At 43.7% G+C, this 71,730-nt stretch overlaps 1 protein-coding gene across 9 annotated transcripts; it reads left to right on the plus strand.

Moving 5' to 3' along the window:
* The first annotated feature begins 1,210 nt into the window (after positions 1-1,210).
* On the plus strand, positions 1,211-51,809 carry Dusp22 (dual specificity phosphatase 22). 9 transcript variants are annotated; one of them, XR_005880836.1, is made up of 9 exons: positions 5,396-5,429; positions 9,753-9,835; positions 31,273-31,338; positions 32,072-32,136; positions 33,387-33,436; positions 45,555-45,629; positions 48,214-48,385; positions 49,319-49,744; positions 51,275-51,809. XR_005880836.1 is itself a non-coding variant. In XM_040755773.1 (8 exons), exons 1-8 carry the CDS (start codon positions 1,268-1,270, stop codon positions 51,319-51,321), a joined length of 690 nt encoding a protein of 229 aa, XP_040611707.1. In that variant the 5' UTR covers positions 1,253-1,267; the 3' UTR covers positions 51,322-51,809. The 9 variants fall into 9 exon arrangements, 3 of the variants coding, with proteins under 3 accessions (XP_040611708.1, XP_040611707.1, XP_005066481.1); XR_005880835.1 differs by lacking the exons at positions 31,273-31,338; positions 45,555-45,629; positions 48,214-48,385 and adding exons at positions 1,211-1,423; positions 21,662-21,822 and having other exon boundaries at positions 49,319-49,391; positions 51,275-51,391; XR_005880833.1 differs by lacking the exons at positions 31,273-31,338; positions 32,072-32,136 and adding an exon at positions 1,253-1,423.
* Positions 51,810-71,730: the final 19,921 nt, after the last annotated feature.

Here is a 71,730-nt window from a genome sequence, read left to right on the forward strand (position 1 = left end):
GTGGGCTAGGAACATTCCAATAACAAGAAGCAGATCAGGCCACAGGCTCATCCTGCAGGCAGAGACACTGCAAGTGCACATGGAGGGAGGGCCTTTTACTGTCCAGGACGAGAATGTGCAAGGGGAAATGACACTAGACAGAGTCAACAAGCTCTTCCCACATTTTTCTAGCACTCTAAAAACTTTAAAACTATTTTGCATATGTTTGCTTACTATTTGCGAGTGTGAGTGACCACACTCACAGGTGTCGTCAGAGGACAATTTACAGAATTTGGTCCTCTCTTTCTACCAGATAGTTTCCAGGGATCGAACTCATGTGGCTTTGGTTGCAAGAACTTTTACCAGCTGGGCCAACTCAATAACAGCATTTTTCTTTTCTTTTCTTTCTTTCTTTTTTTTTTTTTGATTTTTGTTTTTTAGAACCTCCCCACTGGTTTCTCAGCTAAGAATCCATTAATTGATTTAACAAATGTTTAGTTCATTTTTGTGCTAGTTGCTGACCCAGGCCATAAGGCTAAGTCGTGAATAAGACAGAATAGAGGTTGCTATCTTAAGAGACAGGTCAATAGTAAGCAATTAAGTATAATTTCTGATCCTAAGTGCCATGAAAACAATAAGGTGCAGTAATGTTATAGCTACCTGGAGCATCCCTTATAAATTGGTTTAGTCGAAAGAAGCTTCTATTAGATGGCCTTTGTTCTGAGACCTCAAAAGAAGCTATGCAAAGATTTGGGGATTGAGATGTCAGTAGCACGTGGGCAAGAGCAAGCCTAGATGCCTCCGAAAGAGCAGAGCAGCCTCTGGGGATGAGCCCAAGTGGACAGAGTGGCAAATGATACAGGGCCAGCAGAATCGAACCTGTCACATCAGCTTGCAGCATGGTGTATCTTCATTCAACAAGTACTTTCTAGGTAGCTACTGAGTGCAGAGCATTGTCAGGAATACAAAGTGAAAACGAGAAACCTCTAGCTCAGTGGTTCTCAACCCTCCTAATGCTGCAACCCTTTAATACAGTTCCTCATGTTGTGCCCCCCATCATGAAGTGATTTTTCTTGCTATTTCATAGCTGTGATTTTGCTTGTTATGAATTATAAATATCTGGGTTTGATGATGCTTCTAGGCCACCCCCCCCCCGTGAAATTCGGATCATTCGACCCCGAAGTTGAGAATCGCTGCTCTAGCTGAAGGATTTTTGTGCCTGTAAAAGGAAATTTAAATTTTAGGATGGATGGTAGATGGTCCTCAAATAATTTTATTACATGCTGTAATGTATGTAATAAAACTTGATACAGGGCCAGCAGAGTCGGACCTGTCACATCAGGTAGGGGGCTGTCTGGGAGCAGTCATCTCTGAAGGAAACCCTCGACCATTTGGAGCCTCCAGCTGCCTTCCTCTCCTAGACCAGGGCAGTATCTCCGCAGAGGTGAGTCACCTAGCCCACCTTTCCCAGAGCGTGCTCCTTCTCGGTCTGGGTTGGGTGTGGCAGGGCCACAGGAATCCCCCCGCCTAAAACTGATGGCTCAGAAAACCCAGACAGGGGAGCCCCGAGCCCAGGCTCTGCTTAGCACCTGATTCACCCAGGGAGTCAAGGCCTGAGACTGCCGGTAATCGGCATCAGGGAGCCCCAGGGGAAAACGCCTTTGGGGACGTGGGGACCCCCTACCGCAACGACCGCCTCCACCCCCGGGCGCGCTTGCGCGAACTGCAGGCTTAGGTGCGCGTGCGCGTGCGCGCTGGGCCGGCCGCGGGGGCGAGGGCGGCTCTGCCCGACGTGCGCAGAGCGGGGAGGCCCTGCCGGGTCTCCGGCGGAGCGCGCTGCGAGCGCCGCCCTAGCGCCGCCTCCCGCCGCCCCGCCCGTCCGCCCGCCCGCGCGCCGTCTCCTCCCGCGAGCGCGGAGCGGCGAGCGCGGCACGGCCATGGGGAGTGGGATGAGCCAGGTAACGTCCCGGCACGGCCGCCCCTTCCCTTTGCGGCTTCCACCGTCAGGCCCGGCCCGCACAGTCTGCCCTTTGAGAGCCAGGACCCGTGCTGGATGTGGTCTCTCCCCCTCCCTGGAGACCGGGCCCCTTGACGCCTGCCACCCACAGCATTGGTGAACTGGGCCAGATGGGCGGCGGCTTCTGTAATTTGCTCTCCTCTTCCCCAGACTGGTGTGCGCGTGCACAGACAAGCCACTCTGGTGGGGAAGTTGACGAAAACCCTAGAACTGACCTGGCTTTCGGTGTCTGGAGCTGGTTGACCCTGGGTTGTGGGGCTTCCCTAGGGCAACCTGTTGGCTGGCTGTTGTGCGCACTAGGCCTTTTAGAAAATCCTTCCTTGACCCTCTTGTGGCCCAAACCTGCTGGGCCAGTTCCCCCCCCATTCCCCCCCCGCCACCCTCTAGGCTGAGGATGGTCTGAGGGTGACAGTCCTCAGGGGTCTATTTGTGTCAGCCTCAAGATTCAGGAACTTGCTGGTTTAAAGGAAAATCTTAGTATGGTTTTAGATGGCCGGGACTAAGACAAGCACTCCTGTACAAATTTTTTAAATATCTTGGTTTTGATGAGCTGGGGCCTTGAGTTCCACCCCCAACCCCCATCTCATCTCCACACACATTCCCTGTCATGTTTTTGGGCGCTAATGGTGTGGCTTGCTCTCTCCCTTCTCTTTCCTCCTCTTCACCCTTTCACATTGGTCTCTGCTTTGGAGTGCGAGGCACTGCAGTGGTTTGGTTATTACCTCGAGAATGAAGTTGAGGCAGGGGTCCAGATAGGTGACTGTAGGAGAGGGAACCTGCCCTTGGTGGACTCTTCATGCTCTTTGACTCTTTCCACACTTCTGCATGTTGTGAACTAGTATCTCACTGAGGTACTTTGGTGACTAGGATTTAATTCACTTAAAATCTCTTTTGCCAGTGATCCAGTTTGAAACAAACCCCCTCTCTTGGATATCTGCTTGCATTATGTTCTCATTAGTGCAAGGATTGGCCAGCACTATGAGCCTTCTGCTTTTAAAATTAGACCAGTGGAGGCATCCGTCTGTTTGGAGCCTCCATTTGCTTTCCCACCGACTGAGGTTGTGCCTCAGATTTCCTTTGGTATTTCTAGTTTGTTCCACCATCCGCTGCCCCTTTCTGCATTTGGTTTCTGGCATTTTATATTATAATTGAAGGAATAGATTTAGGTGTGCAAATGATTGCCTATGGAATATTAACTTCACACTTCTCAGCAAGAGTGGTAGTATTCATATCTACATTGTACTATTTAAAAGTAATAGATTGCTTGATTGTTTTAGTACCCTAACTATCTTGGGCAGAAACAGTTTCTGGTGTAGAAATGGAAAGCTATATGTACAGAGACATTTAGATATTTTCAGTGGATCAACACATACTGACTGTATTGAATATGGGGCAGGTGTAGTGCTTTGGGGACAGAGGGAGGAAGCCAGTGCAAATGACAGAAGTCCTTCACAGGCCTTCTCAGTGTAGGCCACGGCTTATCCAGTAGAAATATAACATGAACCAAATATATCATTTAAAAATTTCTAGTAAAATTTCTTTGAAATTTAGAACAGATGATGATCATCTTAAGAATATTATTAAGCTGAGTATATTTAAAGCATTTTAGCATATAACCAATAAGTAAAATTATTCATGCAATGCTTATTTTGTGTAGAGTCTTAGATTCTCATTAGGTACTTGCTACATTTTAAATGCTGGCGCCCATTGTGGGGCTCTAACCCATGACCCTGAAATTCAGAGTCTCATTCTCTGCCGACTGAGCTAGCCGGAGTTCTTAATTAGTCTAGATAATAAGAAACTGGAGTCAGATATAGAATAGAGGGAAATGCTGAGAGATCAGAGAGAAGGAGCAAGCCACAGCACACCTTACCTCCTTAGCCTCAACAGACAAGAGAGTGATTTCCTGTTTCTCCGTGCTTATCCTGTTTCTGCCCAGCTACTTCCTGTCTGTCTGTACAGACCTCCAGACCTCTATGGTTAACTAGTGGTAAGCTCCATTCTCTGATCCTCAGACAGGCTTTATTTGTACAAGCAAGATATCACCACAAGTGGATTTAACCCCATGGGAAGTACTGTTTCAGTGTGGGAAGGGGATGGAAGTTTCACATCTTTGTCCTACTAAACACTATTGCCATTGTCAGCAGGAACCCTGGCTGTGTTAGTTTTTCATGCATCCATCCATTCACTAAGTTGTACTACTGTATGCCTGCTGCTACCAAGGCTCAGTGGTAGTCCCTGTAGTGGGGTAAAAAGTACTAAATTAGGGAGACTCTCCCCTAGGCATTGGTTCTAGTCATGAAGGATACCAGTTTAGAAGGTAAACATGTTTAGGGCTGGTGGCTGTATATAGCACCGTAACAATCTTTTTCCTATACTAACTGAATCTTGTCTTTACTCATTTTTTAAAATCTCTTGTACTGGGGAGTGAATTTAGGTTCTCACATATACTAGGCAAGTGCTCTACCACTGAGCTGCATTTCCAACCATTTTTGATATATTTTGACTCAGGACCTTTCTGTTATGACCCAAGCTGGCCTTGAACTTGTGATCCTCCTGTCCTAGCCACTCAGGTAGCTGGGACCATAGTCATGTGCAGCTAAAAGCTGTCAATCTCAGCTTGGTCCATCTCCAACGTATTATATTGTTTTACAACAGAAATGCTATGGTACCTGTTCTACTCTGCTTCATAAAAATGGGGGCCTTGGGAGACTGGCACTGAGGAGGCAGAGGACAGGAGAACTGTGTGGCTACAGCGTTTGGGAATGTGTAGAGTCAGCAAGCCAAAGGCAACTGGTAATCGTGGCAAGAAGGACTTGCCTTTAGTTTCCAGAATATTTTTGTAATTCGATTTGACGGTCTTTGCAAAAGATAGACAGGAATTTGTTTGCTACTTTGAAAATCATCAGCTGATTGTGAAACATACCTTCTCTATATAACATCTCACCCCTTTGATGTCTTCTGTGGGGACATGAGGAATTTTCTAGTCCAGCAGAGAAGCAGGCCTGCCATGGCATCACTGAGCAGGGTCACAGAACACTGTGGTGCTGTTAGTAGCACTTGGCAGTGGACACTGTGTACAAAGATCTTGCACACTGAGGGCATGCTTGCCAAGGAAGTGAGGGTGGTGCAGTGGGGAGGAGGGTGGTGTTCTCTCTGAATGCCCAGAGCACATGCTATCCTGGCCCAAACTCAGGGAGCTGCAGGGAGTTAAGGTTACAGTCTCACCCTGTGAGCAGATTTCCTTAGTAGCTGTGCCCAGGGAGGTCCTGGGAATTGGGTATGGTAGATATGGGGCCCCAGGCTTAGCTGGGAAACCTTGTGAGAGCCTTATCTCTTTAGGCAGCAACGCTGTCCACTTGGTATCCTGTGACAGTCATGCCTGTGTCTCTCTTCCAGATCCTGCCTGGCCTGTATATTGGCAACTTCAAAGGTGAGTGATAGCTAGTGCTCTCGCTCTCTCTCTCTCTCTCTCTCTCTCTCTCTCTCTCTCTCTCTCTCTCTCTCTCTCTCTCTCTTTCTCTCTCTCTGTCTGTCTGTCTCTCTCTCTCTGGTTGTAAATACATATATATCACATTGTGGCTATCTCTGAATAGGTCAAAGCTCTAAGTCCCCCCTCACCCCCATGGTTGTGTAACTATAACAATCTTCCATTTCCAGAACTTTCTACTCTTCCCAGTCTGTTAATCTGAGCCCCTGGCACTCCAGAGCTCAGTGGGTTGGGCATATGTAACTCTGGTTTGAGACATGTCTGACATTACCAGGTGATCCCATTTTGAAGGAGCCCAGGAAGACCTGATTTCAACCTTACAGGCTTTTGTGACTAGTGAGCTACTGTGCACACATGCATAGCTCACTGCCACAGTGACTGTGGTTGTGCGTTTCCATTTAGAATGTCCAGTGGTGTGAGGTCCGTAAGTACCGAAAGTTCCCTGTCATCATCCAGCAAAACTGATGAAGGATTCATGCACACTCGGTCCATGCTGAGCTTCATGGGAGAGAGTGATCCCGGAGTAGTGCAGCCATGCAGACACACTTTGAGGCAGCAGAGAGAAGGCAGGTATCTTGCTTGCCTGTCTTCAGGGACCCAGCAGCCCATTGGGTCATGTGCGATCTTTATTTACACATTTACAGTTTTATCACCAAAACACAATTTAAAATGGCAAGCTATTGTAAAATGTATTTTGTGGGTAATGAAAAGTTTTAAGCTAATTGTGGTCACAGTTGCACAACTCTCAATGGACTGAAAACCACTGACATGCATGTATCCTCTTAAAAGGGTGAGTCTTGTGGTGTGAATCATACATTTGTTTGACCATAGCCAAAAGGTTGAGACACCATTGTGTCTTCCAGTGTGATAAAGCTAAATGACAGTCTAAAATAGTCCATTAAGTATATTGTCCCTCAGTATCTGCTAGGGGCAGGCTCCAGGACCTCTCACAGAAACCTAAACCCAAATCAAGTCCTTTATTTAAAGTGATGCAGCACCCTCATAGAACCCCAGTTGTTGAGATGGGAACCAGCCAGCCACAGGCCAACCAGGGTCCTCAAGACGCCCGCTGGTGAGAAGACATCCATGGCCTGGTACCTTGTGGTGCCTGGCGTGTGGGGCCCTTATGATGAGCAAATACGTGGTGGAGAGATGTGGGAGAAAGAGAAGCAGAATGGTTCATGTGCTGTGGGAAAAGGCAGAAAGGGAGAAATGAAGATGGCGAGGAGTAGGCTGGTGGGAGAGGTTTGCTTGCCACCCGGAGCCACGGTGACATCCGTACTGGGCTGCTGCCAAGGGGCATGTCTGGGTCCCTGGTGCTACAGCAGCCAGGGTCTGTGTTCATGTCTGTGGCTCCTGTTGCCATCAAGGGCCATGCTGATTCTAAGGGTCTGGGTCAAGACTTGGGGTTGTTTTGGGGTTCAGGGGCCACGTTGTTGCTGCTGGGGCCATGCCAATCTGGGTGGCCTTTGCTGCCACCTGTGACCATGGTGATGGTCAGACCCAGGTTGCTGCCAAGGACCATGTCTGGGTCCATGGTCCTACCATGGCTGGGGTCTGTGCCTTTTAGCTTGACAACTGTTAGATCACTGTAACTAAATCTTTTTCTTAAAAAAATAGTTAAAGAAATAAGAACCCCCACTGTCTCCTCTTTATTTAAACTATCTTTAGATGGTTACCTAACACAAAATGAACGTTATATGAGAGTTGTACTTTATTGTTTAGGGAGCAATGACAAGAACAAATGGCTGTTCATGAGATGGGAACCAGCCAGCTACGGGCCAACCAGTCCAAATGCAAATTTTCAAACATCTTTGATCCAATTTTAACTGAACCTGGGGATACATTTCTCATGACTACAGAGAGGCAACTTGTGTGAAGTCAAACAATAGTTGTAAACAATTTCCATCTTGTCGAAGTGGAAGATCCTTGTATTTAGTGACATAGCCAGACCCAGAAAGACAAGCACGAGATGAAAGTGGAGGGGGCTTAGTAAAGAGACAGGAGATGAGGCACGGGACAGGGAGGGAGTGGGCTGAACATGGTTAACATTCGGTGTATACATATACCAGGTGTCAGAATGAAGCCTTCTATTTTCTGCAAATGATATCTGCCGGTAAGTTTTGCTTGAAATTTAAATCCTGGTGAACTTGGACTCCAGAGGAGACCTGAGAAACATCAGTGTCGTGAACCTGCTCCATCAGGCTTTCCGTCTGTGGTCCGTGGGCCCCAGAGGCTACAGCCTCATCTGCATGTTTAAGCTGCGTGTACAGGAGGAAAGTAGGAGCCCATACCTTGATGTGAATGTGTGGGTCGGTAGCTGTGGGTTCCTCAACCATTCCTTTTTTTTTTTAAACCTTACCTATTAACTTATTAATACATTTGAGAAAGAGTTTGTGTGTATGTGTGTGTGCTCGTGCGCGCCACATGTTCATTAATGCCACAGTGTGGGGAGCAAAGGTTAACTTTGAGGTTTGGTTTTCTCGTCTCTTTACACGGGTTCCAGGTATTAAACTCAGACTGCTAGGCCTTCAAAGCAAGCACCTTTATCCTCTGGGCCATTTAGCCAACCCTTTGCCTAAACAGTCTTCCTCCTGTTTTTGTTGGTCAGCATTTTGTTCCTGTAACAAATACCTGGAGTGATCAACTTAAGAAGGGGAAAGGTTCGCTTTGCAGGTTTTAGGCAGTTGACCCATTGTTTTTGGAACTGTCAGTATATCATGTTGGAAATGGGGGCAGGGATGGGAGGGGTTGAAGGAGAAGGTGCTTTTCACTTCATGGCAGCAGGGAAGTAAAAAAGATAGTGGGGGACACTAGTATCCTCCTGCCTTCTTCAAGGGCATGGCCCACAGGCCTAAAAATCACAACTTGAAGGACCTACCACCTTCCAGTAGCACTAAGCTAAGGAGCAAGCCCCATGTGAGCATTTGGAAGGCTTCTGCACTACCTTCTGTAGGACAGTGTGATTTGAAGCCATGTTCCCCTGATGTATGATGGTGGTGCTGGGCTGTGGTTGAGGTCACTGGTGAAGCAGAAAGCTGGTTTGTGCATTGGAATTTAAGCTTGGGGTGGTTGAATCAATGAGGAGAATCTTAAAATTAAAAACAAACATTTTAATGTTACATTTAAAGTCCTTTTTCCTGACATTGCCAAATATTTAGAAGATTGCTTCTATCCCAGGGCTTGTTGGGAATGTAAATGACCTAGTTTGACCATAGACCTGGAACTAGGCTGGAACCCAGAACTAGACTCTCTAATGTGCAGCCTAGAGAGATTGTGCGTGATAAACCCTTAGATACAAACACAATGCACTGTAGAGAAGAGACATTCTTTCATTATTCCACATTGTGATGAGTGTGTTTACTGTTTGCCTCACCAGATGCATTTCTGACTGTACATGCTTGTACAAACTCAGTTTATGGTGTACTTAAATTTGGTGCCTCTGTTTCCCCCTTGCCCAACAGGCCCTGGGCATTTTCCCATGTCACCAGATATTCTTGAACATCATCATGGAATACTTGCTTTTTTGTTCCTTTTCTCTTGTACCCCTTTGAAGAGCTTGGCCAAGACTAAGAACTCAGAATAGTGGGCCTTCTTCATTCTTGCTGGACTGTTTTGTAGATTAGCCAAGATTTCTAACTCAGAGTATCCCCAAATTAGCCTTCCTCCTACAGCTGGAGGCACAAGAAAGTGTCCAAGTCCCTTATGAAGATGACTTAATAGCCAGTTGGTAATTCTGTGTGGAAAACTATCTGAATTTTTGTTTGTTTGTTTGATTGATTTTGCTGTGATGTAGAGATAGATATTGTAAACCTTAGTCCTGTCTCATGCTGTACTGCTGTCAGGGTAGGAACTGTCCAGTATGCTTTTCTGTTTCCTACAGAAAGTGGGTCCTTGGGTTTTACTTTCAACTTAAGTAATAATTAAGAGGTAACTGTTTTTTTCTAAACATGCTTATTATGTATGTGTCATGTAAAAACATACTAGTGCACTTCTTATGTTCCCATCTTTCAGAAGCCTTCCAATTACAGTGCTTTTTAATCTGAGTACTATATTTGAGCTCCAAAGTTGCATCAGTCAGAAATTAATTAAGAAAAAAAATACATAAAAGCAGTAATCCTAAATCCACAAATCTGGAGTATTCTGCATTTGGTCAGTTATGAAGTATCAAAAAAACTGCAAGCCATGTGCTGTTTTCTGCTTAGACTTTAAGAGTAACAAACTCACGGAGACTATTAAAATGTCTGTCTCTTACTTTGATGGCAGATGCAAGAGATGCAGAACAATTGAGCAGGAACAAAGTGACACACATCCTTTCTGTGCATGACAGTGCCAGGCCCATGATGGAGGTAAGAGGTGTGTGTGTGTGTGTGTGTGTGTGTGTGTGTGTGTGTGTGTGTGTCCCCTCTCTGTATGTCCTCTGTGTTTGTGTTCATGTTTGTTTATACTGTGTAGTATACATGACATTATTGAAAGCAGCCATATTCTGACACCAATATGTTCCTGTGTTCACTGGCTGGATTACTCTTGTACTCAAATCAAATTCACTCCTGTGCCCACTTGAGGACATCCAGTGCCCTGACAGAGAAGGTGTCCTTATTGTACTCCTGATGCCTTGCTTTCTTGACTTTCTTCTAAATGTCAGAAACTAAACTGATACTCCATTTCCCCTCTGAGTATGAACGATATTTAAAACATAATTTATGGTGGTTCATGCCTCTACTCCTAGCACTCAGGAAAGAAGATGGCTTTAAGTTCAAGGTCAACTGGGGTTGTACAGTGAATTCCAGCCTGGTTTAGGCTATCGAGGGAGACTCTGTGTCAAAAATAAAATTAAGTTCAGGCTGAGGGTGTCTTAATGGTAGTGTAGCCTAGAACACATGAAGTTCTAGGTTGCATCCCCTGAACTACAGGAAAAACAGCTAAATAAGTAAGACTGATTGCTGCTTTCAAAATTATATCTGTCTTTGTAGGATGCTCATGAATTCAAGTTGCTCATTTCCTGATGTTTCCTACAGAAGTTCTAATACCATTTGTGTTAAGGAGTAAAGGGCAAACCATCCCTATGATTTTCCCAGGCCTGGTCTGAATGGACAGTGTCAGAAGGGAGCTGTTGTTTTTTTTTAAGGGGTAAACAGGGTGTGTCTGTTTGCACACTAATTCCAAAAACATCTTCAATTTTACCCTGATGGACGGTTTGAACTGTTGCTCAGGACAAAATCTATTTCTGTTTCTGCTGTGACATACCCCAGATTAACCTCTTTGTAGAAAACAATGCCGGTGTGGTTGTGATACATGTTTTTTCTATTTTAGGGTGGGGTGTTGGGAAGGGAGGGGTGCATGTTCTGAAAGAAAGAATCCTGGTTCAAGCTGTTTTCATTGACAGTCGTATCGTGCAAGAATAGGTAGTATTCATGTATTTATTTTCCCAGCCTTTGGATCTTCCAGGGTTTAGCCAGTACAAAGCAACCTTTGTAGGTAGATGAGGATGGAGGCTGAGACGCTGACTGCAGCAGCTGACACTGCTGCCCAGATCCCGCCCACTCCGTCTTCCCAGTCAGAAGCTCACACGTCCTTCTGCTGTCTCCATGGGTGTTTACTGCCTGAGCTTCAGTGAGAATGACAGAATACTTTTTCTCCAAGTCTGGCGTTACTCTGAAAATAGTTATTTCATTTTGTAGTCTGTTAATGATAGTTTGTGTTTAAAATATAGACAAGCTAAACTACAAAGTGGTCATGGCTGACTTCCTCTTAAATCACAAGATGAAGCTTGAGGTTTCCTTTATTTTAATAAATTGCATAGCTGCCCTTCCCACCCTCACCCATCAGGTCTGCTGTGCTATTGTCTGCTCATTTAAATGGAACACATTGTCATATGAACACTGCTCTTAATCTTTTAACTTATGTCTGCATACAAGGTCTTGAAGTGTTAGAAGTGAGACCACTCCAATCTTTCTGTCAAAATCCACCCCCTTCTACACACACAAACTCAGGCTGGACTGGAAAGTAAAACAGATGGGATTGTAACCCAGGTATAGAGAAGGCATGAAACGTCAGAGTTCTAGGCCAACTATGGGCCTCCATTTTTAACACACTACATGTTCGTTGTATTCTGTGTCTTTTGTCTATAGGGACAACGTTTTCCTTTACAAAGAGAAGAGGGAAATGAAGGGAGAGGGAAGTCATTGTGCTCCTTTGTTAGTTTTTATTTTCCCCAGAGCATCATCTTACACCCACAGTTTACCAGCCTGTGCATTCAGAATCCTCAGGATATTGTGTCATAGCCATTGGATACTGTTATTATCTCGGCTTGATAAAAGTGCTCCTGTGGGATTTCATGTTCACTAAAGGTTACACTACAGTTTTGTAGCATAACATAGTTTAACATTACCCATCTTATTGCATTCGTTGTTTATGTCATGGGTGAGCTCTTGATACATTCCTATAAAGCTGGTCAGTGGCCTCTGCAGCTGCATGTGTGGTGTGGTGTGTACACAGTAACTAAGTTACTGGAATTCCAGAGGTTAGGGACTTTATTGAGCCATCTTCTCTCTGAAATTCCAAATTTAGCTCCAGAATCTGTGGCCTAACCAATCTGGAGAGGAGACTAGGAAGTTATTGGTGTGTGGTCTTCCATGTCTCTGTGTTCCCCTGGCCCTGATCCTTGAAGGGAAATGGGGCAGGAATGAAGATAAGGGGTGGGATTGTGGATTGGGTTCCATACGTGAGCTGAGTCGATCCTCTGCTTAGCAGGGAGCCCTACCTGAGGGTAGAGGAAGGGGCTAGAGAAGAAAGAGCTGAGATTCTGCATTTTCTGAAAACTTCAAAAACAGGCATGTCTATGAAATGCCCCTAGCTTACTCTGTGCAGCTTTCTCTGGAGCAGACAGGAATTCAGGAGGTGGTGTCTTCCTCAAATGAAGAGATTTTAGTCTCTTAACATTCAGGACTTCCAGATGCATGGTTATCAGGGAGCCAAACATGAGGTTCTATAGTGTGGGTACTTCATGGGTACCTTAAGAGTTTTAAAGCATTGAAGTTACTGTCATCAAGGCCTTTAGAGTCTTAGATCAGCTTTGATTGCAAAAGAGGCCAAGTGCGAGCATGTGGTCCCATCGTTGAACTGATGAGGGGATCTGAGAATTCTCTGAGGATTAACTGCTGTGGGTATGGAGTGTGATGCTTTGGGGAAACGAGTTTGGAAATTTAGAATGCCATAGACACCTGTGGAAATCCAGGTCAGGCTGAGAGGATAAACATTGACCAGTTGCAATGTAGACACATATTTTCATTCTCTCTGAGCAAGGGTTCTGTGTGTGTGCCTGTTAGCATGACACATGACCACCTGCAGTCTTATGTAGCTATGTTATCAGAGTGACCAAAGAGTGCTCAAGCATCTGCTACTCTAAGGCCAGAGAGACAGTACCTGGACCCTGTGCGCTGAGGCTGCCTTTGTACAGATTGCTCTCCACATCACTTTACTTGTGTGGCTGTGAGATTCTGCTGTAGGTAGAAGGGAAGGCTCTGTAGTTCTAGTACCTATTGGACATATATCCTCTCTGAATATAGCAGTCTGTTTCCTGTCACAATTTCTGACCAGCACAGTGTCCTAGACTGCATCCACTACAGGTCAGATGAAAACCTGCTTAGTCATTACGCATTGCAGATTTAATTTTTCAACCAAATGAGGAGCTCATGCTTTATTATACTTTAGCTTGACTACACAGAGCTCACCATTATTTAGATAATTTGGGAGAAAGTTCCCAGAATAACACTTTGCAAGCATGAAGACATGAATTTGGATCTGTCAGTATCCACCTAAAAATATACCAGGTTCCTCAGTGCATGCACTGGGAAGGTAGAGACAGGAGCTTGTTACCAGCCAGTTTAGCTGAACCCATGAGCTCCAGGTTCACTGGAAACCCTGTCTCAAAAAATAAGGTGAAGAGTTATTAAGACATCTAACATTGATCTTGGGGTTCTACTTGCACAAACATACATGCACAAACATGAACACACATTTCACACATAAAGCAGCATATAAACTTAGGTATCTTACTTTCTAGGGTAACCCCAATTCCCTCTGAGATTCTAAAGAGCTATAATTCCCTTTCTGTTCCTCTGCCCCTCCCCATATGTTTGTGTGTATTGCTGGAAATCAAATTCTTGATAGTCAGCTACTACCTTTTCTCTGAGAAATTCCAGCAAATTGGATTCCTACAGATGTTTTCTCCTGGTTTATGTAGTTTGATAAGAAGCTAATTCTTCTGTCCTAGGCCAGAGATTTTTTTCCCAGCATGCTTCCTGCCTCAGTCCTTTGCTGCCAGGGCTGATGCTTTTAATGGTAGTGTTTAGAGCTATTTCCACATTAGGGAATGCTTGTACCTATTGAACTCTCACTAGCAGTGTGCAAATGTGCCTGTTTCCCAGTACCAGCACAGTTTTGGTTTTTAAGTGTGTATTAATTATACAAACTAATGAATTTCATTGTGGTGTTTCCATACCTGATTATAATATACTTTGATAACATTCATTACCCTCTTGTGTTCTTTTATCTTTTTCATTTAGCAAAATTTCTGTTTTGTTTCATTTTATTTTTTGAACAAAGTCTTTCTCCTCTCCAAGACAACTCTTCCCCATGGAAGCAGGGAGTCAGTGGCATATTTACTCCTTGAGCATCTAGTATGTGCCAGGCCAAAGACAGGCACTGAAGACACTGAAAATGTGTTCATTCCTCCCCCCCCCATCAGTCTGCTTTGGCAGAACCTTTAATGCATAGACAAAATTATATTCTGATTATTTTATACGTATTCACAGTCATTACAGCCTAGTAAAAGAAGAACTGTGGCTCAAGGTAAGTGACAAATCAAATAGGAACAGTAGATCTGAACACTCATTGTAGATATGGAGTTGTTCTGAGCATGCATTTGAATGGCCTTAAGCAATGACTAGGAATTCATATATTCTGCTTATGGTGTTATAGCCAGAGGGAACTGGCATAGGGAACCAGAATGTAAGCCCCTCTGCATTGCCCAGACACTTCAATTTCATCTTTTAGATCTTCCAAGACCTCCAAGCCTAGCAAGCAGGCTGCACTATACTTTCTTTCTATGATACAACTTGTCTGGTTGAGTCTACCTGTCAGAAAATGGACCCTGACCAGGGTTAGACTCCAAGGTCTTCCCACTACAAAGGCAAGAGTCTTTCTCCTAGACACAGTCTTTTAGACCTATGCTCTGGTGTTAGTCATTGAAGTACATGTGACTAATGCTAATTTATAGGCAGAAACCATCAACACCTACATTGAATTCAAACAAAAAACCCTCTAGATCTGTAGTTACAGTATTTAGGGTATAAAAATTCTTCATCTGATTCTGCTTTGGCTGTGAATGGGAAGTATTTCCTTATTGGGTTGCAGGGCTAGTAAGTGCTTGCAGTCAATAAAATGCTTGCAAAAGGACTTGAGTTTTATTCCCCGAACTGATATTAAAACTAGGCATTGTGGTAGCTATGTGTAATCCAGCACTGGGGAGGCAGACAGATTCCTGAAGCACTCTGGCCACCTAGCCTAGCCTTGTTGGCTAGCTGAAGAAAGACTCTGTCTCAAAAAATGGTGGATATCACCTGGTGGAACAACACCTGAGATTGACATATTAACTCCACTTCCATGCATGTGCACAAGCACATCCATGAATACATGCAAACATGCACGGAAAAGAAATGCTTCCTTATTTGAGAGACTAGCATGAGCTTGGTGTCTTAAGAACCTAAAGATTGCTTCAGCATTGAGGAGATTGTTTTCCAATCAGAAACTCGATATTGTTTGTAGGTGCTGAGGAAGTAATATTGAGCAATGAAAGGTTTCTCCCTTCCCCTGAGAAAAGAAACAGAACCCTGTCTTTCTGATGTAAAAATTTCAGAGTTTGTTTCATTTTTCGTTCTATGTATTTGACAGAGCACCTGCAGGAAACAACTACCTTTAACTATTAATAGAAATGCTTTAAAAGTGCTCTCATTCTCTCACACAGCATCTTCACATCAAAGATTTTAATTTTGCATTGATGAACTCAATAAACAAAATCTATATAAATGTGTGTTATTTCTTTAGCAGGTAGATTGAATGAGCTAGAGTTTGGTTTGAATGCTTTTTGGTTTTAAGCTTGAGTTTGCATTTTGAACCCTTTTAATATATATTAGCTAAATAATAACCATCATGTTTTCATTGGTAGGCATTTGTGCATTCATTCATTCATTCATCGTGTGATAGATTCTCACTATGAATCTAGGCTGGCTTAAATTCCCTATTCCGCCTCAGTCTCCTAAGTGCAGGAATTATAGGCATGTGCCACCATGCCTACCTGGGTTTATTCTTAGTGATTCTGTTTTTATTTTATTTAACACTAAAGATACTTTTGAGCTACCCTTACCCAGCATCTACTTTTGTGGTTTTGCTTTACTTGGCTACTTCTGTTTATTCTGACACATGCTGCTCTCTCTCTCTGTCTCCACGGCTGTCTGTATTCACATGACTCTTTTTGGGGACATACTGACCAGGATGAGGTGCTGCATCGCATGGACAGTCCTGTGCTTTGACTGTGGGTCTAGACTCCATGACTGATAGAAGGACTCCTGCAGGAACCTTGGTCCTCCAGCCCTATGTCCCGCTGAGTTTCTCTTAAGTTTTGTTGGCTTTGGAAATGTGAAACAAGCCAGAACCTGTGTTAACTGGTGTCTTAGGTTTAAGGAAAAATGTTTCTGATGTCCCTCTTCTTCCCAGTGTGGTTCAGAATGATAATGCATGAATGTGGTGAATACTGATGCAGTCCAGCCTCTTTTCCCAGCCTTAAGTAATCACTGCAGTATGCTCACTTCCTGTGTAAGAGAAAGAGACCATATGGTACTTGTCTGTCTTCATCTATTCTCCTTTCCCTCAAAATCCCCATCTTAGGCTTCTTTCCATTTCTGTAGTGTCTGTACTGTGTGTTTTTGTCTGGGTCATGAAATTTGTCCATCCATGACAACATTTGTTTGATATTCAAAATCTTTATGGTCCATGAAACAGTCTTGAACTGGTGGATAAGCAGCTGCCTTTGTGGAAGCTTTCTTTGGTTCCAATAGTGTGCAACTTAGTCTGGAACACAGGGATATAGATGTTTGCCAAAGAACTGGGTACATTTCAAGCTGCATCCCAAAGTGAGAAACCATGTCTTTGGTCACATGTGGCTCATTGGTGTAGGAAAGCAGATCTGTGTCAACAGTGACTTCCTCATGTCCAGAGTGTGTGGTGCCAGAGGCTTTTGGTAGTGTGTTATAGTCTCTCACTTGGACTGCTGTCACAGTTCTTCTCTTGCCAGAAAGTAATGATGTACATGGTATCTAGTTTTGTCATGCTGCCGAAGCCTCTATTGTAGAATCACTAACCTATAATCCCCTCAGAAGGTTCAGTGACTTTCTCATTGACCTCTAAATAGCCCTTCAGCTGCCTTTGGTTGGCAGTGGAAGAATGAACCTATAAAAAAGATCATGCATCTTCTTAATAGTCAATCCACAGAAGCTTTGTCATGTTCAAGGTGGGCACATGAGGTTGAAGGAGAAGATCACAGACTTCTTGGAGCCCACAATAAAGCCATAGAAACTGAGGTTACATTCAGGGCAGAAATTCACGTTCTGGATAAGAAGAGGTGGCTACCCAGGTGTACACTCAAGCGTTACCTTCTCCTCTGCCTCTCTTGTCTGGTGACCACTGCACTCCTCTGCTTAGAACACAGAGACCTAACAGGCAGAGTGTATGTGGACATTCAGGCTTAGCCCAAGCTGTGGAAACTATAAGTCACATTTCTCCTAGCACAAGAATAGACTTTCCAAACCATTCATTTTAAACACACAGAGGTGTATAGATGTTTGGGTGCACTGAAGCTCATGAACTCTCTGTTAGTATAGCTTAGCAGTGGAGCCAGTCTCAGCTGGTGCATATGCAAAAATACTTGAAGCAGTTCCAAAAGAGGGAATGTCTTGTATATTTGTATAAGAGAGCTCATAAAGAAACAGAAACAAATAGTAGCAAATATCTATAATATGATCTCATTTGTGTAAAATCCAAAATCAGTATTATATTTCATATATATAGTTGTAAATACACATGTAAGTGTCTGAAAGGATCATACCAGACTCCCAAGAATGGAATATTGTTTTCTTTATGTTCTCTTATTCCTTATTTACTTGTTTCAGCAAGAGCAGTGGTTCTTTTTTTATTTTATTTTAAATAGCTTGTTTTACATGTCAATCCCAGTTCCCTCTCCCTCCCCTCCTCCCACACCCCCCCATCCCCCCATCCTCCCACCCTATTGCCAATTCCTTCAGCATAGGGGATATCTAGAGTCTATCATTTCATTCATGGTAGGGTCCAGGCACTTCCCTAAGAGTCCAGGCAGAGAGAGCATCCCTCTTTGTGTTATGGACACACAATGTCTGTTAGTATTCAAGGGATAAACACTGATCCACTGCTCAGGACCCCATAGGTAGCCCAGGCCTCCTCATTGACTCTCACATTCAGGGGGGTCTGGATCGGTCCCATGCTGGCCTCCCAGCTGTCGGTCTGGGGTCCAAGAGCTCTCCCCTGTTCAGATCAGCTGTCTCTGCTGGTTTTGCCAGCCCATTCTTTGCCAAATTGCTCTTCGCTCCTCTCTCTCTGTCGCTGGGTTCCTTGGGTTCTGTTCAGTATTTAACTGTGGGTGTTTGCCTCTGCTTCCATCAGTCACTGGATGAAGGCTCCAGGATGGTTATAGGCATCAAGTTCACTATCAGGAATGGGCATTCGAGGTGGTCTCTCCACTATTGCTTCCTTGCCAATTGGTGTCATCCGTTTAGATCACTAGAGGTCAGTAGTTCTTAACATTCCTAATGCTGCAGCCCTTTAATATAGTTCCTCATGGTGTGGTGACCCCCAACCATAAAATTATTTCCTTCATACCTGTAGTTTTGCTACTGTTATGAATAATGTAATTATCTGATATTCAGGTGGTCTTAGGAGACCTGTAATGGGAAGGAAAGGTTGGTGAGCCATATTCTTAGTGCCTGTGATAACAACAGGTAGATTGCATGTGCATAGTCAGGTTTAACTTGATAAGATTCTGTATTATCATTGTGTGCCATGGATTCATGTGTGGTATGTGGCATCAAACATCCTTTGTGGTCTGTGGTCAAGATACAAAGAAAGTACATCATCCACTTCAAGTTGTGTTAATCTTCCAAGGTAGAAACTAGCCCAGGGCATGTCTGTAATGATGGAGGCTTTATTCTGAACATCAAAATAGTGTGTTTCTACTGGATTGACTACACATACGGTTGAATTTATGCCTTTCTTTCAGGACTCACAGATTGACCTAGTGCTACAGCTTAAAGCACTGGGCCAGAGATACTGTCTCCACCAACCTGGTTGATTTTGTTTCTTACTAACATTGCAGAAGCACCAAACTACCCAACTGATAGTGAAGTCCAGTACCTTTGGAAACAAGCCACTGTTTATCCTGGGATCATTTTCTGGTTGATGGTTGTTTCTAGGAAACTTCGCTGGTTCTCACTTCTCTAGGAGAATTTCGAAATGTCATCTAAAAATCAGTGGTACCTATTCTGCTCAGAGATTGCAGTGCCTTTCGTGTTAAAGCAAATTTGTTTGAAGTCAACCCCAGACTTAAATAGGTATGACTCAAATAGAAATAATTACTGTAAGGATCGAAAACTGTCTAGTAATTGCTCTTTCTTGAATCCAGCTGTCTGAGTTTCTTGTGGGGGCAGCCAAGTACAGAAGAGATTGACTCCTATCTGCCTGCTGGTCTTCTGCTAGTAGCTTATTTGCAAATGGAGCACTAGTGTGATAAAACTGCATGGAGCAGAAGAAAGGCTGGAGACCTCTAATACCAGACTGATCCTTGGGGGGTTTAAACCTCCAGAATGAAGGAGCTCCATGTCTGCCTCCTGGCACTATAAGGAGACCTTCTGCAAGCATCTTGTCCCTCTTCTTCAGACTTCTGTAGTGCTCCTCCTCACTAACTTACCTTGTATAGGGAGTGCAGGTACAAAGAGAAATAAGAAGAGGTCCCACATTGATACTAACACATAAATCTTGACAGTGATGCAGAGTTGCTAGTGTGTACCAGATATAAGGGGCCCCAAGACACCCAGGAGGATATGGCAGTTGGGAAGATTGTACCAACCAAAGGGTGACAATTTTGTATGGTCCTAAAGATTATCAGTTTGCTAGGTGGTGATGGTAAGGATGGTTGAGTTGGGGTGTGACTCCTAGTAAAGAACAGTGCATGTAGTGACATGGGCACACACAGGCAGGGTGTGTCCTGGCCTGCATGAAAGACTCAGCAGAGCAGATTGTAAGGGTGGCAAGGCTGGAAAAGCAACCTCAGAGACAATCATTTGTTCATCAGGCTTAAGAGTCATGTGGGAATTAAAGACTTGCCCAAGATTTGTGCACCAAGTCAAGTGACTGGGGCAGACTGCTTTTCCAGTAGTGTCAATGCAGAAATAGAATGGAAGGAAGGAAATACATGTACCGGAGATCCTTGGAAGCTCTTGTTTTATTCCTAGTTAGAAATAAGGGTTTGACCTGGAACATAGAGAGTCATATTTATTTTCTAGAAATAACAGATCAGATTGGATCTGGGACTCTCCCGTAAAATGATACAGCCATGTTGAAATGAAAGAATGGGGGAAGAAATGGAATGGAATGATCCAAAAGAAGGGACTAATGGTAGGCTCATTAGACAGACACATGATATGTATAAAATCAAAGAGGTCAACTACATAAAGAACAGAAGAAATACTCCATCATAAAGTTGTAACAACCATTAACCTATAGCCACCTCATGAGCAACTTCAAAAGCTAGAAAGATATTTCTCAGGTAGTGTTAAGTTATGGGGTGGGCAAGGGAGATGTCAGGGTAGCTTACATAATAGCTTCATGGGGCAGACACTTAGGCCACTGATGGATATGCACACCAGAGCTGTGGGTGACATGCTCCTGCTGGATTCCAAAGTTTGTTAGAAATGCAGGTCCATTCATTGCTTCAGAGACAGAGTAGGTTGGACACAAATATTTGAGCGTCTTCTCTGTAAAATATGTAGCTTCTTTGTTTTTTCTGAATAAAACCGTACAAGAAAATACCAAGACAGGATGACTAGGAAATCATGTTTGTTATCTTATAGTGTTTGAAGCAGAGCAGAGGATGTCATCAGTCACCAGATTGACACTGTGAGATAACTGTATGTGTGTCATTCCTGTTAATCTCTTGTACATTCTAGTTTACCTCCATTCTCTGGTTACAATCTTTGGATTCTTTGCAGATGTACCACAGGGTAATTTGATCCTGGACCAGATGTAGGGTTTATATTTGTTATTTTGTTTTTGTTTTTGTTTTCCCCTCAGGCTAAGAGTCTCTAGTCCCTTTGTAGACCCCTATACATGTGGCTATTATAGGTAACCAAAAGAGGAGGGGTTATGTTCCATATAGAGCAATTGGGACATGATTTAATGGGCATGTGATGTCTGTTAAGGTGTGTAAAGGGGGAAAACTGGCTCAGTTTGATGGGAGTAAGCACAGTGTGTGGCTGGCAGACACTAGGCACCCTGAGCACTGTGATCAGCAGGCCAGTGTCTGTTCCAAGGGGCTTCATGTGTTGCAGGCTCTTGAGGAGGAGGCCTCAGAGTCTACAGTCAGAAGTTTAAATGGCAAGTGGAAACTATTTAGTGGTAAAGAGCTAAATCAGGGCTTAAGGTTACTATGAACAACATTATTGTTCTTCATCATAGGAAAGATGATTGTTTAAATGGGCCCAAGTTTACTTAAAATTAGTTTAAGCAAATCTGCTGTTTTCAGGTTCTCTTAATATTCATTGCTAGGTCATGACACAGGTGGATCAGTGTCTGCCCACACCTGCAAGGGAAGTGATGCAATCGACTTAAAATTCTGAGTGTGAAGCAATAGTGCCTAGCTGGTTCCTCAGTGCAGGCCTGACAAACAAGCTGTGTCCACAGTGCTTTTGAAATGTGCTCTCCTCCCTGGAGCCCAGCTCCCTGTGATGTTCTGGGGACTTGTGTGTGTGTGTGTGTTGAGGAGGAGGTTCTACCTGTGAATGTACATTGGGTCATTGCTTTTCTCCTTTCAGATGTTACCACAACCACAGCAGATATTCCCAGCCTTGATCACAGACCAGATGATTGCCGGTTACCTATTGACCACTTCAATGAGAAAGAAAACAATGCAGAGCCAAAGTTATAGAAAGCCAAACTGTAGATGGCTCACAGTGCTGAGCTCACAGTGTTTCCGGTATCTTAAAACCTCTCTCCTTTTTATTTTAACTTTTTTCCTTTATTTTATATACTAACCACAGTTTAGTACATGACATGTACATCAAGTTGAGGATAGACCCAAGTTCCTCCCTCTGGGTGAAGGCTGGGAAAGGTAATCCAGCATAGGAACAGATTCCCAAAAGTCAGTTAAGTGTCAGAGACAATTCCTGATCTCACTGCTAGGCGCCTTACAAACAGATCAAGCACAACTGTCAGACACGTGCAGAGGGCCTAGGCCAGTCCCATGCAGGCTCCTTAACTTGGGTGTCATCTGTCAGCTCTCATAGTAACATTAATTTCTCTTTTTGTATTTCTCTTCCTCCTTCTCTCCCTCCCTTCATTCTTTCCATTTTTTCTTTTGTTCTACTAAGGATTTAATGCAGGACTTCTGCAAACTAGGCAAGCACTTCCCACTAAATTACAACGCCAAACCCTTTTCAGGCAGGGACTCATTAAGTAGCCCAGGATAGCCTTGAATTCATTCTAGCCCAGCCAGGCCTTGAACTGGTGATCCTGCCTCAGCCTTGCAAGTAGCTGGGGTTACAGACCTGCACCACCAGGTCTGGCTTGGAACTTCCTTTTCTTTCCCCAGACTTCCTTGCAGTTAAAGTGAGATAAGCCACAGCACCCTTGGTTCCTTTAACAAGAACCAGGACTGTGCCAGAATGAGTATGGCATAGGTGGGAACCAGCCGTCTTCCTTGTCTCTTAGTCATTCTGGGTTGAGGTAGCTTGGATGAACAGAACCAAGCCCAGACATTGAGACTCCCACTCTTTCCTTGCTAGCATCATGTGGCAAATACAACCTAATTTCCCTAAATTTGAGTTCATTTCCAAGGAGCCAACTCTGTGGTCCCAGGGAAAGGCAGTTACTTACTAAGGATGGTGAACTTCAACTGCATCATGGTGTGAATTCTACCCTCAAGAAAAATGTCTCATGGGTAACCTATTGTGTGTAGCTTTCTTGAGCATCTCTTTGTCTTGTGGTTCCGTTAAACTGAGATTCCCTGTCTCTTCTGGTGTGAATTGCTCTTCAGCTTCTGCATGAACAATCATGTTACAACCAGTGTTTCTAACTGTGACCCTCTGCCTCTTCTGTGGCCACCATGCTCTCTGTCCTGGGGTTTCCCCAATATGAACTCTGACCAAGGTAGCCTGGAGCTTCCATCTGTGTCCAATGCTAGAGCATACAGCTGGCGAAATAAAAATAGCCCATCAAATTGCTCACAGTGGAAGGGGGAGAGGTATACCCCCATCAAAGGGAGGCCCTACAACACTAGTGCCTAAGTTAAGAGAGGAGGTACCCTTCCTTCCATGTTGTGAACCTCAGGCAATACCATAACAACCATGGCAGCGTTCATATTTCCCACAGTGCATAAGGATGCTCCTCCTTGTGTGGAGGAGAAATAACAGAATGCTATCCTCACCTTACTTCTCTCTAACTGCCCGGTCCTCAGTCCTTTCTACCTTGAAAGCTCCTTGCCTTGCCCATGTAGTTCAAATACTTGCTAAATTTGGCCTCTACTTTTGGGAACCTGAACCCCACCTTCAAGGAATTGGTTAGCCCTTCAGAGTAACACACAATTTTGAATCAAATGTTTACCTCCTTCTGAAGCATGTCCAAAGTGTGACCCAGAGAAGGAACAGAAGGCCAGACTAATGTGTCATGGATGCTGATTAAAAAGGGCTTTGACATCGCTGCACATATCCATGCCTGAAACCAGAGGTAGTGACACATCCAGTAACCCAGACCTTCATTGAGTGTGCATCCTTCACAGACCAGACACTTGAAGAACCCATTGGCTCTGGCATCTGAGAAGAGGCACTGATAATGTTCCACTCTGTGCCCTATGCCCTCTGGAACACGTGCGCTTAAGGGCCAACCATGTCCCATTGAGAGAATTGAGGCTGGCTGGGGAGAACTCTCTTGGGAACACAGCTGCTGGTTCACTTCCTAGTCTGTGTGGTGCTGTTTGCTGATGGCTGAGCAGTTAAGTAGGACTTCTATCAAGTGAGAGCCCCTAATCACAACCTGGCCTCAGCCATTTCTTGAGCACCTACTGTGTACTGGCATTGTACTTGGGTCTTTCACATTTTGATCTCATTTCCTCATTTTATATCCCCCCACTCAATAGCAGAGTATGGAAGAGAAGTTTAAGAAGGGTGCAATTCTAAAACAGCAGTATGCTGAGTCAGATACCATAGAATTGGAGAAGAAAGTGAGCCAGAAAAATAAGCTTCATGTCATCTGAATGCGTGTATGAAAAGGGTCTGCCTAGACCAGGGCTCAGCACACTTTTGTCTGTCAAGGGTAGGAGAGTAAGAGTTTGGGGTTTGAATGTTCTCTTAAAGCTTCTCCAGTGTGCCGTGGACATGGAACCATAGATTGTCTATACGGAACAGGTTTGACTATGCTAGGCAAACACAGGCCTCAGTTTGCCCTCCTTGCCTTTACTGGCAGTGCCTAAGAGGAGTCTCTGTTACAGTGGGCATGGCATGATTCCAGAGACCAGTTGGTATGAAGTTTGTGCTTTGTTAGCCCAGGTTAATGGCTTCTGAGAATGTGTGAATGACTTTGCCTTACAGTTACCTTATACTTGTTGCAATTTTTCATTCTTTTGAAGTTAAAATATAATTACATCATTTTCTCCTTTTTCTCCCTCCAATCCTTGTTCTGTAATCCTCTTTTTAAAATTCATGGACTCCATTTCTTAAGTCGTATTTTATATATACATACATACATGTGTGTGTATTCATATTCCTTAATATCTAAGTGCAACCTGTTCATTCTGTATAATTATTTATATATGTATATTTATATAATTTCAGAGCTGACCACTCAGTATTGGATAACCAATTTGAGGGCTCTTCCCTGGAGAAACCCATTTCTCCTGCTCTCAGCATTCCTTGGTTGTCTGTAATTCTTTGTCTAGAATTGATGCTCCATGAGATTTCCCTCTTCCATGTTATCATGACTGTTGGTGTCATCCTTGTTCAGATCTTATCTAGGCAGCCATTGCAACAAATAGCATCCATTACAGAGAACCACACCCCATCAAAATGTAGAGAATAAGTGACCGTGTGGTACCCAGCCCCAACTGATACATCTGCAACACATCTATGCCTGAAGCTCAGGGATTGTAGCAGAGAAGGGGTGGGAAGATTATAAGAGCCATAGAAAACAGGACATTTCTATGAGATTTTGTTTCATAGAAATGTCAGAGAGGCTAGGTTCATGAAGTCTCATTATAATGTCTGCCTAAATTTGTTAATCTTAATGAGCCTGTTCATTATGTCCTTCTGAGACCATTAAGATGAAGGCACCAGTGTGGCTGCATGGAACCATTGATTCTAGAGCCAGCTCCAAGTTTCACAGCCAGCTTAGGGACCGTGCCTTTAGGATGCACAGTTTAAAATTCTGAAGATGCATCTACCTTTCAAAGCATCCTTTACTTCACATAAAGGCTTTTGCTGCTGATTTTCAAGGAACAACAGCTGAGAGACTGAGAAAATGACCACTATAAAGAGTTTGGAATAAAGCAACCCAAGCCTGGTGTGCTGGGCTAAGGTCTGCATTCTGGGGTCTTGGAGATGCTTGGAACACAGAGCTAGAGTCTTTGTAACTGACTTGGTGAGAGAAGCTTGCAAAGAGGTGCTGCACTATGTTGAAGTTCTGCTGAGGAAAGGCCGTTGGAAGGAGTCTACAGAGACAGAATCATGGAGACTATAAATCACAGAGTTCAGGGACTCAGACAGTCCTGTGGCCATGAGCACATTGTGATAGGATGGGGCTGTGGATACACTACAGGACTTGAAATTGGATCTTTACTTTTCAGATTCAGAGATGCTACTCAGGATTTTTTTAAAGGCAAATATAGCCAGATTATAATGTATCTCTTAGATAAATAATGTTTTCCTTAGTGATGTTCTCCTATCCACCATTGGCTTCTTAGCAGTACTTTCTGAGGTGATTGTATGGCACTACTCTGCTCTTCATGAAGGTACACTTCAGGATGCCTCAGTTTGGAGCACATGTTAAACTGGCCCCAACTTTTCTGAGTCACAGCTGGTACATCAGCTAACCCAAAAGAGGTGGGAAGGTGGGGTAGCCTGGATCTCATTGCCTTCCTATAATCCATTCTCATTGCCTTCCTATAATCCATTCTGAGTGAGCCAGAGGAAACCCCTTGTACTGAGACCACTTTGGTCTTTCTTTGAAATACTTTGCACAAAAATAAACATCAGCATCCTCGTCTTGCCACTCTGACGAGTCAAATGTATGTTGCTTTCTGACTAACCTGAAAGCAGCAGCAGGTGTAGAGGCTTCTCATTTGCATCTTGGCTCACAAAGTCAAGCCCAAGGCTAAATCTTACCACTCCACTCTGACCTTCCCACTCCCCCCAAGCCCCACCAAGGACCACAGTGTTCTTGGAAGTTGTTATTTGTAGTATATTGCCTAAATTTAGCATGCAGGAAGAATCAGTGGCAAATGGGTACTTTCAGAAAATATCTTTTCAGTTCATAATTTAGACTTAACACATGGGTTATAGAGTATCACTACAAGGCTGTGTTTGTCCTCAGTGGTGATTTTCCTTAGTAATTCCATTGACAGTTTTGCCATGATACTAGAAATTTTTAAAGGAAGTGACTAAGAATCTAGACCTTATCTATTCTTTTCTTTCTGTACTAACTTCTAATTCCTTGTCAGATGGCACATGGAGTGTTTCTAGATTATTCTTCCTGGGCATGTAACCTTGACTTGTACTTTTCCCTTTAATGCAATATAATGTTTACAACTGTTATGGGTGTATAAATCCTTAGATTGAAGAAAGACATCCATCAAAACTCATGGAACAGGCATTGAGTTTGGATTTCGCAACATGATAGAGGAACCAGTCTCCAGTGCCTCTTTGGAATAGACACCCTTGCAAAGAGAGGTCATGAAGGAAACTAAAGTGGTCTCACCTGGAATGTGCATCTCATGGAAGTTTCAAGTCAACAATTGTCATCTCTTGGATATGTGGTCTCCAAGAATCCAGTTTTTCAAAGTTTTTTCTTACCTTTCAGTTTAGATGAAATGTAGAAATTCTGGATCCACAGAGACAGAAGAGAGAGTGGTTGTCTGCAGGGGTCCCAATAGAGCGGGAAGGAAAAGGAGTTGGTGTGTAATGGGAAGTATATCTGATTTGGGAAGAAGAGGATGCTCCAGATATGGATGGTGGTGATTTACAGCCATGAAGATGTTCACCTGGGAAAATCAGTATAGTGGCTACAATTGTAGTCATAGGCATTTAAAAGATGAGTGGGGGTATTCTCTTAAGTCCACAAGCTCAAGGTCAATTCAGGTAGCATAGAGAGTCTCCATTTCAAACAAACAAACAAACCAAGCCTGGTGGCATAGGCCTGTAACTACAGCTACTCCAGAGGCTGAGGCAGAAATAAGGTTCAAGGCTAATTTTGGCAACTTAGTAGGACCCAGTCTCAAAACAGAAAATAAAAAGAGGGTTAGAAATAATGATTTGATAATGGGACATTTGCCTAGCATGTGAAAGGCCTTACCTCAATCTCCAGTTCTGCAGAAAAAAAATAATAAAATAAGTTTAAGGTAGTAAATTTGCATTATGTATGGTTATTTTACCATAATAGAGAAGAGTGAATTCTGATACTGGTGGTCAGTATGGGTGTTGGGTGTTTCCATGTTTTTGTCTTCTAATCCAAATCTGCTTACACAGATTTGCAAAACTAGAAGGAAATTATTCAGAACTAAACAGTAGAAAGAATCAGAATACACTGTAGGAGAGCAGGGCCTCATGGGGTTAGATACTCAAGGGCTCCTTTTTGTGGACTCGTAGAAGAACAACTTTGGTTACTAATTTTGTGTGGTTTGGATGATTCTCTATTGGGTGGTAATCGCTTTTTCTACTTGCATGTCTCCATATGCATCTGATTTTAATAGATGGTGCTCAGTTTTGAGTAGGCATAAGGTGGTGAGTAGAGGATGCTTCCTGAAGGTTTATTTGAGCATACATAGTTTTGTTTTACTGTGTATATTCTTCATACTAGATACATTGGGGATATACTTGACTAGGAACTGTCTAAATTGGAGTAGAGTAATTTATACTGTTGTTCAGAAGAGGGATGTATGTGTAGCCCAGTGCAGGTAGGGATCCAGTGTTGCTAGGTGCTTTATTCAGAGAGAGCTGTGTGTACAGAATACATGCAGGTAAGGGATCTAGGCTGCCCCATGCACTTCTAGAGAGGGTCCCAAGTAGGGTCCCAGATTACTGAACTATTTTCTTGCCTGCCTCAGTTCTGTGGTTTGTTTTTACCAGTGAAAGACACTTTTGCTATGTGTTTTTGGAGGTTTGATTGTTTCTTTTTGAGACAGAGTCTCATGTAACTCAGGCTAGCCTCATACCAGCTAGATAGCTGAAAATGGCTTTGAACTTCTGTTCCCCAAGTGCTGAGATCAAAAGTGTGCACCAGGGCACCCAGCTGGCTTTGTGGGTCTCCTAGCCGTGCATAAAGTCGTGGTCTGACTTCTGATCAAGTGAGGTCAAACCAAATTTTAATTTTGCTTTTAATTTTATTTTTTCTTTCTGGGAGTGGAGAATTGGTAATTGGGACTATAGTGAAATTAGTTCTTGATAGGATTACAGGCTTATTTTATCCTTGTTTCATTAGGACTTGTATGTTTGAACCTGGAAATCTGAATGGGCTTTGTAGGAGGAAGCCCTTTGGTTCACGCGTTCTGTCTCTTGTACTAAATTCTAATAGTGACTTTTTGGGGGAGCAGCTGAAATAACTTTTCCATTGTGTGGATTTCTAGCCCCTTCCAGAACTTACTCTCTTCCGTTTGTTTTGGAACCTCTACAAGGATTCAGTTGTGTTCTTTTTTTTAAACAGGTACATAGTGTTTGTACATTTTTTGCCACGTGTATATAATGTGTGATAATCAAATCAGCTATGTGTCACTTCCATCCTCTCTGCTGTTGCTACCTCTGCTTCCCTGCCACATTCAGGAGTTGTTGTCTCTAATATCCCCTTTGCTATTGCCAGTCTTCTCCACATCCCTCCCTCCCCCTGCCTGCCCGAGTTCTAACATCCACTAGGCCACCCGTGTGAGAAAAACAGCTTTAGCTCCTGTGTATAAGGAAGATCCTATGTAAGTCCACAGTGTCCTCCAGGCCCGTTCATGCTGCTGTGATGTGAGACACAGATCTGTTTGTAAGTACTTTACGTTAGCTTCACTGCAAGAAAGAGAATGACTATGCACAGCTGGATCTTCTGAAATGTAGGTCACCTAGGTCACCTAGATTCTCAGCAGACTCTTACCACGTCTGGGCATGTGGGGGTAGTTTTAGAATCACACTTGAAACAAGCAGGAGCTTGACTCTTTCCTGATTTTGTGATCAGAAGCTTGGCCCCCTCTTCTCAGGTATGTGCCTGTCTATCATTCTAAGTGTAATTTTTAGTTTCAGTCCAAAGAAAGGCAAACCCTACCTTCAGTGGTTATTATACTTGCTGAAACAGAAAACTGAAAAATTGTGGAACTTTTGAGAATCTGACAGTCTGGCTTATTCAGATCAAGCCTCTAGTGTGCTTTCTGAACTTTCTTCTTCCCCAGTGATGTCTGTTGGTGTCATTTCTCTCTGAACTTTCTTCTTGACCCAGTGTTGTCTATTGACGTAATTTCAAAACCCAAATACAAGAATTTCAGCAGGAAGCTTCTCAGGGCATACCCTCGTGATCTTATTCCTGTCCTGTGTTTTCTGGCCCTCACAGCACGTGGCTCCTGGAGCGATGAATACCCAGCAAGTGCAGGCGCCACTGTGGGCGCTGAGGGTTTACCCTCCCTCACCTCCATTATGCTGCTGCCTCATCAGTTTGCTGCTGTTCCCTGGTTATGTTGGGCCACACAGGACAAAGACATGAGCTCTCCATGTGCTCCTATCGCAAATGGGGCTCTTAAAGCACAGGCAGGTCACTAACAATGCTTGTGTTTCAGTGTAACACAAAACTGCCTGCTCTGTGATTTGGACAGTTGTGACTTGATGTTAACTGCCTCCCCACCAGCCCACTATTCTGAAACACCATAGGAAGTGCTCAATTTTTCTTTTTCTTTATTTTTAGGAATTTTATTTCAAGGAACAGAAAACCAATTCTATTTTATGTGATTCAAAATATTAGACGGAACATGAGGCAGAAAATATATAGCAAACAGTATACTCTGGAAATGCTGTTGCTGTTTTTACTACTGGTACATTTTTCAGATTGTTGAAGTTTCTAAGTTCTGTTTTTTAACTCCTTTTTGCTATGCTTTCCATAATGTAAGTAAACATATCATACCCTTCATCTGTCTCTCTGCAAAGCTCTCCAGAGCACAGCTCTCTGTATAGATCAGAGAGAGGAAACGTCTATTCCACACATTAGTGCAAGGGTGATTTTAAGTCAGCCCAGTGTTCTGGTGGCACAGGGGTCTCGGTGCTGCTTTCTGAATTAGTAACTAACTGTTAAAAGCTGTGCACATGTGCAGGCATCTGACGCCTTTTTTAGGTAAGCTGTAGTTCTGCCTTCTGTGGCCTCAAAGATATCTGTGCTTTTTTAATGACTAAGTCATGATAAATAGATGCACTTGGGGGCGAGCAGCTAAGTCTTTTTGACAGTTTTGACTCCTTCCATGACTGGATTTGCATATTTCTTATTGTGGGTCATAGTGAAGTGGTTTGTGTTCTGTTTGAGTATCACTAGAGCATATGTAGACATCGTGCCCTTTGCATGGCCTAAAACCCAGCTCTCCCTCTTCCCTGATGGCATTTAACAGCAAATACACACAACATACACACACCCTGCACTCTCCTCATGCTGTCATCTTTATGGAGCTGATTAGCACTTTTCCTCAGCACTCAGACTTTGAGTAAATGCCTACCATGGGCCAGGCATCATTTCAGGGGGTTAACTGTTCTTGTGGTTGTGCATACAGTCTTGTCTTTTTCTGCTGTGCTTTAAAAGCACAGGGCACTCAAATGTAGCTGAGAGCCACACGTTCATTTACAAGATGCATGCGATAGAAGCTGATGCTGCTCCCTGTCCATCTCAGCTGTGAGGGCACGGAGTCTCGAATGACAACATGTTTCTTATCCTTGTGGCTCACACAGAAAGAATGCCTTCCACCTGCTTCTTATGGCTGGTTGATTTTCCTGAGTATTGGGCATGTTCTACTTTATGGGCCCAAGCTTATTTCCTTCTGTGCATCAGGTAGCACAGAGGTAAATGTGGCGCTATTTGGCATAGCCTATAGGAAACACAATGAGTTCCACTAACCCTGATAACAAGTATTCAGAACATATGCTCTCAGTAGGCAAAACGCTATTTGACCTAACCTCTGTTCACTCTCTTCATTCTTTATTTTTGTTTATCTTCCCAGTACATAGGCTGGACTGACTTTAGATTCTACTAGAATGTGGTGGCTCTCCATCAACATGAGGGAGAGGTAGGCATTTCTGTGTTGTCCTGGAGGGTCCACTTAGCCCTTTGTCTGTTTGGGGTTGCCAGGTTGAGGTGGCAGTAGTACACTTGAGAATCCTGTCTTCTGGAAGTACGGCCTGCCGTGAGGATGGAAGAAGTTGTGGGAAGGATTTCACAAGCTTTGGGCCTGACCACCTAACTGTCAGATCTCACTCAGCCAAAAAAGAGACACTCCCATGGGAGCTGTAGGAAGCAATGGTTGTGTGGATTCAACAACCGGCTTGTTCATCTCAGTGAAAGAGAGGAAGGAAAGGACTTTTTGGCAGCAGTGCTTCTTTTTCTAGTGTCTTATACCCTGCAAATTGTACTCTCATATGCCACCAGGTTTGTAAGAGCTTTAAATGTTCAAAATAACTGGTCAATGTTCCCCATAGCACAGCTTCAGGAGCCCAGGAAACCTGAAGGGAAGCAGAAGGGTCTGGCTGCCAATTGTAGTCACATAAGAGAGAGCCCACCTCCTCCCTTCCCTTTCCTGCCAGCAGATAGATCCTCCATTCTTGGCAAAGTCCATTTGCTCTTGGTTTAAATGTTTCTATTTAGATAAACTCATCTTCCCAAAGACTCAGAAACCTATATGGAAAGATGCAATAATTGCTGTATGTAATGATTTTCTTTCAAATCATGATTAAATAACTTGACTCTTTTTTCAGTTTGAAAAGCTACACAGAAATGAGGAAAATTTGCTTTTTATTTTTTAGTTCTTTTCTCATGATGCTGTCTCCCGATAATGGCAAATGGCAAGGGAGAGCGATATACCATTCAGGTATTTATTGTTGACCACATACCAATACTCTGAAGCAGCTTCAGCAGAAAGGGGAAGATTAAGAAGCAGTTGGAGGCTTATAATTTGCCCATAGGAGCTGGAGAAATGGGTTCTATGCTAAAGTCCCAGGACAAGCTTATCTTTCTCATTATACAACTGTCCAGTGTGTTCTGCCTCCACCTGTACCAGAAAAGCATGGGCTGCCATGCTCTGTCCCTTTTGCTAGTTCAGAACTTGCCTTCTGTAAGTTTACCAGAGCTAGAAGGCCTGGTCCTGAGCCTGCACCTAAGCATCAGAGTGGGTCGGCAAGATGCCTGTACTGTAGCTGTCTAGTTCAGTGACCCTCCTGGGTGACCAGATCAACACTGAAAGTTACAGAAAGATTTCAAGTAAATCTAAAAAGCAGGTTGTTTTTTAACTTCCTCTCCCAGGGAACTTGACTACATCTGTATCATTATTGTGCATCAATTTGACTTCTCACACTAACTGGTTCTTCTCTCTGGCTGGCCAAGACATAGTGACAAAATTCTGTTATGTTTAGCAGATATAAAAGAAAATTCATGAATGGTTCATCTATCCTTTACCATATTCCATTGGCAAGGTTGATGAGATCTGTGTGCCCTGTGCTGGTCGACATGGAAAACTTAAGAACTACAATGTCTATCTTTCCTGTAGAGTAGTAAACCAGTTTTGTTTTTTAATAAAACTCCAGTTTAGCATGATTTAAAATCATTACTTTGGGGAGATTTTTCCCCCTCAGATTAGTTTATCATGCAAGCTTTTAATGTTGTTCAAAGCAAGCAGCATTGTTTCCAGGTTTCAAAGGCCTAGTTGTGGAATTGTAATTCTTACAGCATTAAAATGGACATAGAATATGACATGACATCATAGTTTTCAACCCTTTTTAAGGTGTTGACTAAGAGTACATCCTTTTGGGGTATTCAGGATCCAAAAGAAACAGAAAGTATGAGAACAGGGGCTTAGATGGACTGTGAGCTTTAACACTGAAGTGCTCAAATATCTGCTGCTTGCAAATCAAAGTGTGAGTATTGGCATGTCCATGGAAGAGAATCAGGAACCTGAATTAAAAAGTTTTTCCTTAGTTCCTTGGCAACAAAAGATGAATAAAAACTTCTCCTTTTTATTTTCTTGCTTTTTTTTTTTGACCTGAGTAAATGGTTCCTTCAAATACTTTACTGTGTTTTAGTTTTATTTGTTTATATACATATGTATTTTTTATCCTTCTATAGGGAGTTAAATACCTGTGTATTCCAGCAGCGGACTCACCATCTCAAAACATGTAAGTTTTTTTCTGTGTTATTTGGAGAAATTAAAAACCACTGCAGTGTGCATTGCAGCAGTTCTTGGGCCAGTTGAAATGCAAACACAGGGCTCTGAAGCAAAAGAGTAAACACTGTGAGCATCTGTGAAGTTGCTGGTGTCCCCGCGTGGCTCCTATTCCCCGTGTGAGTCTGCAGAAATCAAAACTGGCTAAGCCAATGGCAAACTATGGCTGGAGGCACCTCATTATTTTCCAGTCCTACTGTGAAACATGAAGGATTGGTGTCCACAGGAAGGCTCTTTCTAAGACCTGAAGTCTAGGGAGATGGCTCAGTCAGTAAGGTGCCTGCTATCCAAGCCTGAGGACCAGAATTCAGGACCCCAGCATCCATGTACAAACTAGCACAGGCACATACCTATAACCTCAGGGCTAGGAACCTACAGATACATTGATCCTCAGAGTTCATTGCTCAGAGAGACTAGCAAAATTATTGAGCCCCAGATTCAGGGAGACATACAGAAAACACTGGTCATCAACCTCTGACCTCCACATACATGTACTCATGTACATGCACAGGCACACACATACACACAAAACGTGAAGTGTGGAGAAGGTGGCTTAGTAAAGTGTTGCCCTTGCAAGCTTGAGGACCTGAGTTCTGATCCACAGAGGTGTTAGCAAATCTCTGGAAACTCATCAGAGAGATTGGCTAGCCCATGAGGTGAAATCCTAGGCCAATGGGAGACTGTCCTAAGCAAGAAGTGGAAGTCCTTGAAGGCCAACCAATACCCAAAACCCAAGTAATGAAATAGGCAAATCAGTTCTAATATTTTTTAACCCAGTGTATCTAAAATGTGGTTATTCTATGTAAAAATATACATGTTAAATATAAAAATTTCCAAGATAGTTCATAACCTTGGCCTCATACTGTCACAGCAGTCTGGTATGCATTTTCGTCCCTGACATCTCTTTTCTCTTTGATCCATCTGCATTGCAAGTGGTCTGTGTTCACATGCAGTGTATGTGTTTACCCACCCCGACAGACAGTACAGACCCAAAGCCTGACCAAACAGCAGAGTGACCTCCTCTGTCTTGCTTACCATGGCCAGTCTGTTGTGATTTCATACTGAATAAATCTTTGACATCACTTTAGCCCTGTTTATCTTTTTACCCTCTAAAATATATGCCTATAATTTATTTTCTCTTTTCCTTCCTTCCTTCCTTCTTTCCTTCCTTCCTTCCTTCCTTCCTTCCTTCCATCCTTCCTTCCTTCCCTCCTTCCTTCCGTGTGTGTGTTTAGTTTAATGTCTGTTCATGAGTGTGGGCATGTATGTGTCATTCTGTACACTTATGTCAAAGGACAACTTCCAGAGTCCTGTTTCTTCTTTCATTCTGGGTTCCAGTGATCTAATTCAGGTTTTAGGCTTCTGCAGAAGCATCTTTGTCCACCAACCTGCCTCACAGGGTCTTATTTGTCACTTTAATCATTTAAGAGAGATTCAAAATTATAGCTCACCTCAGTGGCAGCATTCACACTGAGCAATGGTGCAGCCTTGATAGGCTGGGATGGAGCATTGGAGCCAGTTATAAGTGCAACAAGCACCTTTGATCCCAAATTAGGTCTAGCATTAATCGGTAATAGTTTCGTAGGCCTGCATTTAACCCTTGCAGACTGAGATACTAGGAACTCCATCATTTTACAAATCCCACTGAACCTGGCCTCTGATTCTTTGGCCATCTTGGCCTGGATGTTGGGGGCCAGCATGACAGCTCTACTAGAACTATATGTTACTGTTTCATCAAAAGTGCCTCAGATTCAAATGGTAATTTTGAGTCTGGAAGACCACAGGGTTTGTCTTCCATCGTGCACAAGTGCTAGTGCATACACATCTGTGTCAGTGAGACAGACTGTATACTTGTGTTTCCTGGCCCAACTAACAAGCTTCTTTAAAAGATGCTGAAATGTCAGCCATCCCTGTCTTCTCTGCCAGAGAACAGAGAAATCATGGATCAGGCTGTAACCTTTTAAGACATACCTATTGCAGGAGTCTTAGGGTAGGCCTACAGTTAAGTGGGTAGCCAGACAGGGGACAGAGGAAATAGAGTTAGACCAGGAAAGTAGTGAGTACATAGGAAGTAGGTACAAACATGCTCTGCTCAGGCCAGGGAGTGTTTCTGCCCTGACTTTTGATGTTTCAAAGAGGTGAGACTTGAAGACTCAGAATGGGAGAGGCAAGATTTTACTAGGAAAACAAAGTAGTAAGCTACACTAGAAGGAGAAGCAGCAACTTTAGAGAACCTCCTTGGTTACCAGTCGTGTCAAGAAACAGAAGTGGTTGGAAGGGCATGGTCCCTGCGGAAGGAAGTGAGGCACTGCCTTTCTCCGAAGACCACAGCAATCTTTTGCCCTTGTTTTGGTGACTATTTTTGGAATGATTGCTTTGCTCTCATCTCTAACCATGATTCGACCATGCTGTTGAATGTGTCTATACCTGATTGGCAGGAGTCAAGCTGTAACCTATCCTGAGCATATGCTGTCAGGACACATGGCCCCTGGTCGTTGAGCAGCTGTAAGATTTTAGCTTTTCTAGGAGCTAAGTGCCATCTTCATCCTCCACAACAGTGATCTAATATAGGCACTGACAGTCCTGCGTTATAGACAAGTGAATAAGACAGCTGTCAGAAAGTCCCACATTTAGAACCAGTCCTGCTTACCGTAGTCATTTTAACTAGTCTACACTTAAATTCTCTCATCTGAAAACATCCATCTCAAGGATTTGGAGAGGCAAAATCATGTGTACATGAGCATTTCTCTGTGAACTCTAGGCACTTTGAAAAGTATAGATCTATGTCTGCTGCCGTAAGTATTTTCAGAGTTACAGGAATGATTGTGGAAATAAGTTTGGGTCACAGCTTAAGTTTTGTTTATCTATTGCCAGTGAAGGTGATTGAGTGTCTTCATCTCTTTTCTGTTGCTATACCAGAACATCTGAGACTGGGTAATTAATACAGAAAACAAGTAAGTTTTATCTCACAGTTCAGGAAGCTTGAAGTCCAAGATTGGGCAGTCACATCTGTTGAGACTTGTGCTGCTTCATAATACTATGGTGGAAAGACAGAAAGAGTGCATGTGTGTATAGAAGAGATGAAAGGACAGCCAAGTGCTTGAGACATTCATGAAGGCTCTACACCCATGACCACTTTATACCAGGCCTATCCCCCAGTGCAGTACTGAGAGACAGATTTAGGAATTTAGCTACCAATAAACACATTAGGAGAAGAGGCATTCAGACTGTAACAGTAATTGTGATTCCATGATAGAATCAAATGCTTTACCTGAAGTTGGCAGTTGGAATGCTTACCTCCTCCTGATCTAATTCATTTAGGGTTTCTTGTCTTTACTACTCACTAAATAAGAGGAGGTTATGATGAACCTTCACTTTCTATACCATCAACTAATGTGCATAACCAGGAAGTCAGCATCCTTTTTTATTTTATTTATTTTTAACATAGATCGTTTTTAGAAAAGATTGATTTATTTATTTTAATTGTATATGCATGGGTATTTTGCTTGTTTGTATGTCTGTATACCAGGTGCACACAGTGCCTGCAGAGCTAGAAGATGGTTTTGAAACCTCTGGAACTAGAATTACAGAGTTGTAAGATGCCATGTGGGCACTAGGAATTGAACCTAGGTCTTTTAGAAGATTAGCCAGTACTCTAACCATTGAGCAATCTCTCCAACCCCAAGATAAATATTCTTAATGTTTTGGGTTAAAAAAAAAAAGCAAGAGAAAGCTTGAGTAGTTTGTAAAACTTGCTATTGGTAACCCAGATGCTTATTCATAGGCAGTCTTCGGTCTGACTACCTTAGCTTCTGACACTAGTTTGCTCCCTCAGTGACAGAGCAAATCCTGGAAGTCTGTACTGCTTACTTTTTTAAACTTAGATACCGATTTTTAAAATGATTTTCTGCTTTGGACAAAATGCATTATTTCCTAAATCTTGGACTGGGGACATACTTAGTGGTAGAATGCTTCCCCCATCTGATAAGATAAAAATTCAGTATTTCTTTCTCTGCAAAGCCCTGAACAGCAGGAATTCAGGCTGATTCTGCTTAGAAAGAAGTGTGTGACCTTTGACACTCCAGTCACCTGATTGTCAGTTGCTGTGAACTGCAGAAAAGTTGGTTTTCATTTTTGGCCTTAATCCTAGAGAATCTCCCCCATCTGACCTTCCATGAACTTAAAATGCAGAAACCTGGTTTGAGATAACATTAGTAGAAAATTTTAGCTCAGTTCCCCCAGCCACCTAGCCTGCCCAAGTCAGGAAATATAAAAGTTCAAGTTCTCCGTGTCCCAATAACCTCACAACCCCAGTGCGGTATGTTTTGCATGATGTTGTCTTAATGAGAGATATGCTAGAGTGGGTGTTAAGCACACGCTGTGCATGTGTGTCAAGTGGCCAATACTGGGGCTTACTACATGAAGGTTTGGAAACCCATTTGCATTTCTTTTCTCTAAAGCCAATCATTTTAACCTTCTCACTTAATAATCTGCCCAGCTCCTTGGAGATTTAGAGTATTGAGATGATTAGGAAATTGAGTATTTTGTTAATTCTTTAGTATTTGTTAAATAAGGTTGTAGTCTCTGTATTCAAGTAAGAAATGCTAATACATTTTCAAAGTAGATGCTTAGATATATATTCACTTGTATTTTCTTATTCTGTTTTTACTGCACATTAAGTTGGTGTTTGTAGCCAGACAGCACTAAGTTGATAATTCTTTCACTTTCTGTGAAGTCTGAGGAGTTGGGTCATAGGCTCTGGAGCCTATAGCATTCCATGGTTACAGCAGTCTCTGTGGTGTTTCGTGGCTTCAGCGCCAAGTGGTGTCTGTGTGGAGAGGTGAGCATGAGCACTACACAGAGCTCTGGAAGGCCATCAGGGAATAGCCCCCTCTTAGTTCGCCACCCAGTCATTTTGTCTATGTTGTCTGTCGATAGCTGATGGCGTTTCTATTCCCGTTTTTCTTTTATTTGCCTTGTTTTCTACTTCTGTTGTTAATGAGCTGTTTTTCAGGGTCAGAGGTGGGTGAGCCCTTGCACCACTGTAGCTGTGCTTCCCAGTGGTTCCAGAGGTCTTTGCATCCCTCATGATGCTCTCCTACTTGTGGGATAAATGAAGAACTCTGTTAATGGTGTAATCAGTGTTTGCTCCAACATCCATCATTCTGCTCAAGCGAGAGTTCTCTGATCTCACACTTCCCTTGTTACTCTTGAGTTAAACTATTCTTTTGTGAAATGATGCCACCAAGTTAAAGGGTAAAGAGATATTTTTTGTTTTCCTGTGTGTTCTTAAACTATCTTTTTAAATGAATGTATCTAGGAAAATGAGAAGTATGGTATACACATGGTGACAGTTTCTGGGCCATAAAGTTTTGTAGTAACTGTTACAAATGTGAGTTGTCTGGGGGGTTGCCTTCAGAGATCTAGCTGAAAGATGGGCAGGGGAGCCTGGAGTATTCGGACCAATTGGCCCCAGGAAGAATATCTCATCATAAGGTGCTTAACCCCTTTGCTTTAAAGGGGAGGGGGACATAAGGTGCTTGCCTTTGTGGGGATTTTCTCTACACACACTTGGATTCAGTTGGAGATGAGAGACATCATATGTCAGCACAACCCCATTTGATACCACTGGCATTGAAGAAGACCCACCACCATTCCAGGTGGCCAGGTCACTGGGCTCCAACTCAAGTAAGCAAAGTGCTGAACCTAACGACTCTTACTGCATCACACTAGGGATCATGGCATCTAAGATCATGGGTCTTAGAGCAGCAAGAATCTTCCCATGAGAATGTCATGTGGTGTGTCTTATAAGCTTCGTCTGCCATCTTTTATTGAATTCTCAGAAGCTCAGCAAAGCCCATCTGGTCACTCTTAGCCTCTGAAATGGAGAGGGAGCGGTCAGTGGGAAGTAAGAGGACAATTTGCAGCTGCTGGGCTCCCTGCTTAACCCACATGAAAACCATGTCTTCACCAGAGCTCCCCACCACCCCTGAGGTGTTCTCTTAGGCCTGTTGGCACTGTTGGGCGAGTATAATACACCCGTAGGCATGTTTCCTTCTGCAGACAGGCCCATGGCACGTCTTTGTATGGAAGTGAAGGTTAACTGCCAGCCTAATGAAGAGCACAAAGAGGGAACTGGTGTTCATGTAAGCAGCGTGTGGTGGGATGCTGCTGCAGATTTTTGCTTCTGCTTCAAACTGCAGTTGAAAATAAAAGAACCCAGACGCTGGGTATTTCCCACTGTGGAGGAGGGAGTTTAATGACCAGAGCTTGGATTTATGTCATGTTTCCCTGGAAATAACCCCCCCACACATACACCTCTCTCTTCATCACCCAGTTTTAAACTAGAGAAGCACTGGGTCAGCCCACCTCCTGGTCTTTCTTGTAAAAGGCATTTCTAGGAATGTCTGTCTGGCTTGGCCTTGTGCCTGATTTTGTGACTGAGTCAAGTCTAACAGAGGAGTTGTACATCATCTCCCTGGGCATCACTGTGCTCCTAGACTGAGACAGTTGGTGTCCCCATTACAGATATCTGCCCTAGGGCTCCATTGTCCTTACCCCCAGCACAGTGGTAGCCATTAACAGCATCCCATGTGACATCCTTGGTTTAGCACCTGTCACATGCAGACATGCAGACCAGAGGAGGGTATGTCTATTCAGGGGCAATAGATGGGACTTTTCCCCAGGCCTTGCAAGGCTCCTTTACACATTACTGTGGACTTGGTCCAGGTTGGGTATTGCTCAGCCCAAATGTGGTAAGGCTGACTCTTGAATTAGGAAGCCTAATTCTGTAATGCATGAGTTTGTGATGTGCCAGGTGTGAGAAACAAATCTAAGAAGTTGCTCCCAGAGAGGCCTCGGTGAGGAATTGGCCTTCCTGCTTAACAAGCTCTTAATGAGCCTGTAGAGCAAGCGCTTCCTGAAGCTTCCGAGTCCTCTGTGCACTCAGAGAAGCTCTGCTGGCTTTGTACCACTGTGCTCACTGAAGAATGATGAGGCAGTCTGTGGCTTCTTCCTGCATCTGTGTGGCACTCACTCATTGCTTTCTGGTCTTGCTTTTGTGGTGCTGGTACTCTTTTCCTTCTCCCTGCTGATAGACCAGTGTTCCCCAACCAGAAAGGAAACCACCAAAAACTAGGACCTGGAGCTGGGAGATGGACTCCTGCATACTCTTGACAACCACAGTGTGAACAGCTTGCTGAAGAAAGGAATGTGCCATCTGGCCATCCCCTGATGTTCAGCTGTTCTGAAGGGACTTTGAGCCTGCATAGTGTGTCATGTCTGAGGTCTGGAGTCCAGCCCCTGTCTACTGCAAGGAGGATGGACATGTCTGTATAAGCCTTGAGGCAGATTGCAGTCTAGTAGCTTGTGTCTGTGCCTTGGTTAGCATTTTATTGCTGCAATAAAACACCTTGACCAAAAGCAACTTAGAAAGGAAAGGGTTTATGTCATCTTACAACTTGTATATCATTATAGGAAGTCAGGGCAGGAACCAATGCGGAGGTCATGGAGGAACAGCTTACTGGCTTGCTCCTCCTGGCTTGCTCAGCCTGCTTTTGTATAGCACACAGGAACACCTGCCCAGGGGTGGCACTGCCCACAATGAGTTGTGTCTTCCCACATCAATCATTAGTTAAGAAAATGCACTACAGGTTTTCCTGCAGGCCTATCAGGTGAGGACATTTTCTCAATTTGGGTTCCCTTTTCCAAAAATAACTCTAGCTGTGTCAAGTTGACATAAAACTAGCCATCACAGGACACTTCTTGTCTAGATGAAGTGACTTGGGCTTTTTAAATTCCTGAGTTAGTTTCTGATATGAGAGAGCGTATTTGGCTGTAAGTAGACTGTCTCTGATGGTGTCTCAGTGAGATATAATGTAGAGAAGCCTGAGTGTGGGACTCCCAGGGCTGCCAGCAAAACTCTGGTATCCTGTGAGAACCTGGCTTCCCATTCTGCACTTTACCCTGGAGTTCTGTGCTTCTATTACAGCTCTTAAGATGACTTTTGTAGCTTTCCGGTTAGAGGCTAGACATTGTACATTTCTTTACTCTGAGAGACAGTTACAGAAATTCTCTCCCATAGCCTTTTCTTTCTTTTTCTGTGGCCACAGCTGGCAGAAGCAGAAGATTCTCAGAACGTTAGCACTTTGCTGCCCCAGACTGAATCAGTGTACCTAGCCTGCTTTGTTGTGGCATCAGAGCTGTGTCCGGGATGTCCTGGTCAACTCCAGGTACCTAGTCTGGCTTGTATCTTGGGAGGCTCTGCTCTCCTGCTTCATCCCTCCAACACATGCACCGTGCCTGAAGACATCCTCTCTACCAGCTGTTAGATTGCTCCTGCACCTACCCTTCTCACCTGATCATTCACTGGACTTCTGAGTACTAGTGTTGCTGGGTATACAGTTTTAGCATGGATATATTTGTGCCTGCTTTTGACCATTTGGGAACAATGTTGCAGTTCTCTGAGTCCTGTGTCTATATCTAGGAGTCTTTTCCCTAGGAAATTATCAGAACCTGGTCTGCTGTGCTATTATGTGCTGTGCTATGCCATGCCATGCCATGCTAGAGACTTCTATAGCAGTTTAGTGTCTTTAGGTTGGTATACTTGGAATTTCCACTTGCAGTGAATCTTGTAATTGTTGATAAGCATGGTGTGTGTGTCGTATGTATATTCATCTCAATAAAATTTTTTCTACCGGTTTTAGTTATAGCTTCTATTGCTGTAAAGAGACACCATGACCACAGCAACTCTGATAAAGGAAAATATTTAATTGGGGATGGCTTATAGTTTTAAAGATTTAGTCAATTATCATCATGGTATGAAGCATGGGGGCATGCAGGCATACTTGGTGCTGAGAAAGGGCTGAGAGTTCTACATCTTGATCTGCAGACAACAAGAAGTGAACTCTCACAGTGGGCATGGCTTGAGCATATATGAATCCTCAAAGTCTGCCTCCACAGTGACACACTTCCTCCAACAAGGCCATACCTACTCCAACAAGAGTACACCTCTAATAGTGCCATTTCTTATGGACCAAGCATTCAAACACATGAGTCTATAGGAACCATACCTATTCAAACCACCACATTCCAAACCCTGACACCCATATACTTGTAGTGATAACATAATGCAAAATGTATTTAGTCCAACTTCAAAAATCCCCATACTTGTTTAAGGTCCAAAGTTCAAAGTCTCTTCTGAGACACATGCAGTGTGTTAAATGTAATCCCCTGTAAAATCAAAATTAAAAAAACAGATCACATATAATGACACGGGATATACATTACAGCTACAAAGTGGAGGAAAGGGAGAATAGTGCAGAAATACTGGACCAAAGCAAGACATAAAGCCAGCTGGACATACTCCAAACTCTGCATCCCTATGTTTGATGTCAAAGAGCTCTTCAGAGCTCCAATTCCTTTCAGCTTTGTTGACTGCAATACACTCCTTTATCTTGGGGTGATTCCACTCCCTATTAGCAGCAGTATCCCATGACTCTGGCATCTCCAACACTTTTGGGTTTCTAAAGCAATCCAGGCTTCAACTTCACAGCTTCACACAGTGGCCTCTCTGGGCCTCCATCTGGAGACAACTCCTGCCACATACCTGACCTCAGTGGCTTACCTTAGTTTTGGAGGGAGATTCCATAACCCCCCCCTTTTTCTGTTCTTGACTCTAAAGCCAGAACCACATAGCCAAAGCTGCCAAGTGCTGCCTCTTCCTGGGGCTGTAACATGGTCTCTTTGTTCAGTTACATCTTCACTACCTTTCTCTTTTTGTTGGTTTCCTTTACTGTCTAAGCTTGGCTGTTTTGGAACTTGTTCTGTAGACCAGGCTGGCCTTAAACCCATGGGTCTTTATGCCCCCTTCTCCTGAGTACTGTAGTTAAAGACGCATCACTATACCTGAACCTAAGCTGTTCTTTAATTCCTTTTTACAAGTTGGAAGCTTAGCTGGGTGGGATCTTGTCCTGAGATCATCACCCCTTGTTTCATTTAACATCAGGCATTTCTTTAATCTATCTCCTTGTACACAGGGTTTAACTCCATTGCACTTCCTGATGCCCCCTTTTTCATCAATTGTATGTTTTATATTTTTTCCTTGCTCAGCTTGCTCCCTTTCATTATAGATCTTCCTAAGAGTGAATCCTAATAGCTGTACCAGGGAGGCAATACTAAGTTATTTTGAGATTTCCTCTGCCAATGGAATTCAAAACTTTTCATTTAGCCTCAAACAGAGTTTTCAGACAAGGGCAAAAAGTAGCCACATTCTTAGCCAAAATATCACAAGAACAAGTCTCTTGACCACATACTAAAATTCTAATCCTCTGAAACCTCTTGAACCTGGCCGCCACAAGTTCAAGTAGCCATCAGCCCCACTGTTTTCACATGTCACTTCTAATGTGGCCATTAAGCTTAACACATTCAACTGTTCTTCTAATCCAAACTCCCAAAGTCCACATTCCTCCAAACAAAAACACGGCCTGTCTTAGTTTGGGTTTCTATTGCTGTGAAGAGACACCATGACCACAACAACTCTTATAAAGGAAAACATTTAATTGGGGCTGGCTTCCAGTTTCTGAGGTTTAGTACATTATCATCATTGTGAGAAGCGTTGCAGTGTGCAGGCAGACTTAGTGCTGGAGAAGGAGGTAAGAGTTCTACATCTTGATCAGTAGGCAACAGGAAGTAGTCTCTCACACTGAGTGTGGCTTGAGCATATAAGAGCCCTCAAAGTTCAATTCTGCAGTGACACATTTCCTCCAACAAGGGCACACCTAATAGTGCCATTTCCTATGAGTAAAGCATTCAACACATGAGTCTATGGGAGCCATTTCTGCTCAAACCACTATACTCCCTCTTGCCAGCATAACCCCACTGAGTTCTTCTGTAGCAGTAACTGGATTTCATTTGCCATGCCATTCTTCAGGGAGAATTATTCCTTACCAGTTGTCTCTCAGCCTGTCATAATTCCTGGTAAATGCCCAGTACTCAGTATTTATAGAGCATTGGCAGCTTTGGGTGTTTCAGTGCTTTAGAAACTAGCTGAAGATACAGTACACCTCGTAAAGGTTCTGGGCCTACCCTAGAAACCTTTACTTGACCTATGCTCCAGTATAGATCTCTGGCTATATGATGCAAGGCACTCACACTGCCAGGGAACTTTACCACGGATCTCCTGAATAGTTGTGTGCTGAACAAGTGCCCAGAAAAGAAGTGACCCAAAAGGATAAGGGTCAGAAGAAAGAACTATGATAGTCAGAATCAGAGTTTGCAAAGCTTACTGATACTCTATGATGTCTCCTCTGTGAGCCATCATCCTTGCTCTCTAAGTCATACTTCTAAGGCCACAGAGAGTGGCAGAATGGGTTGAAACTAAACTCTGCTTTCCCCACAGCTCCAGTGATGAGAACAACCAGGGAGGTCTCTAGGGAGATCATTACAGCCAGCATCCCCAAGCTCTCCAGGGTATCAGAGATAAGCCAGCTTCTAGGACTTTGGAATTCCACATGAAAGAGATACCTTCCTCATCATAGCTCTGAGGCTGGACAGTGTTCACAGCCAGTATGAGGGGCAGAATGAATATCAGAGGTTAAGCAAGAACTCCATGTGTCAGTCAGCAGCAACCATGTGATTCGGGGATGGCTTGAAAATTCTGATGATTGGAAGCCTTCTAAGCCTCAGTATGCCTGTGACCAACTAAGGCTGAAGCAACTCTGGACCCCCAGTATGATCTGGCTCCAGATGGGGCAGACTAAGACAGTGACTCTCAATCTGTGGGTCATAACAACTTTGGTGTCAAAAGACCGTTACAAGGGTCACCTAAGACCACCAGAAAAACAGATATTTACATTACAGTTCATAACAGTAGAAAAATTATAATTATAAAGTAACAATGAAAATAATTTTATGGCTGGGGGTCACCACAACATGAGGAACTCTATTCAAAAGAGTCTGCATTAGGAAGGTTGAGAGCCAATGCTGTAAGACATCTTAGGAAATCCCAGAAGATGTTTCTTTTCATCAGAGGTTAAATAGTAAGTGTCACTTTTCACTTTTTTTCTGCATAGGACAAGACATTTTAAAGAAAGTATTAAGTTCATTCACGAGTGCCGACTCCAGGGTGAGGGCTGTCTTGTGCACTGGTAGGTATGACTCTTTATTGATAATGTTGTCATAAGTTTGACTTCTAATTGGTGTCTTTTATCTTAGCTGTTTATCTAATGCTGTAATAAATCACCATGACCTTATAAAATAAAGCATTTAACTGGGGGCTCATGATTCCAGAAAGTTAAGAGTTCATAACCATCACGGTGAGGAGCATGGCAGCAGGCAGGCAGGTATGCTGCTGGATCAGTAGATGGAAACTTAGGTCTTGATCCACAAGCATGAGGCTGAGAACTAACTGGAATGCCCTGACCTTTTGAAACTTCAGTGCCCAGACAAAGTCACTGTCCTCCCTAGTAACACTTCCAACAAGGCCATACTTCCTAATCCTTCTCAAACTGTTCCACCAACAGGGGACCAAGAATTTAAGTATATGAGTCAACGAGGGCCTTTCTCATTCAAACTAGCACACTCTCTCTATGTGCTTAGTCAGTTCATGTCCTAACAACACTCGGTACATTCTGAATCTCACATGCATCCTGTTCTGCTGCTCTGCTCTGCAGTAGTCCTCGTTTCCTCTTGCTGAAAGAAAACTGGTTTTGCTTTTGTTTTTGTCAGTCACTGTTAGGATTTCTAGAGGTTGTTGTCAAGGTTAGTAGGCATAAAACACTGTCATTCCTAGCTTGACACTTTATTAGAACAGCATCGTATATGTCAGCTGGTCCTGTTGGGCTCACATCGGACCCCATTGTGGCCATTCCGAAGTCCTGCTGACTCTAGTGGCAACTGGCTGCACAGAGATACATTTCTGTAACAACAAAATAATTCCTTTCCACCTTCATGTTGGGGCTTCTGTTGTATGTGTTTGCCTCTAGTACTTTGTAGTGATCCAGGCAGATTTAGGATTAAATATTTTATTGACAGGCACCCACCTTTAGTCTGCTGTGCTTTGTATCATGAATGGAAAGACAACGTTCCATATCCATTGGTTCCAAATCTATAATTTCAACCACAAATCAAAAATATCCAGGAAAAGTGTGTCTATACCAAACATGTACACGTTTTTCTTGTCCTTATTTCCTAAACAATATAGGATAACAGCATCAGCTGTTGAGCTGGCACTTGCATTGTCGTGTGCTGCAGTATCATCTAGAGATCCATGAAAATGTTTGGGAGAGTACACACAGATGGCACTGAGTGTTGTGCCCTTTATGAGACCTTGAACACCGTGGATTCTGGTCTCCACAGCGAGTCCTGAGACTAGTGATTCATGGTCAGAAAGATCACCTGTACTTGTACATAAAACACACACTGACAAGAAAGACAACCCAGCATACTTAGTAAATGTAGTGTTTTACAGTGCTCTGATTTTCACCTACTGAGTTCTAAGTGAGTATTACCATTGGTAATAATAATAATAGCTTGCAACATTCTGAAGCCATGGCTCTGTCATATTTAAAATAGAGATCATGTGTCCCCTCTGTCTTGAGTGATGTATGGTATCAGTTAACTGAAAGTATAAGTCTTGTGACTTAGTGAAAGCAGAAGCACCTCTCTCCACCCCCCTGCAGCACAAACAATGCGAAGTGGTAACTCCTGGTACCTATGTTGGTGGTAGTCCTGCCACCATAGAGTAGACAGAGAAGCCACATCCAAAAGCTCTGAGTCAGTAGTCCACGAAAGCAGAAAAGGACATGAGATGGCTCAATAACTTTAAGAATGGTGTTTTGCAGATTTATGTTTATACATTACATAATGTGCAGTTTTTTGCTATACTGTTTTTAAAAGCAGCTAGTATAATCAATACAAGTGATTATTGTTTCAACCTTCCATTACATTTGGATTAAAGTGTCTTGAGAGAGCAATTGGAAGCAGTTGAAAGAGATTCTAAAACCCCAATCCTCGGCTCTCTCCAGGCTTCTAGTGAATTCATATCAAAAATGTAGCCTAAGAGGATGTATTTGTTTAAAATTCCCTTGCAGTTCCTAATAAAAAGCTCTGGGGATAAGCAAGTGCTCAAGAGGGGGTTTACTATTGTTGTCATTAAAATATTCTAGGACTGTATTCTAAGAATTTTTATTTAATGTATTTGTGTATGTCTGAAATATTTCAGAAAACAAGAAACTCTCTAAGCTTTTTTAAATATTTAGTCATTGATAGAGCACTCTGCACAAGCACAGCCTTCTGTGTCTTAACTTGCATATGCATTTCAAGTTAACCCCTTGATGGTATGAACCAACCAACAAACCAACCACTGATGCTTGCTATGAAGCCTTCAGGATTTGAGTGGAATTGTTGCATAGGGTTGGAAGCCATAAGCACCTCACTATGCTGCAATTACATTATTGCCCAAGAAAACAGAGACTATCCAGGCTGTTATCCTATAGAAAAACTATAGAAAAGGAGGCTGAAATGCATTTAGGATGGTTAAACTCCCGCAGAGCTGGGGTAGAGCAAAGTTCTTGGTATATTCCTGAGTAATTCTCTGGTAAGCCCTTGCCTGCTTTCATGAAAGCCTCAAGGTAGACAGACTTTCTAAAATGAGGTCCTTTGGATGGGTGGAGTGGTGGATCTACAGTTCTCAAACTGTTCTTGCAACATGTAGTTGTCTTGGTTCTGCAGCCTGGCTGGGGTCTCCAGGAGTGTGACACTAGTGATTGCATACATCATGACTGTCACCGACTTTGGTTGGGAAGATGCCTTGCACACTGTTCGAGCAGGGAGGTCTTGTGCCAACCCCAACCTGGGCTTCCAAAGACAGTTGCAGGAGTTTGAGAAATATGAAGTGCACCAGGTGAGTAGTTCTTGGGGAATTTTTCAGATGTAGACAGCCACTCTGGGCCATGCCTTGCACTTTGAGAATTGTGTCACTTGGAACTGAAAGGTCTGCAGAAATTATGGGATCCAATGTCTTCCACTGCATCCCTGAGGGAGTCCTCCCGAATCTCTGGGAGAGTCTTCCTGCATCTCTGAGAGTCTTCCCTCATCCCTGGGGGAGTCTTTCCGCATCCCTGGGAGTCTTCCTGCATCCCTGGGGGAAGACTTCCCTCATCCCTGAGAGAGTCTTCCCGCATCTCTGAAGGAGTCTTCCCACATGTGGCTGTGTCTGGTTCTCCATGGCTGCTTGTTTCTCTCCCTCTGGGTGTGGTTACCATTTCCTGGTTTGGCCTACTTTCTTCTTATTTTTCTTTTTCATATCTCAGTCTTTAAGCTGTTAAAATCAACCAGGTGAGAGTGGAAGCGGTTATTTCCCATACTAATTATGGCAACTCAAGTATCAGGTTCTTGGCTGGGGTCACCTTTCTACGAGGTCATTCTGAAGTGCAAACCATAACTCTTCCTATTTTCTCTCTGCATTCTTTTCTTCATTCCTGGCTGTCACAGGCAGATGGCATAAGAACACATTTTTTCTTGCATCCATTTTAGACTCCTTAACTGCAGACAGTAACTGCTCCAAGTTTGCTAAGTAGATGGATAGTTCAGCAGATTTTCAAGTCTTGAGCCCAGATTGTTGAAGGAACAGCTCGTTTTTTTGCTTGCCATTGGCTGTCAACCACAACGCTGTGATTGCCTGATGCCCTTTTATTTTCATTCCCATGCTTATTTGTGGAAACTTCACCATTTCTTAAGTGAAAGTCACTCTGTGTGTGTGTGTCTGTCTGTCTGTCTGTCTGTCTGTCTGTCTGTCTGTCTGTGTGACATTTGGGATTTGTTTCCACTTTTCCAGTATCGACAGTGGCTGAAAGAAGAATATGGAGAGAACCCTTTGCGGGATGCAGAAGAAGCCAAAAGTATTCTGGGTAAATATAAAGAGCAAGGGCGCATGGAGCCCCGGCCTAGCACCAGGCGGTGGAGCAGCTTTTCAACCCTGTCTCCTCTGACCTACAATAACTACACGACAGAGACCTAACAGAGAGATCTGATGTTTCCTTCCTGCTCCGGGTCTTCTGGGTTGCCTACAGGCTGGTGTGCCTGGTGTGCTGGTTACTGCCTCTAAGGACTACAAAAGGAGGTCACAGTGAGGTGGACCACGCAGGGCTCCTTCCCCAGCAACCCTACCCTGCCCTGCTCAAGGCCTTTTCATGCTACCCATCTTCACCCAATCTTGGCCTCTCCTGAGTCTGCTGTGCCTGCGATGCTGCTGGACTGCTGTGTATGTAATAGTATGGATGTGCATGCATGTGTGTAAGAGTGTGCCTATGTGCCTACAGTTGTATGCATCATGAAAGAATATACATGTAAATGTGTCTTGGCATGTGAGAACTGAGTTTTTGTGGTGCTGAAAGTTATAAATCCCCTGCTGCCAGGATAGGGATGGCCACTTTTTGTTCAACTCCACATTGAAGTCATTTGAAGTTGGCCTCTGAAAAGCTACTCACCAAGAAACAGCTCATACCTGTGAGTAGTGAGAACTCAGGGCATGAGCAGCTGGAAGCAGTGGTGTTCCAGAGCCTGAGATGATGGGGAGGAGGAAGGGACTGAGCCCTTCCGCAGAAGGGTGGAATAATTCCCACAGAAATATGGTGTGTAGGGACGGGAGGGGACTTCTGAGAATTGCCTTGGGCTTGCTAAGTCTATCAGACCATAGCCTCCTTGCTGCCTCAAATCATACTCCACTTACCAGCCGGTCATAGTCCTGAGTTCCACTTGGTGCCTGCTCTGTGCGGGACCAGCATCATTTGAGCTCCATTGTAACAAGGAGAACCTGAGCTACGTAGCCCTGCACCAGAGGTCTGGCTTGCTTCCTGTTTGCTCTTACGTACTCCAGCTCTAGCTGGCCTCCTGCTGCAGGGATCCAGTCTCAGGTTTGCATGTACCTGCAGGAGTTGCAAAGAAATCAGTTATTAGACACCATAGCAGTTTGTGTTTCAAAATGCCTGAGCATTTACTAAGCTTGTTGGTGTAGCCTGTGGACTTGATCTTTGACCTCAGCTACCTCATTAGATTTCTTTCTGTCTCTTTTCCTTAAGGCTAGAGTTTCTTTGGTATCCCTGTCAATTCTGCTTCATAGTTGAAAATGTTAGTCATGTTGCTTTTACTTTTGAAACCAAAGAGAAAGACACTTATGTCATTGAGTTACTAAGCCTTTTCAATTTGGGCTTCCCTGAGGTTTTCAAACCCCAGATTCTGGTCATGAGAACTCCTCAGCTTGAAGTTTGTGGCAGCAGGCCCCCAGGAAGCTATGCACAGTCCAGTCCTTTAGGCCAGCTCACATTTATTAAGCATGCAGAGCCATATGGGTGAAAATATACACTTAATCTCTCCCTAAAAAGATGCTGCAATCCAGTTTCTCTGAATCCCATCTCAAAAGGAGTCAAACAAGAAGTGCAGTCCTCCTGTGTGTTTAGAGCGTGTCAAATTTGAGCTTTTGGGGCCCAGGGAAAGTGAGGTTGCCAACTCTCTGTGTGTGCAGACCCTGTGTGTGTAGTGAGAAATGTGTCTATGAACGCACCATCTCCAACTAAAATAATCTGCTTCTAAAAAGGAGCTAGGAACGCTGGTAGGAGAGCTGCTAGTGCCACGGGGTAGATGTGAGGCCCTGGCACTGCAGAGGGTCGAGCACCGAGCAGTGGGGCAGTGAAGTAAAGCCTAATTATGTGTACACGCGTGTGAACAGCTGCATGTATTTCTGTAGACTCTCAACTGTCTTAGCTTTGTTGCCAGTAACGTTCTTTCTCCGCAGCCGCCCCGGGAATTCTGAAGTACTGGGCCTTTCTCAGAAGACTGTAATGTACCTGACGTTTCTGAAATATTGCAAAGTTCAGGCTGGTGCTGCCAAAAAAAAGTGACGCAGAGTTTATTTTTAAGTGTCCAGTAGTAATTTGTAAACTTGTTTGTTTTTCATTTTAAATTGAATGCATGTATAATCATGTTGGAATACATTCGGAACTATGGAGATTTTGTAGCAAGAAAAAATACCTTTGCCTTAACTCCACTGCTGTGGTGGACCTTCGATCCGACGGATGCCTGTAGAATAATCTCAAGAGCTCCATCACACTACTGTGTTCTGTTTCATAACAGTAACGGCTTCTCATGAACACAACCCAGGATGAAAAGCTGGCACCTGGGGAATATGTAGCGCGAACTCTACCCTCCTGTTAGGTTCTCCAGCTCAAGACATGTCTCTCAGTGTGTGTTTCATCCATGGTTGTTCTCCATGGTAGAATTGCCAAACACTACTCACTTTCATTAATAAAGGGCAAGTCAACCAAGTCTAACATCATGTGCAATGTATTTTTATGTGACATGTGAAGGTCACGTGTGCTTCTCTGTGCAGGATCACAATGCACCTGGTCTTAGCACAAAGACATGTTTCCCTCCAGAAGCAGACAGCGTGTGTTAGGAAGAACATACTGTTGGATGGCTAAAAGAGAAATAAAAATGTCTTGGGATTTCTGGGGCTGGAGATGTAGCTCAGACTAAAGCCCATACCTTCTATCTTTTATCCCTAGCAGCCAAAAAAGAAAACTCCATTTGTAGGTGTAAAGAAGTTCAGACACAGAAGTGAAACTTTCCCTGCAGAATGAAGATTGAGTATTTGGTCTCTCTGGGTTAGTGCATGTACCACAGGGATACACTGTCCAAACAGTCCACAAGCTCATTCCAAATCCATTTTCAGTTCTTAATATGAAAGAACTCAAAACTTTCCTACAGAGCAATTTAAGGCCAGCTACTAAATTTTCCTAGTCTAAATCTGGTGAGGGTTAACTTAAAGGAAAGGCAGGTGATGTCAGGAGCCACACCTGCTGTGACACTGTGGGGACAGTGAGACAGCACAAGCCAGGTCCCATCACAGTCTCAGGAGAACTGTCATGCCTACATCAGTGTAAGAAACCCAGGGGAAAAACAGTTCTTTGGCCGCAACCAAGTCCCCCTGAGCCAATACCACTTGTAGCCTAACATCCCACAATACCACTTGTAGCCTAACGTCCCTTCCTGCTTATCTCACCATGAAACCACGTCAGATGCTAACAATCACCATTCCTACACTTTCTAAACTTAGAAAAGGAGATATTTCACTCCCTGAAGGTGCAGACCAGAAACTTGGCACCTACCTTCATGGTAAGTTCCTGGGTAGCATTCATGTTGCTTTTGTCTGGAAGTTCCCTGCCTTAGGATGGCATTGATGTGGTTAGACTAGAAGCCCGAGCTCTTTGTCTTTACAACATGGAACTGTACACATATGTGGGGACTTTGGCTTGTAAGATTAGGTGGGTCATGGTCCAGTGCAGCTCTCTGGCTGGTTTTCTTCAAACACAGATCTATTACAGCCTGTAACTTAGCATCACTATCCACAGAGGGAAACAGAATTCACCTCATTCCTTCATTGACCTGATGCATCTGTCTTCATCCCAGCGGGACCCCAGGACTGTAAGCTAGGGTAGAGGTGGCCAAACAATGCGGTAGTGTAATCCAAACTTTTCCAGTAATAACATGGAGACTTATTATTAATTATAAAAGTCCAGCTTATAGCTGGCCTTGTTAGTAACCAGCTCTTACAACTTAAACTAACCCATTTTTTGTCAATCTGCTTTTTTTCTCGTGACTTTATTACCTTTACTCTGTTCTGTCTATGCTGCTTCCTCTCCATCTGCCTGGCAGCCCCCTCTTTCTTCTTCCCAGCATCCCGTGTGCCTGAAAATCCTGTCTAGCTATTGGCCATTCAGCTTTTCATTAATCCAATCAGAATGACACATCTTTCCAGTGTACAAAAAGATTATTCCACATTAGGACAGAACCAGTGCAGCTGACCCTGATGCCATGCGGTAGAAAACACTTCTCCTGTTTTAGGGGACAGAAGTGTTAAGGGAGGGCATCTCGAAAATAGTACAGCCTCATTTGAGACCTGACATCTAAGTCATAGAGTCATGTGATGTGAAGGAATGAGAACCTAGGCTGCGACTACACAGGTGAGGAAACCTGAAGGTGTGAGAACTCAGTATTGGGAGCCACAAGCCATCCCCGGTGACTAGAAAGCCCAGAGCACAGGCAGTGGTGAGGACCTGCAGTCCAGGCTGGGAAAAGCCTGGCCTGGCCAGTTCAGTGCTGGTATAGGCTTGACTCCCTTACCTGGAATGCGAGGGACTGGAACTGGTTTGGATTTGGGTTGGTTTACTGATTAGAACAGTTTCATGAGTACCATGAGCTATCCATAAATCTAAGATACATTTGCTTCATGTGTACCTTGAACACATAAACATGACGTATTGACTCAGAAGGTAATTTTTTTTATACTTTGTCAGTACATCTGTGTTTTTACTGTTGCTTTTTGCTTCAGATATCAAGTATGAAATTTTTTTCCATTTGTGGAAAGCATTAGTGCTCAAAATAGATTTGGGAGCATTGTGGGTTCCTCGTGTTTTAGGTTTTCAAGGCAGTCACCTGTAGTGGCGGCCAGTTGTCACTTGCCGCTGCCCCACAACCATCACTTCCCACTGGCCTTTGCTCACCTTCTGTGGCTTAGTCCTGAGCCGAGGACATCACACGAGCTGAGGGCCATCGACTAATTCCCTGGATACTTCAGGAACTCATTGAATAAGACTGAACAAGCAGGTGTGTGGTCCATGTGCATGTGGAGGGCTGGCTAGTGTCACACAAATGAAATGTGAAATAGTATATTCTGAGCCAAATTAGACTATCCATGGCTCAAGGACAGGCTCAGGTTGTCCTGAATGGCATGTTCCACCATGAAGTCAGTTACATTCATGATTTTGTATAGTTACAAAATGAAAGTCAAATTAGTGCATACACCAACCCATTAGCAGTGACACCAGATGTGCAGGTTTCAGTATAATGGGGAGATCACTGCTATAGGTCTCAGATGGTACCCAGTGATATTCCTAGCTTTGAGTTTGATGGAAGCTACTGGGCTGCTAAGTCAATTTAATCCAGATGTTTTACCTGATAGAATGATGTCAGATATAGAGGTGGGTGATAAATGACTACTGTGGGGACCAAAGAACCCAAGATGATGTTGGCTCTGGATCCAGCATTCCATCTCTGCCATCTGTTACTCAGTCTAGAGAATTTCATTTCACACTCAGAGACGCATGCGGAGGCAGCTGTGACCACCATCCAGGTGAGAGGAAGTGTTACCCTGAACTGGGTCATGCCAATGGTGATGAGACCACCCTACACACGAGCAGGTAGACTGGGCTTGAGAGAGACTAGGAGAGACAAGAATTGAAGGACTGTGTGGGGGAAGTGAGGGCTTAGGGACCTGACTGCTCTCTGGGAGCTTGCTGCCAACACTGGTACTTTAGTATTGTGTCTCCTGCACTACATGGTAGTGTGCCTCTGCCGTGTTAAGGTTTGGTGTAGGGGAAATGCTAACGAAGAAACTAACAGGTCTCCAAGGAAGCTCATCCCTGTGTGCAAGCAGCTCTGCACAGTAAATACTCAAGCTTATCCATCCACCCAGAACAGTCCCAGGAACCAGACTCATTCACCTTAATGTACAGGTCAGTCTCCAATTTTGTCTCCTGGCCAGGCAATCTCTCCTACTGCCAGAACTCCTGGGGGAATCACCTTGACCCTCGGGCTCCTGTTCTAGTTACTTTTTGTTAGCTTCACACGAGATGAGGTCATCTGGGAAGAAAGTACATCATTTAAGAAAATTCCTCCATCAGATTATCCTGGAAGCAATTCTGTGGGGGCATTTTCCTGACCAATGCTGAAGGGCCCAGCTCACTATGGGTGTACGTCAAGCCCTGGACACATGGTCCAGGGTCTGTAAGAAAATAAACTGAGCAAGCTAAGAAGAGCAAGCCTGCTGCTTCTGCTCCAGTTCCTGCCTCCTGATACCTACCTCGAATTCCTGTCCTGACTTCCCAGGATGATGAACAGCCCACTGTATGAGGACGTAAACCCTTTCTTACCAAGTTGCTTTTGACCATGGTATTTGTCATAGCAACAGAAAACAAACTAGGCCATGCCTCTGCAGTAAGACTGGCTAGTCAGAATGTGAACCTGAGAGCTGGGGACCTTGCCCTGCCCTGGCTGCATACCCAGGCAGGAGTGCTGTTGCTACAGCCAATACTATGTACAGGGAAGTCCTACACATTTCCTGAAGGCTCCTCCTCCCCTTGCTAGGAAAGACTGCTTCTTCCAGCAAGACACCTCTGATGGGTGGCAGGCAGATCACCATGTTCACACCATGTGCTCTGCCAAAGCTGCCGACAATGTGTCACATCTCTCAGAATCTCAACCTTAAATTTGGCATTTGCACTTTTCCCTGAAGAAAAGTGCTAGTGACTTTTTAGTTTACTGAGCAATGACTCTTTTTCATTTGTCTTGGCAGGAAACCTGTTACCATCCACAGGTGAGTTCGGTTGATGCGATTGGGAGCATACATGCATGCACTCAAAGTGTTTGTTTTTATTGGTGCTTTTATGTTTGTTTATTCATTTCAAAGAACCTTTAACCTCCATGGGAGTAACATGTACCATGTCTAGGAAATGCCAAGCTCAAATACCTGGACATTCAGGTCTTCGGTTGGTACCTGTCAGTAGCCTAGGAAGCATCTGAGCCAGAGCTGGTTACCAACTGTCACTTTGCATGCCAGCCTTTGGTCATAGAAATAGGGAACACACAGAGAGTCACACCCTTGCCATCCCACATCAGATGGCTCCTCCCATCCTGACCCTGAGTTATTAATAATTTTATTAAGAATGTGCTTTCAACACTCTGGTATTTATATATGTACTTAACAAGAAATCACCAAGACTGCAAAGGGTGGTTCCGCTTCCCTTATTGCCAGAGAAAGGGAGAAACAAGAAATGTGCCCTTGACTCCTTACTTGGAAACTTCTTTCCCCTCTTCCACTCAGGCATCTCCTGGTCCTCAGATGAGCCAGCCCACAGCCAAGGACATGGGCAGTGTCATACATGGGCACCATCTGGTGCCCTGGCGCTGTTCACAGTGCTCTCTTGTCTCGCTGTCACAGGTGAAGACCTTGAGTGATGCCAAGTAATAGGGTGAGATTATTTCAGTGTCAGTGTTGCCAGTATCATAGTGCCCTTTCTTCTTGCATCCAGGTTCAGGGGGCTGCAGGAAACATCTGATAGTACTCTTGGGTGCTGAGCCCGCATCTTTCCATCATGGGAAAGACCTGCCAGCACATGATTGAACATCTGCAAGTTGAGGTTTATTTTGGCCCCAGGTCTCTATGCAAACTATTGAGCATACGAGTTAGTAGCTCACAGTTAATTTTCCTGAGGCTTTTAGTTCGGTTATTAGAATCTGGTCACCAAAAGAGCTATTTTAGCAGGTGTCTGAAAGTATGGGCAGTTCAATATTCTAATTGTAAGAGGTGTTGCCTGTTGACCTACAGGCTGGGTTCCTGCAAGACATATTTGGAATGGACTGTCTTGGACATACCATGGCAAAGGTCTGTTTTTAAAAATATTGTTAAGGCCTGGGGAAGGGTCTTACTGTAGCATTTCCTTCAAGGAATAATGGCCTTTGGGACCATTCTGGGATACCATGCTGACTGGCCCAAGGAACCAAAACAATATATAAGGGCCACTACTTGCTGCTCAGCATACATCTTAATTGTTATCTCCATGTGCATGGAACATGTCAGAAACAGGACAACTGACTATCTCAGCTCTCAGAATCCCCTTAGCATGGTGTGCCCTCCTCTCAACCTCTGCTCTTGTCCCCAGGAGCTGCTAAGGCAGTCTAAAGAAGAGCCAGACTTTCTGCTGAGATGCTTTGCCTTGGGGAAACCCAGAGCACTGGTTGGAAGCCACGTTGGAAAATGAAAATCAGAAAGGTTATATGTGCACCAGAGAAATGCTACTTTCTGCTTTGCAAAGTATCCTTCATGGCTCCAAGCCCAAAGGGTACACGTTTCCCTCAGACCTCGAGTTTAGAAAGAGCCTGTCCTGTGCCTGGGCCCCAAGTAGGATCCTCCTTGGTCCTGTGTGAAGTCCTACTGAGGCTGAGGCGGTGGCAGAGGGAAGACAGAGGTGTGAGGAGAAGGGAACTCTGCTGAGCTGTGGGTGCTGGCTGCTTGCAGATTAAGCTCTGTCTGACTCTGTGGTATAGGTTGACCTGAACTGGCCTCACAGCTTTATAGTCACTGCCCTCCCTCCCACAGAATTCCCTGTTCTTGCATTCAGAGCCTCCTCGAGTTGTCTTCTACCTGTCCAGGAGTGAGAGGCATAGATAGGTCCAGGTGATACAGCAGAGTGAAGGTTCTTTCTTAGTGGATGGACCGAGGCTCTTGGGTTAACCAGATAGGCCTAGGAATCACAAGCCAGGCAGGCTTGGCTGAGGCCCAGTTTGATCCAGTTCTCTGGAACACTTGGGGGAGTCCCAGAAGAGTTCACCATCCATGTGAGGAATTTCTGCTGTAGTCTGCTGCAGCAGAAATTCCCTATGAGAGAAGAGAGGGGACAGATGATGCCCCTTCTACTGGAACAATGATGTGGCCAGCTTCCTAGGTAGCATTTGTGTTTGTGAATTTTCTCGTCGCTAGACACCTCCCCTCCAGAGGGCAGGAAAGTCACTGAATAATGGTTAGTTGTCATTGAGCATGTACCCTCAGAGCAGGGACTGAGGCTCTTCTTTTGAAATGTCATCATGGCAGTCTTATGAGACAGGCCTTAACTAGTATCCTCATCTAACAAATGAAATTTAATTCTAGTATCACAGCAAGAAAACAATAAAGTTGGGACTAGAATTCAAGCATTGAGGTTTGCTGACTAGAATTGCCCCAAACTCCTCTAGTTCAGTGGTTCTCAACCTGTGGATCTTGATCCTTTCGGGAGATGAACAACCCTTTCACAGGGGTTACATATCAGATATCCTACGTATCAGATATCTACATTATCATTCATTATAGTAGCAAAATGACAGTTAGGAAGTAGCAATGAAATAAATTTATGGTTGGAGTCACCACGACATGAGGAGCTATATTATAGGGTTGCAGCATTAGGAGGGTTGAGAACCACTGCTCTAGTCCATTTAAGGTGCCAACACCCTCTAGAGGGAGAAGCTGACTCTTGCTAGCAATGTCTGGCTGCGAGCTTTCTGTGACCCATGCTCTATTGTTACTAGAAGGTAAGGAATGGACTGTAGAAACTTGGAGACTCCTAGCAGAAAACATCCCCTCAGAGAACTCAAATAAAGGGATGATTACCAAGGACAGAGCCAAAGGAAGCAAGGGCTGCTGCAGCTAGAACCTGCCTGCAGCTAGAACCAGTGTCCCCAGAACCCAGTGAGCTCTGGCCCCCTTGTAGAGGCATCCACAGGATGCCGCGTGAGAAGTGCAGTGAGGTACAAGAGCTGGATGGATAGAAGCCCCCTGTCTGGTGGCCTACTGTCTATTTGGTTTGGGTGGGATTAGCAATTACATGAATGGGGCCAGGTATTCCATAGCAGTCTTAGTTGCTGCCAGCTTCCAAGAAACACCTTGGAGTAAACCCACTAACAGCTAAAAGAGATCTGGGGTGGGGGCTCCGATCTGCTATACATTGGCCCCAGAACATGCTAACAGAGATTTTCCTGTAACTGCTTTCATCTTTAAAAAGCATTCCAGAAACTTTCTTGTCTTAGGTCCCTCCAACCCATGTTTTTTCTTGTTACCTATCTGGAGTGGGGACACTCTCCAGGGGAAGTTCATGGGGTAAGCAGTAGGAGGACATCTGCTGCGAACTAAACTGTATCTTCCCATGAAGTCCTCCCCTCCACAGAGTAGGGAACAGGGTAGTTCACTTGTGTTATCCCTCTAAGTCACATTAAGTGTAGTCTGCTGCGGGGGAGACAGACTTGTTGATCAGTCTGACTAGAGTATTACGTGAGCATACACTAAGCTCAGGGTGTAAGCACAGGCCCTTCCAGGCCTGTCTTAGGACAGGTGCTGAGCATGGAAGAACCTGAAGAAGGGGGTCAAGGGCATCCTGAGAGTAAACCTCATGAAAGAAAAGGGCGAGCTCGGCATTCTTGAACACTGCCTTTGGACCTGTTAGGAAGTGACCATGACCCACAGGTGAGAAGGGGACAACTGTAGGACTAGACTCCATCTGCCTTCCTGGGAATTGTGGGCATTCTTTTGTGTCCTTGTCATTTGTTTCCCTTGTGATCGCTGGTAACTGTTATACAGCAGCATGTCAGATGTACCTGCCATACCTCTGATCACAAGCTCCTACGTGAAAAACAAAGGAACCCATGTGTGCACGTGTACTACTTTCCTGTTAACCCCCTTTTATGGGAACCCAGTGATTTTCTGGCATGTCCATCTCCCTCTTTTCAAAATTTGCTTTTTTGTTTGTTTGTTTGAGTTCTCAGATACCTAGGACTTGACCAGCCAGTTCCATCTGCAGAGAGAAATGAAAATCCTCTGACTTTTCACATACTCTTTCATTTTCCTGACCCTTCCTCAAATTTGGTTGTTTTGGAGACGTTGGTGCAAAAGAGCAGGCATAGGAAAGTCTAGTTGTCACAGGAAAGAAGACTGGCCCTTGCCCCTTTCTCTTTGTCAAAGAATTCATATTGCTGTGGTTTAAAATTGCTATATTCCCTTGAACACTGCAGAGTCACCTTTAGAATCATTCTGTTGATACAGTTGACTAAGACTATCATGTTCACCACAGAAATAGCTGAGTTTGCAATGATTCCCAATCATAAGATATTCCCTCCTGAGTCTGGAATTGACATGTGTACATCTGTGGTGTAGGACACCAGCCTTCCCAGAAACTTCATGCCTTTGAGGGTTGGGCCTGGCTCTTATCCATTACTTAGGATGGCCTGGGCCATGAGAAGAGCTTGACAAGGAATTGTGGACCTCAGTACCCACCTCCCTATACCTGCTGTAATTTAAGGTTAATGCCCACACGCTGTGCTGTGGAGGTTGCCAGATCCTGTCAGCTGGTTTATTTGTGCTCACGAGAGGCTGGGGCAGCATCTAGGGCCGGAGGGAAGCCCAGGACTATAGACTCCATTGTCACAGCCGCACTCTGGCTTCTCTGCCTTCTGGCTGAGTTTCTACCAGACCTTTGACATTACTCTTAGCCGCTTTCACTCACATCCATGCACTTACTATAGGATAGCCTCAGCTGCCGGCTCGTTTTCATTCATTGCCATTCTCTTAGTTCCCAGAAGTGCCTGTTGCTGGCTGTTTGCTGTGAAGCTAGCCATGAACAGAGTTCCTTGAAGCAGATTTTGCTTTAGAAATACCCAGAGTTCTGCTCTGTGGAGGAACTGAACCGACACAGAAGTGCCAGCGTCTCACCCTGAAGCCAACACAGACAACCACACTGGCTCCTGGGAGAATCTGTTCACATAGCAGGGTCACATGACCCCCGGCACAGAGCCATTCCATATAGATTTCACCCAGGGTTCTTAGGAAAATAGACTTAATTCTGCCATGAACTTCTTTCTGAGAGTATAATTGTTTTATTCTCTAGTTTTATTTGGTCCATTCTGTATGCTCTGTTGACTGGTTTCCATTTGTGGCGCACATTTACATGTATTGACTGGTCCTTTCCCACAATAAGCCTATGAGCACCACACAGTTGCACCTATGATTTACAGTCAATAAACACAAACAGTAAAAGAAACCACTGTTAGGTGGGCTCCAAGGCCCAGAACGGAAGGTGGAATGTGATTTGGGTCAGGCCCAGCTACAGGATGCTTGGACTCACACACACACACACACACACACACACACACACACACACACACACACACACACACACACACACGGGGGGAGTCAGGGAGAACAATGCCCTGACTATGGTTCTTTTTTTTTCTTTCAGTTTAAATTTAGATAAGAAACAAGGTTGCTTCACAAGTCAGTTCCAGGTCCCTCTCCCTTTCCCTCCCCTCCTCCCATGCCCTCCCCCCAACTATGTTTTTAGAAATTAGAATTATTCTATCTAATGCAAAGCCATCAACCTCAAACTTAACTGAAAACAATTGTAAAACCACAGTGATTGTACTCCAATCTCAGAGGTGACGTTGTTTTTCCTTCAAAATGTTAAAAAAAACTCTAGTCCCTGAAAAAGAATGACTTTTTTAGAAAAATTCTCTGGGCGTGGGAGGGGGGAAGGAGCAGTGTCTCAAAGTGAGTTTTGACATGAACAGCTTGAAAGAAAATGGCTGAGAAGAATGGAGACCCCACCTCTGTCACTGTTATCTGCAGGGGCCCTTGCTTATGTTATGCCACTGCCAGCACCCAGCATGCACCTCTGCGCCCTGTAGATGTGCACTTACAGGCAGAAGGCAAGAGTCGATGAAGGAAGTGTGCCACTTGACCCCTGTACATGTGAAACTGTCCTTCATGAGATCTTTGCTTCTAAACCTTTTTTTTTTTTTTTGGTTTGACAAAATCAACATTAGTTTATTCTTTTTTAAAATTTAAGTTAGAAACAAGCTTGTTTCACAGGTCAATCCCAGATCCCTCTCCCTCCCCTCCTCCCCAGCCATCCCCACTAGGCCTCCCAACCCCCCCACCCAATCTCCACTCCAATCCCCAGGGAGGGTGAGGCCCTCCATGGTTGATCTCCAGAGTCTGTCCTGTCATCCAGGGCAGGGCCTAGGCCCTCCCACAAGAGTCCAGGCTGAGACAACATCCCTTATTTTGGGTTGGGCACTCAAATCTATTTGTATGCCAGGGATAAGTACTACCCAAGGCCTCATAGATTACCTAGGCCTCCTCACTGACACCCACATTCAGGGGGTCTGGATCAGTCCCATGCTTTCCACAAAGCCATCAATCTGGGGTCCAAGAAGTCCCCTTGTTCAGGTTAACTGTTTCTGTGGGTTAAGCCAGCCCACTCTTAAATCCTTTGCTCATCAGTTCTCCCTTTGTGTGACTGGATTCCAGGAGTTCAGTTCAGTGTTTAGCTGTGGGTGTCTACTTCTGCTTCCATCAGTTTGTTGGGTGAAGGTTCTGTTTCCCAGGCTCTCTGGCAGTGGGACTGTATGTTGGCACTCCCGATTCATGTCTAAAATTCATATATAAGTGAGTACATACCATGTTTCTCTTTTTGTGACTGGGTTACTTCACTCAGGATGGTTAATTCTAGTGCCATCCATTTGCCTGCAAATTTCAGGATTCCATTGTTTTTTTTTCCACTGAATAGTATTCCATTGTGTAAATGTACCACATTTTCAATATCTACTCTTCAGTTGAGGGGCATCTAGGTTGCTTCCAGGTTCCGGCTATTACAAATAATGCTGCTAGGAACATAGTGGAACAGACATCCTTGTTGTATGAATGTGCATGCTTTGGGTATATGCCTAAGAGTGGAATTGCTGGGTCTTGTGGTAGACTGATTTCCATTTTCCTGAGGAATCTCCATAGTGATTTCCAAAGTGGCTGTATGAGTTGGCACTCCCACCAGCAGTGAAGGAGTGTTCCCCTTTCTCCACATCCTCTCCAGCATAAATTGTCATTGGTGTTTTTGATTTTAGCCATTCTGACAGGAGTAAGATGGTATCTCAGAGTTGTTTTGATTTGCATTTCCTGGATGGCTAGGGATGTTGAGCACTTTCTCAAGTGTCTATCGGCCATTTTAGACTCCTCTACTGAGAATTCTCTATTTAGTTCTGTACCCCACTTTTTGATTGAATCCTTTGGTGTTTTGGAGAATTGCTTCTTGAGTTCTTTGTAAATTTTGGAGATCAGCCCTCTGTCAGATGTGGGGTCAATGGATATATTTTACCAATCTGTGGGTTGCCCTTTTGTCTTGCTGATTGTGCCTTTGCCTTACAGAAGCTTCTCAGTTTCAGGAGGTCCCATTTATTAATTGTCAATCTTAGTGTCTGTGCTACTGGAGTTATGTTCAGGAAGCAGTATCCTGTACCAATACATTCAAGGGTACTTCCCACTTTCTCTTCTAACAGGTTCAGTGTGGCTAGATTTATGTTGAGGTCTTTGACCCATTTGGATTTAAGTTTTGTGCATGGCGATAGACATGGATCTATCTGCAGTCTTCTACATGTCAGCCACCAGTTATGACAGCACCATTTGTTGAAGATGCTTTATTTTTTCCATTGTATAATTTTAGCTTCTTTGTCGAAGATCAGGTGTTCATATGTGTATGGGTTAATGTCAGGGTGTTCAATTTGATTCCATTGGTCTATCTGTCTGTTTTTGTGCCAGTACCAAGCTGTTTTCAGGACTGTAGCTCTGTAATACAGCTTGAAGTCAGGGATGATGATGCCTGTTGCCTTGTTGAACAGGGTTGTTTTGGCTGTCTTAGGTCTTTCATTTTTCCATATAAAGTTGAGAATTGTTCTTTCAAGGTCTGTGAAGAATTGTGCTGGGATTTTAATGGGGATTGTGTTAAATCTGTATATTACTTTCAGTAAGATTGCCTTTTTAGTATGCTGATCCTACCTATCCAAGAGCATGAGAGATCTTTCCATTTTCTGGTGTCTTCTTTAGTTTCTTTCTTTAAAGACTCAAATTTCTTGTGATCCAAGTCTTTTGCTTGTTTTGTTAGCATTACCCCAAGGTATTTTATGTTGTTTGTAGCTATTATAAAGGGTGATTTTTCTCTGATTTCTTTCTCAGCCCTTTTATTGTCTGTATATAGTAGGGCTACTGGTTTTCTTGATTTGATCTTGTATCCTGTCACTTTGCTGAAGGTATTTATCAGCTGTAGGAGTTCCCTGGTAGTGTTTTTTTTTTTTTTTGGTCATTTATGTAAGCTATCATATCATCTGCAAATAGTGAAAGTTTGACCTCTTCCTTTCCAATTTGTATCCCCTTGATCTCCTTCTGGTGTCTTATTGCTCTAGATAGAACTTCAAGGACAATATTGAAAAAGTATGGAGAGAGTGGACAGCCTTGTCTTGTTCCTGATTTTAGAGGAATCACATTGAGTTTCTGTACATTTAGTTTCATGTTGGCTGTTGGTTTGCTGTATGTAGCTTTTGTTATGTTAAAGTAAGTTCCTGTTATCCCAGATCTCTCCAAGACCTTTATTATGAAGGGGTGTTGGATTTTGTCAAAGACCGTTTCAGCATCTAGGGAGATGATGATGTGATTTTTGTTTCTCAGCTTGTTTATATGGTGAATTACACTGATGGATTTTCGTATGTTGAACCATCCCTGCATCCCTGGAATGAAGCCTACTTGATCATGGTGGATGAGTTTTCTGATATGTTCTGATATGGATCTGATTTGCCAGTATTTTATTGAGTATTTTTTGCATTGATGTTCATGAGGGATATTGGTCTGAAGTTCTCTTTCTTAGTTGTATCTTTGAGTGGCTTGAGTATCAAGGTTATTGAAGCCTCGTAGAAAGAGTTTGGCAAAGACCCTTTTGCTTCTATTGTGTGGAATACTTTGAGAAGAATTGGTATAAGCTGTTCTTTGAATTTCTGGTAGAGTTCTGCCCTGAGGCCATCTGGACCTGGATTTTTTTTTTGGTTGGGAGACTTTTGATGACTGCTTCTATTTCCTTAGGGGTTATAGAACTATTTAAATTGCTTATCTGTTCTTGATTTAATTTTGGCAAGTGATATCTACCCAGAAAATTGTCCATTTCCTTTAGATTTTCATATTTTTGGAGTACAAGTTTTCAAAGTATGACTTGATGATTCTCTGGATTTCCTCAGTGCCCATTTTTATGTCACACTCTGCCATTTTGTAAGTTGTCTATCTTGTTGATTTTCTCAAGGAACCAACACTTAGTTACATTGATTCTTTGTATTGTTTTCCTAGTTTCTGCTTTATTGAGCTCAGCCCTCAATTTGATTATTTCCTGGCTACTTCTCCTGGGTGAGTTTGCTTCTTTGTGTTCTAGAGCTTTCAGTTGTGCTGTTAATTCTCTAGTGTAACTATTCTCCAGTTTCTTCATGTGGGCACTTAGTGCTATGATATGAACTTCCCTCGTAGCACTGCTTTCAAAGTGTGCCATAAGTTTGAATATGTTGTGTCTTCATTCTCATTGAATTCTAGGAAGTCTTTAATTTCTTTTTTATTTCTTCTTTGACTCAGGAATGGTGTAATTGTGCATTATTCAATTTCCATAAGTTTGTAGGGTTTCTGCAATTTGTGTTGTTGTTGAATTCTAATTTTAACACATGGTGGTCTGATAAGGTGCATGGAGTTATTCCAATTTTTTTTTACCTATTGAGGTTTGATATGTTGCCAAGTATGTGGTCAATTTTTGAGAAGGCTCCATGTGGCACTGAGAAGAAGCTATATTCTTTTTTATTTGGATGGAATGTTCTATAGATGTCTGTTAATCCCAATTGGGTCATAACTTCTATTAGTTCCTTTGCTTCTTTGTTAAGTTTCTGCCTGGTATTCCTGTCTAGTGGTGAGAGTGGGGTGTTGAAGTCTCCCACTGTAAGAGTTTTGGGCTTTATATGTGATTTGAGTTTTAGTAATACTTCTTTTATGAACATTTATGCCTTTGTATTTGGGCATAGATGTTCATAATTGAGACTTCATCTTGGTGGATTTCTCCTGTGATGAGTATGAAAGGACCACCTTCATGTCTTTTGATTGATTTTATTTTAAAATATAATTGGTTAGATATTAGGATTGCTAACCCCTCTTGTTTCTTAGGTCCATTTGATTGGAAAATCTTTTCTCAAACCTTAACTCTAAGGTAATGTCTGTCTTTGAGGATGAGGTGTGTTTCTTGTATGCAGCAGAATGATGGGTTCTGTCTTCATATCCATTCTGACAGCCTGTGTCTTTTTATGGGCAAGTTAAGACCATTAATATTGAGGGATATTAATGGCCATGGCTTCCAAACCATTTGAATCCTGTCCAAGAAAACAGCAGTCACCAGGAAGCAAGGTATGCACTCTTCCCAGACAACGCATGGGAAAAGTCCTGCTGTGTGGAGATCATAGCATCTGTTGACAATAAAAATCAAAAAGAGTGTCTTCATGACACTTCCCGGGAAGCTGATGGGAGCTGGTGGGTTAGCCAATGTCCCCCACTAACTCCAGATTTCCAAACGAGGCCTTATCAGAAATGTGTCTCACTGCATTGGCGTTGTCTAAAGTGGTGCCAGGCACTAGGTGGGCTCTTTGCCTCCCTGGCTGCCTCCTCCTCAAACAAACCCAGAGCTGTGAGCTTCAGTTTGCAGAGCCAAGGAATAGGGCCCACCTTCCTCAGTTTCAGTAACATATCAGCTAGACAATCAACAAAAGAAGAAAGTATCTTTCTTTGTGTGACTGTTAGAACTTTCTAACTTACCTCTTTTCTTCAATGTCCACAATAGCTTTCAACTAAAGGGATGAAATGAATTTACCCTGGTTATCTTTTTTTGTTACCTCAAACTTTACCAAAGTGAGGTATTATGAAAAAATTGCCCCTAAGCCTCAAATTCTAAAGCATTTTTCAGTTTGTTTAGGGATCAGGCCAAAGATGCTAAAAATATTAAGTGCTCCCTCTCGTGGGACTGTGTCTTCATTCAAGGTAGTGCCTTTAACCAGGCTAAGAGAAGGCCTCCCAGGAGAAACACACACAACCCACCAGCAGCCCAGTCCTTGAATGTTTTTAGAGTAATTTTGACAGCAGCTAACATTCTCCAAGATGTGCTGCACAGTTTACAAGGAGAGTGCCCGGAGCTTCTTTGAGTAATGGCAGCAACTGCCATTTAAGCCAAAGGACAGAGAAAGAGTAAACAACAATGCTTGAGGTTTGTCTTTGGTTTTGTCTGGCTATGGCAGCGGTTTGAATGGGCAATGGGGAATTCTGCATGGCTTCTAACCCTTCTTCCTCTTCAGATAATCATGTCATACCAGATATCCTGGACCACAGATTCAAATTAATTTGTATCCTAACAGAGAATGCAAGCTGCCTATAAGACACGCCCATGCTGGTTGCTTGCCACCTTCCTGGCTGTGTTGAACATGAGTGGCCATGCATACACACTATTTTCCATAGAAAGATACAGGCCAGGGCTAATTAAACAGCCCGTTGAGTTGCATCAGGTGCTAACAGACTGCAGCTGTCTGACCAGTAAAAATATTATGAGCCTCTTGTAACCGTCTTTGGGGCCAACAGAAACACAGGGAATCTGACCCCTGTTTAACAGGGACAGTTCATCATGAAAGATGTCCCTGTCTGTACCATCTCCTTCTGTTGCCAACCTCCTATTTTTCTTACTTAAAAGAGAAAAACTGGTTAGCAGGATTTTAAATACCAGAATCCTCACCCATCTAAAGTATGAATTCATTGACTACAAAAAGTCCACAAAGTTGATTGGCCATCTTTGGAGTCTGATTTCTGAACATGTTCACCACCTAGTGAGACTGGCCTGTCCCCTCCCTCGCACTTAGTTCCCAATCCTACCGCCATCGGAGCCCAACTCCAACTTCCCTTCTGTTGACATTGCATTGACACAGAATAACACGGCACAGGATGCATAGTGTCCCTGTCTGGTATCCTGTCTCCAGTGTAAGGTTGCTGACATTTGTCCTGCTGTGACTTGTAGCAACAGACCTTTTCTTTTCCTTGACTAGTCGGCTTGTTTTTTACTTGACTTGTGATGAGTGGGTGGGACCAGTGACTCTGCTGGGACTGATCTTACCCCCTGGGGGAACATGTGGCAATATGTAGAGATGTGTTTGCTTGTCACACCTGGGCTAGGGGATGCTTCTGGCATCTGTTCTGGAGGCCAGGTTGCTGCTGATTCCAGAAGTACAAAGAACAACCCCTCAACTGAGAACTCACTGGCCAAGTATGAGCAGCTCTGAGTTCGAAGATCATTCCCTGGATTCCCACTCCTCATTAGGGCTTCTTCTGTAAGTTAGAGGGAACGACGTGGTGCTAACCTTCCCATTGAGTGGGCTTGTGTGTCATAGCATTGATGTTCTCTTCGATTTTTATGTGTATCTAAAACACATAAAAATGTTTTGTGATGCTTGTGAAATTGACCTCTTTAACCATTATTCTATTGTCTATACTTTTCACCAGACAGGAAATAGGGGAGGGGATGAATAATTCCTGTCTCTTAATATATATATTGGTTTAAAACATTCAGAAATTTTTAAAATAGCAGGTATTAGCTGGTATAGATAAAACCCCAAGATAGCATGAAACAAAATTTTGCATCTATGTTATTCTCAATGAGAAGAGATAAATTCTGCGCAGGGGTGGAGTTGGAAAGAAAACAGAGCTAAGAAAACAAAGCTAAAGCTCTTATCACCCAGCATTTGGCAGAGCATGAAACCCTCTTTGAGTAAGAAGAAATCAGCCAGAATTAAAATATTTCTTTTATCTGAGACCAGGGACTTGCTGGCTCCTTAAATCTCTAGGGTGGCTGAGATGCCAAGAGTTGGAATTCTATCTCCCAGTTCTTTGTGGCTTTATGCAATGATGCATTAGCAACAAAGTACTGTTTGGAGCTCACTAACGTAAGAGGAGACTGATGCTGCGTGAGTCAGAACATTGTCCCCGCCCAGCAGAGGGACCTTTGGGAATTTGACAAATAAACAGCAGCATTTCGGCTACCCTGGGCAGCTTCTCCTCACTTTGACCCCTCTTTTGCTCTAGTAGGCAGCTCTGCCAAAGCCCTGTGAGGCTCAGTGGTGACAAGAAAACACGGATGAATGTAAATGTGCTGTAGAGAGGCCAGAGAGCATGGATCCGGGATGACCTTTATCCCCTCTCTTGCCCACAGCAATAATGAACCGTGTCCAAAGCAGATGCTGGAAATGGGGTCTTAACTCAATGGTGACCAATTACTTAATGTACACAAGCCCTGACTTCTAACCCCATCACCACAAAGAGGGAAAAAAATCCATATCATGGAAGTAAACTGAGGGCCTCTCTCTCTCTCTCTCTCTCTCTCTCTCTCTTTCTCTCTCTCTCTTGCTCGCTCGCTCGCTCTCACTCTGTCTCTCTCACTCTCTCCAGGCACCAGCTACCTGTGCATACACCTGCACATACATACACATATTCCTACATAATTGAAGGCACTCTACACACTGTCTATCTTGGTCACACGTACACTGCATCTGTGTTCTGTTGTAAAAATTTGCTCCGGTCACTTACACAGCCTGAGGACACAGAGTCTCAACTGAAATAAATTTTCTCTAAATCCAAACTCCAAAGGGATTAAACAATGCAAAAGAAAAGTCCTGCTTTTAAAAAGATGTGGAGGAGTGGAGGGAAGGGAAGCTGCAGTGGGTGTGTATTATATGAGAGAAGAGTAAATAAAAAGAAAAAAGGAAAAAATTTCACTAAAACATAAGGTTTTAAACAATAACAGCTAAAAAAGCAGTATACTTACTTGAAAGTGCATTTAATATATATATATAAAGCATACTGAATTACAATGATATCCCCGTAGACCAGACTGGAAGATGAAATTTTAATTCACACAATAAAAAAGAGAAAGATTAAAAGATGTAACTCTGGCCTGGAGATATGACTGTGGACAAAATCAGAGGTGTTCCCAACACCCATTTCAGGTGGTTCACAACTGCCTATAACTCCAATTCAAGAGGATTTGAGGACACCTATACTCCTACACACACACACACACACACACACGAAAAATTCTATCAGAAGTAGGAAAACATTCCAGCTGTAGTTTCTGGAAACTTTCAGACCTCCTTGAGCTTGCTACACAGTATGGTGATGACCTAATCCTCCATCTTCAAATAAAATCAACACCTTTTCTAAAACTAAAAATAGCAGATGTTTGCTGCCCAGGTAGCATGTGTGCAAGTGAAACATAAGAAGAAAGCACTGTCTCCATCCTTCCTAAGAGAGAAGCAACCTCAGCACCGTGTGAGCCTTCCCCCAGCAGCTTGCCAGGCAGTGCTTGGACAGATGTGCGCAGATGATTCTCTCAATGGATACTGTCCTGTTGCAGGCTGTTCTCATTCACCAGTGTGCATGGCATTCTATGTCACCATGCCTAATTCTATGACATTATAGCAGCCTTGTGGAGTCACAACCAGTATGTTCGATATGCACTCTCTTTGAGGTTGGAGCCATTTTTCTAGCATCGTGGATTCTTCCAACAAGTTCTGGCTGCAGCGTGTAGTCTTCTTCATCTTGTGGATGGACCAGCTGGTCCCTGTCCTGCATACCTACACACTAGCGGGAGGAGAGAGATGAGTCAAGACGCAGGAAGTGAGAGTCAAGGAGGGGCTGTTGTTATGGTGGGCTCTGCCTGTACCCTTCTTGGGAATACTTGGGAAAATAGCATTTTCTCCTTTGGGTAATTTTCCAGCAATACCAAGGAATCACAGATGCTGCACATTTAACTGCCCTCCAGAAACCCAGGACAGGGTGAGACTGTGGTTAGTGTATGATGGCAGAGCCAAACAGGTTGGGCCTCCCTCCCCACGCCATTCTGCCTCACCCCCCTCTGTCCTCCCATTGAAAACAGAAATGCACATGTCCTCCCTCCTCCCTCCTCCCTCCCTCTCTACTTTTTCTAGGAATCTGCACTTGAATTTGTGAGGACAGAACACAGGTGTTAGTGGGCGGACCAGTGAGAATCCTCAGTGCCTCTCTTCACCCTCCAAAGTACACAGGTGGGTGACTCTCTGAGACCCCAGGAAGGAGTCCCTGCTCTCTGCAGTTACTCTTTCCCTCAGGAACTCTGTCCCTCTGTGAGTGATGGGGGCAGCCTGTCTCCTTGGAGGCCTTTGCTGCCAATGGAGACTACAAGGCCCTCTGAGCAGGAACCCACCTCAGCCCTACAGGAAGACAGTCACCTTTCACCACCTCCCCAAGCCAGATTCCTGTCCCCTGACCTCACCCAAATCCATAGATGAAGCCAGTCATATATGCTGCTTCCTAACCCTTCCTTCCAGGGTCCTTTCTCTCTGGAAACATTTTATTTTGTATATAAGAGGGCTTGGGTTACTATTATTTTTTGTTTTTGGTTTGGTTGTGTTTTTTTTTTCCAAGACAGGGTTTCTCCGTGGCTTTTGGAAAGTATCCTGGAACTAGATCTTGTAGACCAGGCTGGTATCGAACTCACAGAGATCCACCTGCCTCTGCCTCTCCAGTACTGGGATTAAAGGCGTGCTCCACCACCACCTAGCTGGGTTACTATTATTTTTAAGGGCAACTCTGGCACTCGGGAAATGTTTTTCCCAGCTTTGGAAGAGGCCTACAGTGACCTAAAGTACAACGTGGTGGGGGTGGGGGGATTGGGCATCATTCAAAATAGGCAAACTGCCATCTGG

Source organism: Mesocricetus auratus, unplaced genomic scaffold, assembly GCF_017639785.1.
Source record: "Mesocricetus auratus isolate SY011 unplaced genomic scaffold, BCM_Maur_2.0 Super-Scaffold_100013, whole genome shotgun sequence".
In the NCBI taxonomy this organism is placed as follows: Eukaryota; Metazoa; Chordata; class Mammalia; order Rodentia; family Cricetidae; genus Mesocricetus; species Mesocricetus auratus.

Bases quoted from the DNA above. Each gene is read 5' to 3' on its own strand.
- Dusp22 (XM_040755773.1), top strand. From the start codon at position 1,268: ATGTATGTAATAAAACTTGATACAGGGCCAGCAGAGTCGGACCTGTCA. The intron at 9,836-33,386 runs GTAAGAGGTGTG...ATCCTTCTATAG, and splicing joins GTGCCAGGCCCATGATGGAG to GGAGTTAAATACCTGTGTAT. The intron at 33,437-45,554 runs GTAAGTTTTTTT...TTTTCTGCATAG, and splicing joins GACTCACCATCTCAAAACAT to GACAAGACATTTTAAAGAAA.